General features: G+C 42.2%; 1 protein-coding gene across 1 annotated transcript; it reads right to left on the bottom strand.

Annotated features, from left to right (window-relative positions):
- Positions 1 to 7,334: 7,334 nt before the first annotated feature.
- MTFR1 (mitochondrial fission regulator 1) lies at positions 7,335 to 49,475 on the bottom strand. Its single transcript, XM_089685334.1, has 8 exons — positions 49,388 to 49,475; positions 28,073 to 28,207; positions 25,735 to 25,833; positions 12,504 to 12,622; positions 11,949 to 12,190; positions 11,303 to 11,555; positions 7,787 to 7,955; positions 7,335 to 7,590 (listed from the first exon to the last, which is right to left on the bottom strand). Exons 2-8 carry the CDS (start codon positions 28,136 to 28,138, stop codon positions 7,525 to 7,527), a joined length of 1,014 nt encoding a protein of 337 aa, XP_089541460.1. The 5' UTR covers positions 28,139 to 28,207; positions 49,388 to 49,475; the 3' UTR covers positions 7,335 to 7,524.
- Positions 49,476 to 51,305: the final 1,830 nt, after the last annotated feature.

Here is a 51,305-nt window from a genome sequence, read left to right as displayed (position 1 = left end):
ATTTTGTCACCTCATAGCTCTACCACAAGTTCCTTTTAATTTTACCAATAGCAAATTTTAACAGACATGAACAGTTTATACAATTCTATATCATGGACATAAAAAGATGGCAATAATATAGATGAGTAAAACTTGTTTATTATTTGAAACCCTATTACTGAATGGCACATATGAATACAACGATTTTGTTCAGTCTTCAACATTTCAGACTTCTAAATGATACATTACAAATAAAGCTCAATATACACATTATAATACTACCAATACAATATACAGAATTGCGCACTGTGTTCCAGTTTTGTTTGCCATTAATAAAATATCAAATACAATAAAAAAATCAGTATCTAAACTAAATAAAAGCAGTCACGTGCATTTAAAGTGAAACTCCACTTTGGTTGAGAAACTACAAATATATAAATTAAATTGGCAGGAGCTTCTCAAGCGATTACTGATCATTACTTCTTTTCTTCAGATCAAAGCTCAGCACAAATGAGTGCTAGGCAGGAGGGTTTGCCTGCTGGTCACATGAGCAGTCTGTGCTATAAGAAACATTGTATCCCTTTAAACATGCAGCACTTTCAAATACATCACCAAAGGTGAAACTAAAAGAATGACAGACATTTCTCCTTAAGAACACCTGTATGAGAAAAGTTTGTGGGCAATTGATGTTGTCATCTTGATCTGGCTGCAAGTACAGCCTGTACACGAAGTCTCAGAATGTTGTAGCTCTAGACTCAGTCCAAGTTAGTGACTCAAAATATATAGAAGGCATTCTCAAAGGTAGTCAGCAGTAGCAGCTTACACTGTTCTCTCATGACAGGCGATGTTTACGCTGGGAGCAGATTTCTGGGGACAACAGTGAGCAACAAAGAATATGAAGTTTGGGAAATCTTGCCTACAAGCCAATTGCTGCCAATATAGTTGCAGGAAAAAAAAAAAAGGCTGATCGTTACAAAAAACATAGATACCAGCAGATTTAAATGAAAGGGTAAGCCAAACTACAATAGGCTGAAAAAGAATATACTTTACAAAATTAGAATTTTCCTTCAAATATCTTGTCAAAAAAGTAGTGTGGAGAAATGCAGAAAGCCATTTAACCAGATCTACTGAAATTGGAAATAAATATTGGTTGCTGCAGGGTTACATTCAATTCCTGCCATTTGGGATATTGCTAAATCACTATTTATATACTGTCATTTGGTAATACGTAATGCAGAACATGAACTTCACAGCTCATTTTGACCTATTTATGGTGGTCCAGCAATGTTCATCTTATAATTTTTACCTCTGTCACAAAGCATTCATTTTTACAACACATTTATTGTAACAAATATAATCTGAACTATGCTACAACATGGACTTGATAGATTCTGTACAGTATCTGACTGAAATGTGCATTTGACGTCCCTTATCATGTGCACAATCTAATTTTGGACAGTTGAAGGCTTAGGCGTTGCAAAAACTGGGTAATACATTGCCTTTCAGATCAGGAAAGAGCAAGCATGTTAAAGTGTTACTAAACCCAGGACCCTGCATTCACTATATCTGGTCTCCCACAGTACACAGAACATGGAGATGCAATTAGTTTAGTAAATATAAACTGCTAAATACCTTTTCTCATCAGCAGTATATAGCAGTCTTGTGAGTTATATCAGTGTCCAGCAGAGCACTGGTTAAAGCTTGGAAGATGAGTTTTCTTTCTGCTCTAGGAGGATGCAAAGCCCATGACCTCTGTCTGGACAGTGCTGATTGGCCCTGTGCTGATCACATGCACTCTTCCAAGAAAAAAAAAAACAAAACCTCTCTAGCAATACGCACTAAACTGAGCATGTGCAGAATTGGTACTGTTCAGTCTGTATTATCAGGAGATAAGACGTGGACATTTGAACAGGAGGAGCAGAGAAGTCAGTATCAAACGGCCTTTTTACACAATGCAGATGATTAACCCCTTAGGATCCACAGTGAGTATAACAAGCATGCTTTACTGCATATACAGACTGATTTTACTGTTGTGGGTTTAGTAACACTTTAAGCAGAGAAACTATCACCCACCCTTTCAGCTGCTTGAAATCTTGCTGATCTGGCCCCATCACATATTATATTCCCTGTTTAATACGATCCACACTTCCCAGTGTGGAATCCAGCCTGGATAAACTCTGGTTTTGGAGTTCCCCTGGATGGATGACATAACCCCCACCCACATTAGTAGTTTGGCCATATTGGAGAGATCACATGATCTACCCCATTCTGTTAGAGCAGCAGGATAAGGGCTTTGACAAATTGTGGCTCAGAGTATACCTCGTGGGGGGTTATTGGTTATCAGGATAATGCAATGAGCTTCACATATCTAAAGTCACACACAAACCCATGTACCAAGTTACTTTGCTTTCTGTAAATACAATTTTAGGCACCACTGTTAAGCTGGATCCATCTCCCTTTATACAGACACAATAAAATGAAAGTTTAAAACCCTGAAATATTTCACCTCCTTGAAATTACACTCTTACACACCCTTTGAATGCACACCATATCATCACTTATACCACCAGCTAAATGCACCAAACACCTAGCTAAACGTCCGTTACTCTCCTGATAACATTCTGATTCTTCTACTTAAAGCTCAGCTCCAGGAATATAAAAAAATTAACCCTTGCTATGGCCTCCCCTGCACTGCAAAGGTTAAAGTGTATTTGAAACCAAAACTGCTTACTAATCATTGGATGCTGTGGCTTCAGTAGTTTAATTTTTCCAAGCTTTTTATTCATTTTCATTTGGTGATCAGCCAGTAATGTTGGCCATACATAGCTCAGTTTTTGTCATTCAGCCAAGAAAATTGCATCATCTATGGCTTGTCTTGGGGTTCATAAAACTTACTAAACCCTGGACCCTGCACTCACTATATCTGGTCTCCCACAGTACACAGAAATACAATTGTCTTAGTAAATATAAACTGCTAAATACCTTTTTCCATCAGCAGTATATACCAGTCTTGTGACTTCTATCAGAGTCCAGCTGAACACTGGTTAAAGCTTGTAGGAGTTTTCATTCTGCTCTGACTGTCCTATGAGGCTGCATAACCCCTGACCCTCTGTCTGGACAGTGCTGATTGGCCCTGTGCCAATCACATGCACCATTACAAAGAAGAAAAAAAAAAAAAACCACTTTAGCAATACACAGCAAACAGAGCATGTGCAGTGACTCCTAGAGCTTTGTACTATCAGCAGATGTATTTAGGACAGTAGAAGTGGTGGATCAAACTTTTTTTTTTTTTTTTTTTACACAATGCAGAGGATTAACCCCTTAGATTTCACAGTGAGTATAACAAGCATGCTTTACTGCATATACAGACTGGTTTTACTGTTGTGGGTTTAGCAACACTTTAAGGTCTCCGCTCAAAATCCTGTAAGTCCATCCAGTGATTCCTGCAATGGGTGCTGGTTGGGCAGGAGTCTGGGACCTTCCTCTATGCAAATCCAAAGTATGTGAGGAGTGTAGACAAACACCGCACAACTAGCAAGGCCATTAGTAAACAGGGGAAAGCAACTTCAGCCAACTTCATCCACAGCCATGCCCCCAACACAAAATTTACCCTGCCCATGGAGCTTAGTCATGGAGGTCTTATGGGTACTACAATGACTCCACCCCTGGACAGCAGTATTGTCAATAAGTGGAGAGGGTAGTGTTAGATGGACTAGTAGATTGAGATGGGCTTTACATAAGTGACTGACAGTTTAAAGTCAAATTCCAGCTAACACTTATTAGGGAGGCAGTTCTAGCAAACGGTTTCTTGGCCATTTTCCTACAGGAACACTAACCCTGTACTGTGCAATGGGGGCTGGAGGGTGACTGCGAACAGGGGGGAACAATAACAGCACTGGTGGGGCCCTGCTGGAGTGAGGAATAAGGCAAGCATTTCTCCTTCTTCCACTACCCCTAGACATAACATTTAACCTTTCCAGGTGGGGGGGCACTGCAAGGGTGGACTTTTCCATATTCCTGGATTTGAGCTTTAAAGTGCTAGAGAACCACATTTAACAATTTTACATCAAGGTTTTCCAATAATCATTTATGCTATTGATTAATGACTGCTCTTGTATCTTTTAAACAATTAACAAGTACCCCAAACTATGTCCAGCTTTCACAAATAGCTGCTGTTTTTTCCTTGTAGTTATTCTAATGTGTTTTCATGGCTACACATGTCCTTGTATAAAGGATTATGCAGATTCAAAATCAGTCCTTACAAGGTAAGCCTGTCAAAACAGAGAAATTTAATTTGAGATGAGGCATATATGCATAAGCGAGGTCATTTTACAACAGGTCTCTATACAACAATAAATACAAATGATGCTTGTAACAGAACTGGCAAGATATGACATAATACTTATGGTCAGTATGACGGGAAAAGACAATTCTGATAGATTAAGTGGATGCTACAAAGGAAATCATTCCTAAAGCAAGTCGCTGCGCAGATGCTATCATAATCTGAGTTATTTGTCGGAGATTTGGGCAGCCATGACAAATGGAATGTAGGGAACACCACCAGAACAGGTGTATTAACAGAGATGGTCAAAGTCAGTGATGAAGAGGAGGGAACTGGCCATCTCTACTACACCAACGTCTAATGCCTGGCTGTAATATGCAGCACATTTCCCCAATGGCTTAAAGAAGAATTAAAGTCACATCCTGAGTAATTCATAAATAATTTCAAACACTCTTTAGAATTCTGTTACTTCTATGTATGACAAAAGATGGCACGGGCAATGATATATGTAACTAGCAGAAACATGCATGGAGGAAGGCAGACTGAGGCTGGAGTGTCCACACCTCCAACACTCCATCCTCTGTGCACGGTCAGCCCCTTTTTCACCAATATGCTGTTGGCTTTGACATCACAACAAAATAGATCATCGCCATTCAGCCTCTGGTTGGGAGATTCCCTAGTCGACATCTGAAAGTCACTGAAGGGGTGGGGATGCTGGTGACATTGTGCATTGCAAGATCTGTACAGCCTTCTGCCTGTCATTGATTTTAACAGGATGTCTTCATGGAACACCAAGACAGTCCTTTGCATGGGTGTATGGAACAGTAAGTTTGTGTGAATGTCATCTATACAGTGAAGGAAATAAGTATTTGATCCCCTGCTGATTTTGAATGTTTGCCCACTCACAAAGAAATGATCAGTCTAAAAATCGAATGGTAGATGTATTGTAACACAGATACAGAATAGCAACAAAAAATTCAAAAGAAATGCATGTCTAACAAATTATGCACTGATTTACATGTTCATGAGGGAAATAAGTATTTGATCCCCTTCACAAAACATGACTTAGTACTTGGTGGCAAATCCCTTGTTGGCAATCACAGAGGTCAGACGTTTCCAAGCTGCTTGGCGATAGTTTTGTAGCCCAGTCCAGCCTTGTGTAGGTCTACAGTCTTGTCCCTGACATCCTTGGAGTGATCTTTGGTCTTTGCCATGGTGGAGAGTTTGGAATCTGATTCCTTGATTGCTCCTGTGGACAGGTGTCTTTTATACAGGTAACATGAGATTAGCAGCACTCCCTTTAAGAGACTGCTTCTAATCTCAGCTTGCTACCTGTATGAAAGACACCTGGTAGCCAGAAATCATGCTGAATGATAGGGGATCAAATACCTATTTCCCTCATGAACATGCAAATCAGTGCATAATTTGTTAGACATGCATTTCTTTTGAATTTTTTGTTGCTATTCTGTCTCAGTGTTACAATACACCTACCATTCGATTTTTAAACCGATCGTTTCTTTGCGAGTGGGCAAACACTCAACATCAGCAGGGGATCAAATACTTATTTCCTTCACTGTACGTAGCAGAAGTAGAAACTACCTGAATAAGTACTGGTACCAAAACTTGCACACCGCTTTCATTAGTTTCGCGCAGGCCATGTTAAAAGGAGTCATGCCGTGAAGAAAATGTCCTGATTACTGAATTTCCCCATAACCTTTCGTTGATATAATTAAGCCCAAAGGAACGTTCGACTAGTGAGAAATCTTTGATCATTCATCTTTCATCCTTTCAACACTTCTCACACCTTTTTCTTGGGACACCATTCTGCTCATATATCGAATATTGTTACTTTAAAAAATTTAAATTGACATTCTGGTCTGTACACACTAAAGCAACTTGTGGGGTAGCTTTACAGTATACAGCTGGCTCTGACTACAGATAACAGGCCGTTCCAAGTAATCACCTGTGTATTCAGTTATTAAAAGAGCATCCCAGGTGCTTACAATTGCAGAGTGCTGTATAAAGTGAACTGCAACAAAGACCTACATAATCACCATGAAACCCTTTCCCCATTCTGTTGCCTTGATTTTTCTACTGGTCACCAAATGCACTCCGTAGACTCACTGGCAAATACGAAGTGGAAAATGCCTGGAAGGGGTGGGCTGCAACATGATCATAAATGCTGTGGTCACACAATATTTAATATACAACATCTAAGGATTTGAAGCTCCTGGGATGCTCTGTAAAAAAAACTAAATCCAGACTGGGAACCAGCTAAACACCAGGAAACATAAGGTTTATATCCAACCATACTGCATGTTGGATAAAAGCCAACAGAATTGCTATTTGGAAAGGGGGGGGGGGGTGCCGCCAGGCAGGGAACATCTTAAAAACCAATCCAACAGTTTTAGGAACTGGTAATAAATCACATGTACATTTTATAGCCAATAGTATTGGCTGCCATATGGTTGGTTACAAACAACCTGAACTGCGCAACACCATTGGGTGATGGAAGCCAGGCAGGTCAGCTCTAAACAAAACAGGCCAACAGTTAGAGAACAGCATAGAATAGGATAAACGGTGCACGCTCACGGAAAGCAATGCTATTCAGATACCTCTATGAGCTTGCTGTAAAAGTGAACGTTTACTGGAGTAAATCATAAGCTAATTAAGCTTAGCAAGAAAAACTTTCATATACTTACCTTTAGATTTCTACCAACAGTTGAACTCTCAAAGCTCCCGCCAATGTAATGGGATATTAAAAAAAAAAAGTGTGGTCACTAACAAATATTTTGTTGGGCAATTCAATTATAAAAATGCAAAAAGTTGCTTTACAGAATATTTCCGAAGATCTAATAAAGCTTAAGAGCACAAAAGTCTAAAAACCATTTGCTTATAATAAGGAAATTGTAAATTCCTATATTCATCAAAATAAAAAGTATAATCTACTAAACATCTTCTGAACACTTCATAAAGTGCCTATCAAAAATGAAGGGGGAGTCTACCCCTCAAAGTACCAAACAGCTGCAGCATTGTACAGTATTGCTAGAACTAGAATAACTATACTATATCATTAGTATTGTACAGTATATATTCAAGCCATTGCTCATTATCCACCACAATTTGGCACGGCAAGATTTAGTGTTATACAGATTGTGATCAGGTCACAAGATCCCTTTAGAAGAAAATACATTGCACATCTCGTTTTTGATTCTTAATCCCTAGTAAAAAGCCAGGAATTGGTCAAGAGCTTCTCATGTTTTTCAGGAATGTTTCGATTCAATGAGGGTCTTCATTTTTCCTGTTGATTTCAACATGTGAGGTCCAAACTGAAAAACAAAACAACAAAAGAGTTGTTACAAAGATAATTGATCATTCTCGCTCGAATGAATTCAAAGCGTTCTCTGACTAGATGAGCTAGAGAGGCAGGGCAATGCACCTAGGCTCATATATAACATTTATAACAAATCCTGTACGATAAATCATTCTAGTGAAGTTCACATAGACAGAAAAATATTCACATACCATTGGTGTTTCTGCAGCCCTCTTTGGCTCTTTCTTTGGAACAGGTTTGTCTGACTCTCCTTGGCTATCACTTCGATATCTGTATGCAAACTTCTTCTTTAGAGCTTCAGCAATAAGAGCTGCTGGGTCAGTTGGGTCACATGGCTTAGGTTTTGAGCCTTCAGGTATTCTTCAAGTAAAAAAGACACAGTTCTTAGGCTCTATGTTTACGAGTACCACTAACATTCCCTCTGACAATACAACCAACAATAGTGATTCACAGCCAAGGCCTGAACATTTTAATAGACATGAATGTGCTATCTAGCAATCATTTTATTCAAACAAACTGGCGTATAAGACTAACATACAACAGAAACTACATACAGACAGTGAGAAATCTCCATTTAGTTAACTAGCACAGCACACAAAAGCATAGTAGGATGATGTCCTAGAAGAAAGTGTCCATGCGAGTTACATATTTCTACAAACCTCAGCCCAGGCTCCAGCTAGGCAGCAGAGAACAGAACTTCTACTACAGATCTTGCACCTCTCAACCCATTGTCTCCATTTCCCCTGGTCTCAGCATTCAGCAGATTTTAGCCCTCCTCTGGTCCTCCTGGAGACCATGCACTGTCTGCTTTCCAGCTCTGCCCTCAGCTTCTTCCCGGCAGCAGCTCAAGTTAAGAGGGATGCACTGTGATGTAGGGGAGGGTGGGAGGTGCTTTGGACATCTAGTCTTACAGATAGAACAGGTCCTTTGAGGGTAACCATATTGCTGATATAGCCCACGATTAAACTGAATTTTACACCCTTGCTCTACAGGTACCACAAAGAAAACCACCTTGTAAGGTAAAGAGAAATGTCACTCATCTGCTTAAAGGGAAACCATTGAATCGCTAACAGGAGCAAATTAAAATCCCACAAAAGGGAGAGAAATTTGATAATGGAGAGCCATTTAAGCCTTGGCACACAACTATTAATGTGCATTGCATTAAAGCAGCCCTTTCATTTTAATACATCATAAAAAGGTGCTTGTACCATTTCTGCCAGCACATAGCCACTGCCACACAAGAGTGAATGAGTCCTTATAAGAGAGCAAAAACTACAAAAAGCATGTCTCCAAGTTCATTAGTACTCCTTTGTGGGAAGTGGATGTGCCTACAGCAGGGTTTCTCAACCAGGGTTCCTCCAGAGGTTGCTAGGGGTTCCTTGAGCAATCAGCAATTTTGCCTCTCAGGTAAGTTCCCATTGATGTTTTTAGCAATCTGTAAGGGGGTAATTCTTCCCAATGACCACAAGTGTAAGGAGCATTCTTACCTCTATCAAACTCATGTATTATGAATTGTAGATATAGTCATTTTTAGCAGGGGTTCCCTGAGACCGGAAAGTTGTGTCAAGGGTCCCTCTGCATTGAAAAGGTTGAGAAAGGCTGGTCTACAGCATAGCCAGGATAGCGAAACCTGCGATGCTGTAAAAACATGGAATAAGATACCATGTTGACAATGCCAGCAACTGAGAAGCAAAGAGGAAGATCGCTCTCTAAGAAAGCAAGGCATCTGTGAGTAACCTTACCAGGTTGGTGTACCTTGCTCTACTGCGCCAATCCAGAGCTATGAAGAATGGCCTCCACCTCCATTCTGTGGAGCAGGAAGTAGTTACAGGGGAGGAAAAGCACGTGTAATTGTGCAACAATCCCACAAAGTCACTAATGCATCCAGAAATGTGAAAAAAAGTTTAAAGTAAAAAAACATTATACCTATTTGCTAAGGCTAGCAGCATGATTCCTAAGGTGTACTCAAGTGTCACCAATCCAGAACCTGCTTCTAAGCCATGACAAAAGTGTCAGCAGAAGGAGGTAAATAAATCTGGTAAAATAAATAAAATGAGGAAATTCCTCTCCAGAAGGCATCCATCGTCAAAAAAAACCCCCCAAAAAACTGAAGCAGTACAGTGTGGGTGGGGTTTTATGGGGACATTAGGGAACAGAACCAACAAAGCTTTTAGCCATTCATTTTTGCCTATCCCTCTGCTTAGAAACATCCCATGGTCTATGAATCAATTCCTGTGTCCTGTACTAAACAATAAACAAAGTATTTTAAAAGGTTTATTTGCAGAGATTTTCTCCTTCAATTGCAATGTGTTTTTTTAAGTGATTGTAAAGCTTTGGGTTTTTTTGTGGTTTTTTTTTTTTGGTTCAATTAAAATAACAAACATGTTATACTTACCTGCTCTGTGTAATGGTTTTTGCACAGGGCAGCCCAGATTCTCCTCTTCTCTGGTTCCCCACTGGTGCTCCTGACCCCTTCCCCCCGCTGAGAGCTCCTAGAGCAAGCTGCTTGCTCTGGGGGCACTCCTGAGCCGACTGTGTCTAAGTCACAACGAGCGGAGCTCGGCCCTGAACCCTACTCCCTCGTCACTGATTCTGATTGACAGCAGCAAGAGCCAATGGCTTGCGCTGCTGTATCTGAGCCAATAAGGAGCAAGAGAGCCAAGAAAGACTCAGCTCTTGTGCACATTGCTGGATAGAGATTTGGCTCAGGTATGTATTTCGGGGGGGAGGAGCTGCATGCAGGGAGAGTTTTTACCTTACTGCACAGAATGCACCATCTGCCTTTACAGCCACAAAAGGTTTTCACTTACAGAAACTGAACAGTCTTCTGAGTGGCAACAATGTTCTTTATCACGCTGGATGTCACTAATAGGAGCAGACACAGCACACCACTAAAAACACAATCATTTCTGGAAGCGAATATAATTTTTTTCCCCCAATTATTTTAATTTATTGAATCAAAAACGCATCCAACAGTATATTGTAGTTTGTTTCAGTGGAAGAAGATTTCTAATCACAAAAATGTTACCCAGTAATATTTCTAGCCAGTTATGCTTCCAGAAACTATAGTTATTCACAGCAACACAACTTCAGCCTTGGAGTGTAATAGACCTTGGATAATAAAAATGTACCCAAGTCAAACAGAGAACTAACGCAAAAGATAAGGTACCTGACAATCCAGCATCATGCCACCAATTCATCAGCAAGAGAAAAGAAGTCTGAACTGCTTAAAAAAAGGCAGTCCGTCAGAAAAAACTCCAGACCAGAACAGTTAACTATACCAAGAGATTTTACTGCATTCTCTGACAGAACTATAGTTTACTTCAGAGCTATTCACAATGTAGTCTAATATGTCTCTTAAACGACATGGGGCACAAGTTTAAAAAAAAAAAAAAAAAAGGATTATTCCAGTTGTACACAGCCTGGTCTTTGTTGCAAGCAGTACTTCAGTACTTTAATCTGGGCACAGTGCTTACAATCAGGTCAGCTTTGGGACATCACAATACTTTCCAGTTCCATAATTTGACACAACTAATCGGCAGATGGAAAGAGGGGTACAGGGATAAATACAGTTTGCACATTCACCTCATTCCTCTGCAGACACTAACTATAAAAATCTTAACAGAAGCACAAGCCAGGGGGATCAAGGGGCTAGACAGGAATAAGACTGTTCTAATTCCTCTAAGTATGTTGTCAGCATGCATTACCTTTTCACAGAGCGCAACTTCACTTGCTTCATGTCTTTTAGAACATCCAACATGTTTGGCATTTCTGGCTTCTTTGGTATGCTGTCTAGCACTGTTGCTTCTACATTGTTCTTCTTGCCCTTTCTCTCCTTAATCAGGTCTATTGCAGAGATACTTCTGTGAAGAGCAGGAGGTGGTGGAGGAGGAGGAGGAGGAGGAGGTGGAGGCGGGGGTGGAGGTGCTGCACAAGGTGAAACAGGTGTAGAAACAGAACCTATGAATTTGAAGAAAAAAAAAAAAAAAAACAAAAAAAAAAAACAGTTTAATATATATTACATGCACATGGCAAACGTCTAAGATTGGAGATTTGAAATCCACATTTCCATGAAGGTACTAAGTTTGGCACATAACCAAACTTAGTACCTTCACATGCACTTGCTAATCTTCCTTTTTTTCACTCGAACTCTTCTAAATAAACTTTCAAAACTGTTTACCCTCAACTGACATCTTCTTCATCACCGAAAACAAAGTATCTGGATCCCAAGAAGATATGGTAACACAAATACATAGTATGCCAGAAAATATGCCTTAAAAAAAATGCATGAGGAGTGTTGAATTCCTAACAGCATCCCACCATAAATGATCAGGAAGCCCTGTATAGAAATACCTGCAGTCACAGTTTGCTGCTCTTGGATAGTAACAATCTTGGCAATCTGTGCTCTCAAGTTAGCCAGCTCATTTTCCAGCGCATTGATCTTCTGCAAAGCCTCTTCATTGGCCACTGGCAGCAATCTGATCTCTGGCGCCTCCTTCAAAAGAGCAGGCATGGATACCTGTCTTCTAAGTGGTTTGTCATAATGGCTTAACTCATCTTCTAATGACAGATTGTGGTGCACATGATTCTGTGCCCTAGAAACATATTACAATAATTACATCAAGGCAGAAATATATATTGAAAAAACATTACATGAAATTAAAGGAATCAAATATTTAATAAATCTCAAGCTAAGCAGACAAGATCTCCCAATGATGAAGATCTAAAATCAATATGAGAACAAGCGAAGCAAGATTTCACCATTTGAATGAATACCATCAACTGGTATCGTGGTCACACATGCTGCAGTCACTAGCCACATGCCCTATCCTGCTGCCCAGACTCCAGTGTATGGGGTCAGTACATTACTTCCATAGATCTGAATGAATTACATTAAGTAAAACTTACCTTAGCCTAGTAAACGCTTCTCCCTCCTCTTCATGTGCGACCCATCCCACGTCAGCAAAAGAGGGTACCCCGGCACCATTTTGATTTGTAGCATTTAGTGCAACAGGATATGGAATGAACTGCAATTAACAAGCAAAATGTGTTATTTCTGCATGTGACTGCATACTTTTAGGGCTTGTTCACACTAGGTGGATGCATTGAGGCTACGCTGGCAACTAACTCACAGACAAGGCAAAACGCCTTGCTTCCATTGCTGTCCATTCACAGTTCTCTGAAAACAATAATTCTTTTTCAGCAAAGCAGGTTGCAACATAAACCACTGCATCATGTCATGCAGTGAATAGGACTGTATTGAATGCCACTTGTGACACACCAATAAAGTTCTCTGAAAAAAAATGTAAATTGTGTCTCATGGCACACACCAGCTGGCGTACCATCATTGTGGCTTGCTGGTGTGAATGGTCCCTTAAAGAGTGCCTGTTATCAAAATGAACACGGTGTCGTTAAGGAGAGACAGACCCTACACTAGGTACTTCCAACAATAAAGGTTGCAGTACATTTTGAATGTATTACTGTTTAAAGCTGAACTCCATAAAACCTAAAAATCCTCTGCATGGGTTATCTGCTCATTCATGTCTAGGACATTTTGCAAAGCACCTTTTCTTACCTGGTCCCCTGTTCACACAGGCTCATCTGTGGTGCTAGATAGCCTCCAATCCCCTATGCTCCAGTGGTGGAGTCCACTGACATCATCAAGACCAATGCCGGGATCACAACCTTGTATTGGACACAAGGCACAGTCAAACTGCTGGATCAAGGGGACAGAGGATCAGGTAAGCAAACTGCTTTTCTGCCTCCTAGACATAAATGAGCTCTTAACCCTCGTAGTATGAATGTGACTCTATTGCATGAGAGAGTTCTTAGTTTTCCTGGAGTTGGGTTTAAAGCAGAACTGTGGGCAAAAAAATTTTTACATGTCATTGTTGCTGCTTTCCTACCTTCACTGAATAGGTCATCAAACATATGGTTCATTTAGTAGTTGTTGTGAAATAGCCTATTAATCAAACCGTTAATTCCCAGGGGTTTCCAGTTTGTAAGACCAGTGACTGTTATGCCACTATTCTCCCAGCCACTGGTCTTGTCACATCTCTGCTGTAGTTCTCTCTGGCACGCGGTGATGTATTTCTGTCCCGGTCTTTACCTCCCACTGAGGCAGTGTTCTATGAATGACAGCTCAGGACACTGGCACTCAGTCCCATCTCTCATAGCTTCAGCTAGGAGTCTCTGCACCACTTCCACTAGTAAAAGTGTGTGTGCACACATATCTATATACAGTTAGGTCCATATATATTTGGACACAGGCACAATTTTAGTTTTTTTCAGTTATTCAACTAAACATATTCACGCTATAGTTATATAATGGATATGGGCTGGAAGTGCACACTCAGGTTTAACTTGAGGGTACATACATCCAAAATGGAGGAAGGGTTTAGGAATTACAGCTCTTAAGAGTAGCCATTCCCCCTTTTTTCAAGGGGCCAAAAGTAATTAGACAATTGAATCAAAAAGACTATTTCGTGGCCAGGTGTGGGCTACTCCTTTGTTATGTCTTCATCAGTTAATCAAGTAAAAGGTCTAAAGTTGCATTTGAAATCTATTGTTGTGAACCTTCATCATGCATTCAAAGGAGCTGTCCATGCAAGTGAAACAGGCCATTGTAAGGCTTCAAAAATGAAACAAATCCATCAGAGAGATAGCAGCAACATTAGGAGCGGCCAAATCAACAGTTTGGTACATTCTGAGGAAAGAAAAATGCACTGGTGAGCTCAGCAACATAAAAAGGCATGGACGTCCATGGAAGACAACAGTGCTGGATGATCGCAGGATCCTCTCTATGGTAAAATTAAACCTGAGAGTGTGCACTTTCAGCCAATATCCATTATATAACTAAAGCTTGAATATGTTTTGGTAAATACCTGAAAAGAACTAAAATTGTGCCTGTGTGCAAATATCTATGGACCTAACTGTATATCTATATATTAGTGGTGCACCGAAATGTTCCTGGTGCTGAAACCGATACCGAAAATTCAGAATGCATGTGGCCGAAAAGCGAAACGTCTGCTTATATGGGGGTGGGGAGCCTCCACTTTTTTTTTTCTTTCATGCATATATTTTTGTTAATTTATGATTTTATTGCCATCACATAGGGGACCAATAGTCCCCTATGGGATAACATGAGTGCCAGGTGCTCTTTGTAGGGGGGCAGTGTGTGCAAGGATGGGTCAGGAGAGGAGCAGTCTATACAGTGGGGGAGCAGGGTATACAGAAAGGCTCCCTCACTGGCTGTCACCATAGGTCAGTGCCGGTTTTTAAATGCAATGCTTTATTTTTCTTCACTATAGCTCACAGAATTAGCTGTCACTTTCCCTGGAGTTAAAGGAAACGGTTTATTTTATCTGGGAGAAAGTGACAGCTAATTCTGTGAGTCATAGTGAAAAAATAAAAATAAAAAGACGGTAATTACATTAAAAAACCGACACTAACACATAGTGAGAGCCAATCACTGCATACACTGCTCCGCTCCTGCCTTTCTAAGCCACCCCCCACATCCACAGTACACACAGTCTCCTGACACTGACACACACCAATCTGGCAGCAGCATTATCCAAGTCACATGCATACTGATATCTGATCAATGTCTATCTCTATGCCTTGGAACCTCCCCCTCTGTCTTGATCTGCATATGAGAGAGGTGTTTTGTACTGCAGATTTCATGACTCTGCGCTCTCCTGCTGACAGATAACTAAAAAAAAAAAATCTGGGTGGCTGCCTGAGCCCTAGCAACTGATGACTCATCCTCGACCCTTCAAAATGGAAACAAAGAAGGTGTGGGACCAAACATACCGGTTATCATACATGCCCATATTTAGTTAGCGACGTAAACCAGCATGTTCCAGTGCTTTATTTCTGTTCTGTTGTGGCTGGGGATGTGATCACATGGAAGCATACAAGCAGCAGTGGCTGATAAAAAAAAAAATAGAAAGAATGTCCTGGAAATTAGTTCCTATTCTGTTGTGACTGGAGGGGAGTGATCACATGTGAGGATAGCAGTGGCAGGAGAATGTGTAGGTATTTTCTGTTTGAAGTAGGCAAGTACACATACACTATGTACAGGCCTAGTATACCCGTCCACATTCACTACAATTCCCTGTGCTTGATGAGAACTGTAGTTTCCTTTTACTGTAGAGAGGGGAGGATGTGATGTCATCTCATCTCTCACACCTCCTCAGCTAGGCAGATGCTGTAATTGTTTTTAATTAAAAGAGATATCATGAAAATTCCATTAGACTTGTCTCCTAAATGATAACATTTTTGAATATTTTAATAGTTTAGCATTTTGTGTAGTTGGGTGTACTAATGGATGTTTTTTTTGCCCATCCTGGAGTTCTTCTTTAAAGCCTACTCCAATCTTGTGCATCCCTTACACTGTTTACCTGTCACCAAAGTAATGTCAGCAGGTTAGCCAATGAATGAACTTGTGAAACACGCTCAGTAGTTGCCTAATATCTGAGAACAGCAACTCCTTTTCCTACTTTCAGTGGCTATATATAAAAGAGATGGTGCTTAACGTTACAATATACCTTCAACATACTTTATATTAAATTGGGTAATGTCTACCATTCCTTCCTGCATTCTTTACAGAGTTTTAGTTTAAAAGAAATTACAGGTGATCTTTATTAAACAGTATACATCACATGCATATTATTAATCCCTCTTTTGTAAAAATGAATTAATTAGGAACAAACACAAAATTGGCATGCAGGTAGTGAGATTGTCTATTAAAAAGTGCGAGGAACACACAACTTTCCACTCTAGTAAATTGTCAACTATGGGAGAAAATAGTTTAAAAACGGTAATAAACCCAAAACCAAAAATGTAATATATTGCAGCTTACCAATCAGCATTGGTGGCTGCATCAGTTTTTTTTTGTTTGGCTTTTTCATCTGTTTTCACCTGGTGATATGGCCAATAACACACATCCAGTATTAGGGAGACATCTTTGAAAGACTGAGCATAGGAGGCACAGCAGCATTCTCAGTCTGGGGGAATGGGAATGTTAAAGTGTAAAGCATAAGCTCACTTTGGGGAACAAGTCCCCCACCATACCCTACCCCACCCCCCATTGTGACAGCAGGCTGGGGCTCTTCTCACTGCACCCACTGTCACAATTTGAAAAGAGCGTGGCTGTGCGGGCTCCACCCACTCAGCCTCATCATTCATTCACAGAGATCTGTGAATGAATAAACTACAAGTATCAACATCCTTTGCAGATGACTCAGTTCTCAATGAACTATCAGGGTGCTAGCAAGTGCTCTAGGTAGTTTGAATCTTGCTGTCATTGTGCAACTGCCTGCTTGTATGAAGTATGAACTGACAGATACCCAGACAGTCTGCAGGAGCCTGAAATAATATTATTATTATTATTATTATTATTATTATTATTAATAATGTAGCACTTTTGTTACCTGCATTAAAAAAAATGTTAATTTATTTATTTTATTTTTTTAGAAAGGTGAACTTATCCTTTAAATGTATTAGCAGGTTTACAACCCAAACTCCAACTCACACTTTACAATCAGTTACTGCAAACAGTTTTTATTTCTTTTGGGATAAAGGTTTTACATGAACAAAAGATGATCATTTTAATTACCCCTGACAGTATTAAGTGGTTTGTCTCATCCATGTAAACTGATACATCCTGATGGAAAGTTTATGCAGTGAAAAATAACAGAGTTGCTGACTAGATCACCAAATGAAAATAGAAGACTGAAAACCTTAAAAAGGAAACCAATACAGCCATCACATCTAAGAACTGGTAAGCTGCAATATAATAAATGTTTGCTTTTGGTTTTAAAACTGCTTTAATGAAAAGGCATATCCGAATGATGATTTTGGATACATTTACAGTTCTGACATGCACATAAAACAGCAGTAAGGCATGCAGCACTCCGGAGCGAGCACTGACCTAACAGATCACAATTGTGTTCCTTCACAGAAAGGATGCAGCGGAGGAGGAGAGATCAGAAAAGATTACCTTTTTACAGATCGAGTCAACTACTTCATAATTGCTTCACAAAATATTTCATAACCATTACAAGATAAATAAGAGGAAGAACCTGTGGACCATTTTCTAAGCTACTTATGAATGTATGCATGTTAAATGTTACACTCCAACTTTAGATAACAATTTTAATAGGGAAAAAAATATATATATCTCCACTTTAAGAGGACTCTCCTTTGACTGTCTGTTTTGCATGGAACCATTCCGTATAGTAGCAGAGGGTACCACACAGGTCAACCAGGTTTTACTGACACAGAGTTACATACATTGTCAATTATAGTTGAAAGCTGGTTTTGTGGCATACCCATACAGGAAGAGGTTTAGCATGAGGTCCACTTTATTAGATTGGTAAGAGTTCAATCAGCCTAGAAATATAAAAGTTTTCTTGAAACTCTAAATCCCTGTGTAAATCTCATGTTAAAATGGAAATGGTAACCTTTAAAACGGATGTAAACTATACATTTTTCAGTATGTTTGACGTTGTGCCTTGCTGTACATACATTTTTCTTTAGTAAATATTTTAAAATCGGTTTCAAAGATTTCACCTCAAGATCCAGCTAGTAACATTTCCTTTGCAGATCATCAATGCTAGGTCACTGCCTTACAATTACCATGTGCTCTCCATTAACCTCCCTAGCGGTCTGATTATGTCAGTATTTCTGTGCTCAAAGTGGTACATTTTTTTGCATTGAAATATGTCGTTGTTTTATTGTAGGCCTGTAAGTTTTAGGAATAACTCACTGAAATCTATCCGAACAAGAGTCTAGTAAACATCCCGGGTATGTTAAAATTTGAAACATGAAATCATAAATTATAATTTAATAAATAATCATAAAAAATATTATAATAATAAATGTAATTCAATAATATAATCAAACTAAACCACTGAAATTTGAAATAGAGCGCCAGTTCGCACATCACTGAGCAAAGTCGTAAAATCATTTTCAGGTCTGATGATGATTTTCCCCACGAATCATTATCACTCAATTCTGCAAGTGGTTCTAATTTACTATCGCTGTTTTCTAGCTTGTCTAAAACCACTTTTGACCTAAAGGGACGCTTTTTGGACGCCATGGACTTCTCAGTTTCAAGGCAGAAAGAACAGTAAAAATGCAGGCAGGGCACAGGAAAAAGCACTAGGGACAAAATGTATGTGAAATGGTTTGATACAGTAATGTTTTACTATGTGATTTTAGTGAATTTAGTGAATGTCACTTCTACAATTTTCAAATTTCCCGCCAGTTACGTCCTGACGTCGCAGGGAACGGAACCCGGAAGACAGATGCCGGCATCGGCCGGAGGACATTGCAGGGGACACTGCAGGGGGGACATCACAGGAGCGCAGGACAAGGTAAGTGAAGAAGAGATCCCGGAGCAACGCTGCAAGGTATTGCCGAGTGTAGCTCGGGGTTACCGCTTGTGGTGCTGAAACTTTACCCCGAGTTACACTCAGGAATACCTCCAGGGAGGTTAGTAGGCTGTTGGACTGCCTATGAAATACATACAAGGCATATGCAGACCTGACAGGAAGCCCAACAGTCAACAGGAGAACAGCACACTGCAGGCATGCGTTGCTTCAAATTGAGAGGAAGTGGAGTAGTGTTGTCCAGCTACAAGAAACTTCTGATACTGGAAGGATCTGCAATTAAGAAACTTTGGAATCATGCCTCACTGTATGCAGTTTTCTTAAAAACATACTGAAACATTGATTTAAGGTACATACATTTTAAAAAGAAAATTCTTCTACATTTTTCCTCTGATAAAAAAATTGTACCCATCCCCCAGTGCAGGCCACCAAGTCAAATATTTACCATCCTCCTCAATCCAGTGATCTTTGCTGCACATGCCGCACAGCCTTTCCAGCAAACAGTCCTCCTTTTATAGTGCACTTATTTACTTCTTTGTGTAAGCTACAATCTGCTGGATCTCTGGTGGTCACCAGGAGTATGGCTTACCCATAGAAAATTACACGGGCGCAACAAAAGGAGATGCTGTGAGGCTCCAGGTAGGGCTGAACCGCAAAGACTGCTGAATTGCGAAGGAAATATTGGAGCAGGTGGGCTGCACTCAGGAGATTTGAGGGAATTGATTAAAAGCACAACTGAATCCTAGCACTGAGTGCTTGTTTGTCCAAACCAAAAAGGAGTCTATATGGGTCATGCAAGGTCAATAAGGACATTGGCAAAGCAAGCAAAAATTCACTATAATAATAAATATTTATGAGACTTGATCTTTGACTAATGGCTGCTCAGAGCTTTAGATCATTTGTTATCTACAAGTAACATAACATGTGCCTTGCAATACAAAAGCCTAAATTGGCAGATGGATAATCCCACTTGCGTTGAATCCCAACTCCAGCCAAAAATGAAACTTAAAAGGATAAGTTCACCTTTTAACAAAAAATAATAAATACACCTAAATGTGCATTCATTATTTGTTTCTGGAGCCTCTAAAGCATTGTACCAGAAATCAGATCACTGGTGCCATGCAGGTCTCCTGCAGACCTGTTAGTGTGTTTGTGTGCCTGTATGGGCAGGCAGATACTTACTGACAGGAAGACTGAATGACACTGAAAAAACTATTACACTGAGAACTACAAGCCGACATCCTCAAAGGCTGTCAGAACTTTTAGTGTCCTCACTTACAGAATATTATAAATGAGTGACACAGCCGGCAGGCGAAGCCCCACATGGCTGCGGTTTTTAAAAATATGTGACAGCTAGCAGGGAAGAGAAGATCCACCACTAGCTGTCACAACAGGGATCAGGGGAAGCGGGGGCCAGTCCATTCATATTCAGGGTGTAACATGTTATGAAAGGTGAACTTATCTTTTAAAAAGAAAAGTTTGCGTTTAAAAAATAAATAAAATAATAATTGCACAATTTTCTGCAGTGGGGAGGGGAGGTACTTTTTTTTGGAGCCTGTAAAGCAATGCACTCACAATGCGCAGATAAAGGCTGCAGTGTCAGGCTCCTGCAGACTGTAGGTGTATGCCCATACCCCTGATAGGGCAGGAAAATCAATGAATTACCTACAGAGAGCTTTAGCACCCTGGTAGTTCACGGAGAACTACAGTTGTGCTCAAAAGTTTACATTCCCTGGCAGAACTTGTGAAATTTTGGCAGAGATATTGAAAATAGGACTGATAGAATTGATCAAAAAAAAAAAATCTGTCTTTAAATTGAAGGATAGTGATGATATGAAGCCATTTATTATCACATAGATGTTTGGCTCCTTTTTAAATCATAACGGAAACAGAAATCACCCAAATGGCCCTGATCAGAAGTTTACATAACCCGGAATGTTTGGCCTTGGTACAATAGTCAGTTTGTTAGCACTCATATAGATGCACTGAGCAGGCTAGATACTGAGCCATGGGGAGCAGAAAATAACTGTCAAAAGACTTGTGTAATATAATGGACCTTTATAAAGATGGAAAAGGACAAAGATATCCAAAGCCTTGAATATGTCAGTCAGTACTGTTCAGTCACTTAATCAGTGGAAAATTCGGGGATCTCTTAATACCAAGCCAAGGTCAGGCAGACCAAGAAAGATTGCAGCCACAACTGCCAGAACTGCTAGGGATACAAAGAAATACCCCCAGGTAACCTCAGGAAAAATACAGGCTACTCTGGAAAAAGACGGTGTGGTTGTTCCAAGGAGCACAATACAAAAATGAGCTGCATGGTCAAGTTGTCAGACAGAAGCCTTTACTATGCCTATGCCACAAAAAGCCAGTTGAGGTGTTTCAAAGTGTTGTCAGGCATATTGTAACCAGGCTTTTTTGTGGCATTGACGCAGTAAAGGCTTCTTTCTGGCAACTTGACAATGCAGATCATTTTTGGTCTTATTGCGCTCCTTGAAACAACCACACTATCTTCTTTTCAGAGCAGCCTGTATTTCTCCTGAGGTTACCTGTGGGGGTGTTTTTGGTTTTCTTTGTATCCTGAACAATTCTGGCAGTTGTGGCTGCAATCTTTCTTGGTCTACCTGACCTTGGCTTGGTATCAAGAGATCCAAAAAAAAAAAAAAAAAAATGAACAGTACTGACTGGCATATTCAAGCCTTTGGATATCTTTTTATATCCTTTTCAATATTTATAAAGGTCTATAACCTTACTACACACATCTTTTCTGCTCCCCATGGCACAGTGTCTAGCCTGCTCAGTGCATCTATGCGAGTGCTATCAAACTAATTGGCTATTTATACATAGACACCGATTACAATTTAAAAAGCCACAGATGTGGGAAATTAACCCTTAATTATCATTTTAACCTGTGTGCATCACCTTGTGTCTGTACCAAGATCAAACATTCCAGGATATGTAAACTCTTGATCATGACCATTTAGGTGATTTCTGTTATCTTTAGGATTTAAAAAGAAGCCAAAAACAACTAATATGATAATAAAATTGCTTCATATGATCACTATCCTTAAATAAAGTTTTTTGGCATGATCAGTTATATTTTCAATATCAATGTCAAAATGGCATGGTTTCTGCCAGGGTATGGAAACTTTCGAGCACAACAGTACAAGCAGTCGGCCGCAGAGGCTGACGGTACTTGTAGTTCATTAATTCACAGAACTCCGAATGAATGTTGCTGCTGTGTGGGTGGAGGCCCCGTATGACTGAGCTCTTTTCAACTAGGACAGCGGGTGTATGAAGAAAATCCCTCGCCCGCTGTCACAGGAAAGGGGTGGGGGGAGCAGGCAGATGCTGAACATAAATATGGGTGTGACATGTAACATGTTCACAAAAGGTGAACTTATTCTTTAAGTAGAACATTGCATTCAAGGCTGAAGTGTAAGGCAATTGATGCACAAACACCTCTTCCTAAGCAGTGCAATGTAATGGATCAGACCAAGGGGTCTTTCCCCTCATCCCCCTCGTTATCTTCTTGGGCACTGGTTCCCTCATCTCCCCAAGGTTTCTCCGGCTTCTGCAGACTACAAAAGAAAACCTGGCTGCTGGAAGTGTCACCTCCACCAATAAGTGTCCACATCGTCCAGGCAGTGATGTGGATACCAGGAGGACTTCAGAAAGAAAAACTAAAAAGGAGAAGGATCACCATACTACAGTGGCTTCAGGTAAGTAAAATGGTATGAGAAAAAAAAAAATAATACAAATGCCCATCTAAGAGGGAGTGGAAGGGGGTTTGCCAATTCCCTGGATTTGGGCTTTAAGGAGGAAAATATTAATCTAGACAAACACCTGCACACTCAAACTATGTACAAAACATTTAAAGTGTTAGTAAACCCAGGACCCTGCATTCACTATATCTGGTCTCCCACAGCACACGCAACATGGAAATGCGATTATTTTAGTAAATATAAAACTGATAAATACCTTTTCTCATCAGCAGTTAAGAGTAGTCTTGTGACATCTGTGTCCAGCCCACCACTAGCTAAAGCGTGTAGTTTTGTTTCTGCTCTAGGATACAAATCCCCTGACCCTCTGTCTGCACAGCACTGATTGGCCCTGTGTTAATCATATGCACGCTCCCAAGAAAAAAAAAAAAAAAAAACTCTAGCAACACACACCAAATTGAGCATGTGCATGTCTACGGTTCAGTCTAGAGATAAGATGTGGTCACTTGAAAAAGGGGAGAAACAGAAGAAAGGATCAAAAAGCCTTTTTACACAAAGCAGAGGATTAATCCCTTAGGTTTCACAGTGAGTATAACAAGCATGCTGTACTGCATATAAAGACTGATTTTACTGTTGTGGGTTTAGTAACACTTTGAATGTTCCAGTTAAAATTCATGGCCAAAAGATTTTGCTAAATACCCTCATTGTTCTTTAAGTAACAGTAATTACAGAACAAGAAAACAGATATCATTGTGAGCCCACAGCTATCGTTCTCATACACACTGCAGTCTACAGAAACAAACAACGGGAAAACACTGTTCAGAAATTATTTTGACTCCTACACAAAAGGGTCTTATGAAGATGCACGAACATTATTAAAATTTCTACCAACAAATTCATTTTTGTTTTAAAATGACTAGTGGGCAACATAAATAACAGCAAACATTTCAGTTTATGTAATCTCTAGAATTACAACCTAGTTTGCAAAACACCTCATTCACTGAAACCTTGCCAAGTAGTAGTAGCAGCAAGCGAGGCATCCCATCCATTCAGGTTTACACACGCGAGCAGGTCTACCCTGTAGTGATTTTAGCACTTGGAATAAAATCTGAATATTTAATTGAAATTTAGAACACTTAGTTAAAATGGGGAACAAACATTTAAAAGGAAGAATTCTGCATTTGGGAAAATACATTATACGTGCATGTGCAGGTAAATGCAGATGCAAAAGAGCATCAGCGTTTACCCAACTACAAACACATACAGCCATGCCCTTCAATGGCCGGATGCATACAGCACCTAGGGCTACTGGGCATGGGAGAATGCTAGGAGTTTTATAATAGAGTTCCCTTGTACCTGCAAACATCCAAGAGCATGTGCCCCCCCCCCCAAAAATCCTGTTTTCTTAACTCCTTCCCGCTGGCCACGCACACATATGCAGCCTCTCAGCGGGTAGGCCTTCGCACCAAACACACCCACAAAAACAGAACTCTGCCGAGAACGCACACCATGCGGCACAGTTACTGGCAGCAAACGGAAAGTTCCCAATCTCTACTTGCGAATGGAAGCTTTCCGATCATGTCGCCACTTTGGCAGCCAATCACGGTGGTCACATGATTACAAACCCTGCCTCCCGACGTCAAAAAACCCCTTAGAGGGCTGGGAGGCACCGACGCCAAGGTGTTAAAAGAGGAATTCCAGGTATGGATAATTTATATACAATTACATTGGTCCAGCTTGAACCAATGTACCTATGCATACTGTATACCAGCCTTTTCCAACAAGGGTGCCCTCAGGTTTCTTCAGGGGTACCTTGGCGAAAAGCCTCAAAGTTGCCCAAAAATTGTATCCAAGACAACAGGTGGACTAAGCCTGCCTTTTAGTTACTTAAAAGCACAAGTGATCAGCACCATTACAACCTTCTAGCCACTGGCATCCTAACAACCAATTACCTAATCAGTTGATGCGGACGACATCCTACATCTGCACAGCATTCTTTTTTGCCCCTCCCCTGCCCTTCTCTGTCAGCACTGGGGTCATATTAGCTGAGTGAGGGAGAAGAGAAACTTTGGGATACGAACCAGTACCAGCGTGCAAAGGTCTATTTACTTTGGAAGAACAAATCACCTCTGACACAGAGTGTCCTACATGTGTGGATGTTGCTGCAGTAGGTAAAACCTGTAGTTTCGTTTTTTACATTTTAGAATGGGGTGCCTTGAGATTGTTCAGAATTTTAAAAAGGAGTCTTAACTGGAAAACGGTTGGGAAACAGTGCTGTATACCATAAACAAGTAGATGCCCCTGGAAGGCAGAAATAACTGAAGTAGCCAATAGTACTGTAGTGATCTATACTATCTTCCGGGTCCTATGCCAAATGGCTGGCCTGCCGCATTCTGAATACCGGTGGTCCCTGCTCGGCAAAAGAGCCATTCAGAGAATGCTTTACTATTTCTGAATAGATGAAAACTGTTCTCTGACTGGATGAGGTGGAGAGATAGGGTGGTGACGTCGCACTCATCACCTCCAGTTCAAGACTGCAGAAGGCCAGCCACTCAGCATCGGACCTGGAAGCAAGTTGAGGTCATTGCTTTACCAGTGATTTCTAGCTTCCAAGGGCATCAGCCAGGTATGGTATATGCATAGTTTCATAGGTCAAAGCTTGTGTGACGAAAAAAGTGTAACACAGAAAGGGTCACACAACTAAAACCGCAAACAAGACACACAACACTGCAAACCCTGCTAAAGTGGAACTAGAGCTGGGTGGAGTCAAATTCCCATGAGGGTAGAAGAGTTTGCCTAGGCACTGTTACATGTGCAGGAGTGGTCTGCCAATTCTAATCAGCAATCATATGCTAAATTAACTTTTTGTTTAAGTATTGTTTTGTCACATTAAAACTTATTCAAAGTAGACAGTAACTTTAGAAACACTTTCAAATACTGCGTTTAATAAACTAAGAGAAAAAAAAAAAATTATATATACACACAGCTTTCTCAAATTTTCTAATCTCAGTAACAACTTACCTGGAAGTGAACTCTTGGCGACTGTATCATAGGCAGATTTGACCCAATTTTTCGGACAATACTTCGAGATGAGCCATATGGTTTACTTGACCACAGAACCTGAGAAACAGAGAGCTTAGGCAAAGTCATATGAAAGGAAGGAGGAGGAGACACTCTTCTGACTAATATTTGTTAATATTTTCAGCTATTGAGCTCTGTAAAGTCTTTTTTAAAAAACACATGAAAAGTACCTAAACCTTCTTAAATATAAACACTGCCCTAGCTAAGATTTGTTATCTTTTTCCAAGCAAGCAAACCCTTAACATGTCACACTTAAAGCCCAAGTTGAAATCATAAATAAAAAAAAAAAAAAAAAAAAAAAAACACAGCACAAGTGACAGTTACAGAGAATAGGAAATGTGCTGCCGACTCCTGCATAGCTCAGGGATGTTGGATTCCTATTGCCCGACGCCCGGGAAATGTAGTTCCTGGCGCCAGGCAGGTAGTTTTTTTTTTTCTTCCTTTAGCCCTGCTGCGGGCAACCAGTGGGCTCACCTGTCAGGTAGAAGCAATTGGCAGAAGCGCTGCCGCCAATTGCTTCCACATAGTGCCAGCATCTCCGCCACCCCCCATGAGGTTTCCCAGGCTCTGATTGCCCATCTGCAGGCTCGGCTTGCCGTTGGCTAGAGGGAAAAAAGAGCGGACAAGTCCGCTCCCCTTCTTGTTCTGACCCGGAAGTGACGTTACGATGTCACTTCTGGGTCGCTGCTAAGAGATTGTAATGCAATCTCCGGGAAAGAATGTAATATGGTGCTATGTGCACTGCATTACATTCAGTGGAGCAGAGTAGAGACATGCAGGGTCTTTTAGACCTTGGATGTCTCAGAGAACCTGTCACCAAAAAGGTCACACGTCACATCGTCGCGCACGCCAGAATGAGTAACACTAAACTGGTGACCTATAAGGAGCTTTAAAAAAGTGTCGACCTATAGAAAATATGGGGTACTGAAGTTCATCACCATTTCATGAGCGCGCACAAATTTAAGGTTTGACAAGTTGGATATCTAGGTACTCGATGCAACCTCATCTTTTATATTTTCAAAAAAAAAAAGGGTAATTTATTTCTTTTTTGTGCCCTAAAATTAACTTACTTGGATTTTTTACAAAAAGTTTGCGGTAAAATCATGTTACATAAAAAATTGGAACTATCACCATTTTATTCTCTAGGGTCTCTGCATTCAGAAAATATATGTTAGGGGGTTTTATGTAAACTTCAGGCATAAAATGATTTTTTTAAACGTGTGCAAAAAAAGCAAAAACGTCTCTGGCAGCGAAAAAGCAAAAACGGCTCTGGCAGTGAAAGGGATAAAGTATAAGCCCTGACCCACCCTTTCCTGATGGGCAGCCAATCGTTGTTCATTACACTACAGGGTCTCCCCCCTCCCTGTAGTCCCCCAGGTGCGGTACTGGAGACAGGCAGGGAGGGTAGGAGGAGATAAACAGCGCAATGTTAAAAATATTAAAATGTTTAAGTCGCCATAAAGCCTCGTTTTTAAAAGCCCCAGAAATTGCTAAAATGACCTCCGATTTATATACGCTTTTGTTTAAAAAAATGTTTTATCTGGGCAAGTAGATTGTCATGAGGGACACGTACATTGGGGCCTCGATTTAGTCCCTGGACAAGTAGTTTTTTCAAAAATTTCCACACCCCTGATAGCTGTAGTCTTGCAGTACAAAGTAGGTTAACAGAGCCAACAGACTTGTGACCTGCACTCATCAAGTGTGCCAACAATGCCCATCCTTTCCGCCCACCTCCTCCATTCGAAGAAGCTGTACTATAGCTTCTATGGGTGAAAAGTGATCTATGAATGAAGAATGAATTTAAAAGGTCTGCCTCCTCCATTTACAAATTGTGTTTCATTCATAAAAGATGAAGTCTACCTTCTATGAATGGAGGAGGTAGGCAGATAGGGAGGACAGTCATCACACACCCACACGTTGCCTCTACTAACCCCTGCCGCACCAGAAGATTATGGCAGCGGTATTGGGGGGGGGGGGGAAATCGCAGCAGAAGGATTTAATCTAATGCATGAGTCAGGAGCACAAGGGACACATCCTATTGACTATAAGTAATATTTCTGCTGATTTGTTTTTTCATTTGCGCCTAAACTTAAACAGTAAAAAGCCCCAGTAATCTTAGGATTATTATTCATAACAATGAGACAAATTTTGGTAGGAAAGAATAGTAATGTGTGTGGGAAATCAAACAAACTTGGAGAAAACAGATGAAATATGTGCATGTAAATTTATAACAGTGTTAGATTTCCCTTAAACGAATCAAGTTGTAAGCAGAACTTACCGAATCCATGTTATGGGCAACTTGTTGCAGAACCATTCTAACTAAACGTAACAGCCAGTGCAGCATCTGACACCATTAGATCTCTCGACAAAGAGAACAGTATAAACAGTCAACTTCTGCTCTTCCATAGTCAAGCTGGAAGATAAATGTAAACGGTTAGCTGTAGCTGCCCTATAAGGACAGGGACAAAGCAAGGGCAGTTATAACAACAAGTATAGTTAGGAAAGGAAACATTGCCTGGAGAACCACCTGCTATTTTTAGGATCTCTGTACATAGACCACTTGGATAAAAAGATATTTATTTATACCATCATTGTTTACGCCTACTGGGTAGATGTGTAATAACCAAAAGCATGTCACAGGCACAGCTAGTGCTTCAAGCACAACAGGTCCTGTGTACATAACAGTCCTGAGCCAAGTAAACCTTGCTTTGTGCAGGCAGTTCAGGTGTTTACAGCATACATTCCAACCTCAGGAATTTGTAGTGGAATTGAAAATGCAATGTGTGGTGTGAAAAGGTTTGTGGCTCTACTTTTGTTCTTTATGAAAAAAAAAAAAATTCCAGACCTATAAAAAAAAAAAAAAAAAAAAGGGCAAGTATTGCACATTTTCAGTGAGCCAAACTGATTATGTATATTAGCCACCACAGGCAAGGAAATGTAACAACACCCAAAACAGGTATTCACTATCAGTTTTTAATGTGTCTGACAACTAGAAGACGAATTTTTATTTCTGTTTGTGTCTCTGTTGCAGATTTAACTTCACTTACTATTCAGTGAAATTGTTGTCAGCAGGACAAAAAGTAAGGCTAGGTTCACATTATTGCAGGACTGGGGATAAATCACTCGTGCTCTGCACCCATAGCCAAAATGTGCTGCTCTTTTGCAAATGCACAAGAGGGGCATTCATTAAGTGATAAGAAAGGCATTTAAAAAAAAAAAACCAAAAAAAACACACAAAAAACAAACAAGTTATACAGTGAAGGAAATAAGTATTTGATCCCCTGCTGATTTTGAATGTTTGCCCACTCACAAAGAAATGATCAGTCTAAAAATCGAATGGTAGGTGTATTGTAACACAGAGACAGAATAGCAACAAAAAATTCAAAAGAAACGCATGTCTAACAAATGATGCACTGATTTTCATGTTCATGAGGGAAATAAGTATTTGATCCCCTTCACAAAACATGACTTAGTACTTGGTGGCAAATCCCTTGTTGGCAATCAGAGGTCAGACGTTTCCTGTAGTTGGCCACCAGGTTTGTACACATCTCAGGAGCGATTTTGGCCCACTCCTCTTGGCAGATTTTCTCCAAGTCATTAAGGTTTGGTGGCTTATGTTTGGCAACTCGAACTTTCGTCTCCCTCCACAGATTTTCAATCGGATTAAGGTCTGCAGACTGGCTAGGCCACTCCAGGACCTTAATGTGCTTCTTCTTCAGCCACTCCTTTGTTGCCTTGGCCATGTTTTAAGTCATTGTCATGCTGGAACACCCACCCATGACCCATTTTCAATGCTCTGGCTGAGGGGAGAAGGCTGAGGGGAGAGTCCTGGAGATTTGAGGCACTCGTGCACATCAACAGATCGAGATGGTGCTCAGGAAAGTATTTAGAGGGGGATGCTGCACACAGGTTTTTGCCTGTAAAAGTAAAAGACCTCGATCCCCCGAGGATCAGCTTTCGGTTGCATGAAACTGTCTGGTGCTAAAGCACCATGCGGTTCCATGTGCTTGCGTTTTTAAAAAAAGGGTTAGAGACTTTTAATCCCAGACCCTATATTGACCTACATTTATAAATATATTACAAAGTAAGGGTTCCAACACTGAACCTTGGGGGTACACCACTAATAACTTTGAACCAGAGTAAGAATCATTAACTTCCCGCCCAGTCTATTGCTAAATGACAGCCGGGTGGGACGTCATATGACGTCCTCCCAGACACAGTCGATTACAGATCACTGTACCGGCCAACTGCCGGTACCAAGTGATTGCTGTGACCAATCATAGCAGACCAGACAATTGTAAACAATGAATGGCTTCAATTCATTGTATACAAATTGTGTTGCTAGCTGTTATTTGTCACAGTGATCACATGGTACCGACAAAGCCAATTACAGTCCATCTGTACCATGTGGTCTGTACCACGTGATTAACGGTTTCCAATCACAGCTAAGCACAACAAAACCCACTGAATGAATCAATTTCATGCAGTAAAAAAAATGCTTAAAAAAAAAACTAATTTTTTTTCCTGTACGGTCATCAATGTACTTAATTACTGCCACACCAGTTATATGTTGATGTACTGCACTGGTGACAGGATGCTAAAAAAAAAAACACAAACAAAAAAAAAAAAAAAAACACAACACACACCACACTGAAAATGTATTTCTTCATTTTCAAAAAAATGACAAAAAAATTACAACTTCAAAAAAAAAAAAAAACTCACCATGCCTCTAACTAAATAGCTCAGAATGCCTACTTTCAAAAGAGGTAATTTGGGGGTTATTTGTACTGCCGTGAAATGTTTGGGCCTCAAGACATGAGATAGGCCATCAACAGATCAGGACTGATTGCTTTTCAGATATATACAATAGTTTGAGGATAACTTTCGTACAGACTAAATAACCCCTGATTTGGGATATTTTCACCAAATAAATGTAGCAGAATACATTTTGGCCTAAATTTATGAAGAACAATGGTTTGCAAAATTTTATAATAGAAACGAAGAAAAAACACTTTTTTAAAAATGTAGGGGTTTTTTTGTTTATTTAGCAAAAATAAAAATCCCAGTGGTGATTAAATACCACCAAAAGAAAGCTCTATTTGTGTGAACAAAATTATAAAAAAAATTTAGTTTTGGTACAGTGTTGCATGACTGTTCAATTGTCAAAGTGCAACAGCACTGAAAGCTGAAAATTGGCTTTGGCAGGAAGGGAATGAAATTGCCTGGTAATGAAGTGGTTAATCACTACTCATTAGCCAGTTTTCTATTCATTTACAAACTGATTTTTCTAAGCCTGTAGACTTTACCTTACACATTAGCTGTGTGTGGGGAACTCTATCAAATGCTTTTTCAAAATCCAAAGTATAATTTTTTCCACAGCCACTCCTTGTTCTAAGGCTTTGCTAATCTCCTCATAAAAACAACTCATATGTTTGACATCTGTCTTTTGAGAATCCATGCTGCCTGTTGCTTGAAATATTTTTTCTAGCAAAAACTCACCTATGCATTCTTTTGCAAAACGCTTCAGTGTCTTCCCAACTATAGAAGTTAAACTAACAGGTCTAGAGTTACATGGTAAACACTTTGACCCCCTTTTTAAATATAGACATCACGTTGATCTTATGATAATCCAGTGGTACTCTGCCAGTCATTAAAAAGTCCCTAGAAATTAGAAACAAGGTCTTTGAAATGACAGAGCTCAATTTTTTAGGACCCGTGGGTGTATACCATCCGGTTCAGGTGCTTTATTCACCTTTATTCTGTCTAAATATTTTTGGGCCATATCAAAGTGATATACCCTACAAATCCACAGTTGCTCCAGGTGAACAAATTCATTAAAAATAAAACCACATACACTTTTGAATTAAAAATAAGGGAAAACATGTCAGGTTTCTAAGAGTTGGACACATTAACCAAAATTAAAAAATAAATAAAATGGCGTGGGGTCCCCCCTCCCATCCATACCAAGCCCTTCTGGTCTGGTATGGATTTTGAAGGGAACTCCCACAGGAAAATTCTTTAAAAAAATGGTGTGGTAGGGGTCCCCCCAAAATCCATACCACACCCTTATCCAAGCATGCAGCCCGGCAGGTCAGGAAGGGGGGGGGGGGGAGGGGCGAGCGAGTGCCCCCCCCTCCTGAACCATACCAGGCCACATGCCCTCAACATGGGGGGTGCTTTAAGGCAGGGGGGCTCCCCCCCACAAAGCACCTTGTCCCCATGTTGATGAGGATAAGGGCCTCTTCCCCACAACCCTGGCCAGTGGTTGTGGGGGTCTGCGGGCAGGGGGCTTATCGGAATCTGGAAGCCCCCTTTAACAAGGGAGCCCCCCCATGTGAATGAGTATGGGGTACATGGTCCCAAAAATCAGTCCCAAAAAAAAAAAAAAGGACAGGAAACGGTCTTTGATAAGTCCTTTATTAAAAGAAAAAACTAAAAGAATGTCCCCCACAGTAGATCCAAATTCAATCACGATGCCCATCGCCGACCCGAAAAAAAAAAAAGGCTCTGCTTCTGAAGACGGCCTCCAGCCGTCTGCCTGCTCCGGTGGTTTGACAGTGCTTAAATAGGTAAGGGGTCGGCGGCAGCGGTGGTCATCGTGATTGATGTTGGATCTACTGCGGGGGACATTCTTTTAGTTTATTTCCTTTAATAAAGGACTTGTCAAAGACAGTGTCCTGTCTTTTTTCACACTACACTTTTTGACCAGGATCTGGGAGCTCCTTTAATAAAGGGGGCTTCCAGATTCCGATAAGCCCCCTGCCAACAGACCCCCACAACCACCGTCCAGGGTTGTAGAGAAGATGCCCCTGTTCCCATCAATATGGGGACAAGGTGCTTTGGGGGGGGGAGCCCCCTGCTCCAAAGCACCCCCCATGTTGAGGGCATGTGGCTTGGTATGGTTCAGGAGGGGGTTCACGCATGCTCGGATAAGGGTCTCGTATGGATTTTGGGGGGGACCCCCATGCCTTTTTTTTTTTGTTTTTTTTTTTTAAATTTTGGTGTAAGTTCCCCTTAAAATCCATATCAGACCCGAAGGGGAGGGGGGACCCCACGCTGTTTATTTTATTTATTATGGTGTCTGTTTTTAATTGTAATTACCACTTTTTTTTTTTTCTTCATTATAGCTCAGAGATTCAGCTGTCGCTTTCCCCCAGCTAAAAGAGAGTTTCTTTTTAGTTTATTTTCCGAAGTTAAAAGAAACAATGTTTCCTTTTAGCTCCTTAAAAGAAACAAAGCTTCTTTTAACTCTGTGGAAAGTGACAGCTCTGTGAGCTATAGTGAAGAAAAAAAAAGCCTGGAAATTGCATTTAGAAATCGGCACCGACATACACTTCATATTGTAAAAAAAAATATTTTCAATGAATTTTCATTCGTAAACTGAAAATTACGTTAACCGAGGTATTTGTAAACCGAGGTACACCTGTATTTTCTACTTTCTGTGATAACAGATCGGATTTAAAAAAAAATAATAATAATTTTTTTCATAAATTTAGGCCAAACATGTATTCTGCTACATGTCTTTGGTAAAAAAAAGAAAAAAATTCCAACAAGTGTATATTGGTTTGTGCAAAAGTCTACAAATGATGGTATATATACACAGGAATTTACACAGCTACAAAGATATACTGGTAATAGGATCAGTGACTTCTAGCAAGACAGATAGTGTGATGGGCAATCTGGCTCTAACTGATGCTGGCTGGGAGGTACACTGACACAAAGTAACACTAATACAATGATCAGTGCTAAAAATGTACACTGTCCCCATACTGACACTTGCTGGAAAGCAGTTAACATTTAAGTGCAATCAAGGGGTTAACTATGCGCCTAACAATGTATAATGTGCGCTTGTTTTACTTGTGGATCTTGCTGTTTTTTCCTCCTTGCTTTTCAGAGAGAAGAAGCAGCAAGATTGCTTTTCTATTTACAGAGCCTTGTGTGTTTATCAGCACAGGACTTGGGGCTGTGGTTGGACACAGCCGATCAGCAGGTTTCAGCTGGAACCGGTTGACAAAATCGTGCTGTGTCCAATCAACGCGTGGGTCGGCAGGGGGCACGCATATGTGCACCTACAATCCCAGAAAAAAAACCAAAAAACAGTCACATACATTTGTGACTGAACTTGGCCGGGTGGCAAGAAGTTTAATAAAAAACACCCATATGTTAAGGTGGAAGCTGAACACAACTAAATGCTTAGGTTAACGATTGCCAACAAAAATCTCAGATATTTCAAGGTTATACCAACCAGGAACACACATATGTACACTATAAAGGTTTTACACAGTGCAAAGAGGAGCGACACCTTCTAGCTCATACATATCAATAACAGTGGAATCAAGGAAAGCTAAATCATGCCTGGCTACTACGTGCTAAACAACATCAAATGCCAGTGAGGAAAAGACACTGCAACAAGGGAAGGGCTGGAAATGTTCATTCAGAGAGCCTACATTCAATGTACATGCGTTTACAGACCTAGATAAGTAAAAAGTAATTAAAGAAAATAAGTCTACAGACTGCCAGCTGTACTATCACAGAGGCTACTTACACCTGGCAATATAATGCTTGAGCTAGAATTATACTTCAGTCAGGAGAAATTGGCATCAGTACCAAAAGCTTAATTTCTCAATGTCACACTATGAGGTTCATGTTCTAAACTGACCACAGAAAAGATGAATCTTTTAGGGCGTCTAGAAGAACTTGCTATGGATGAATCACATGGGTGTAGGCAACCATCCTGATCTGCGAGTCTGCTACAATAACAAAAGAAAGTGAACAGACTAGTAGAAGGAATTCACCCTTTCTACAATGATGTAGTGATTTCATGAAGGGAAGAAAATAAGATGCCTCCCAATCCGGAATACCCTTCAGAAAAGACAGGAATATGATCATTTTGTATAAATTGTTTAATGCCCATTTCCATCCTTTATCACCATTCTCATCACAGTTCCACAGCCCAGATCACACTTTTCCCAAAGTCCGCTATTGCAGGTCCAGTGTTTATCTACTGACAAATTTCCTTTAGAACGTCTTCACACTACATTTGCTGAGCTGTGTTTTTCTGCACACAAGGGCTCATATATGTGTGGTGGTGTGCAACAAAACAGCTAAACAGTAGTAGTATAATCAAGCCCTTTTAGGCATAACTAAAGTTCTGAGTAGTGAACATGATTTTGCCATAATGTGTAAGTATACAATGCATACTTGCATATAATGGCACAAGAATGCACTCCTCCAGCACAGTCTGATCCAGGCTGTCAGTCTCCAGATCCTTTTATCTCCACTGCTTCTTCTCCTTCCCACACTGCTCATCAGCCACTGGGTGGCCAAGATGATGTAAATTCTGCGTATGCACGCACAAATTATACTGCCCACATCAACCGTTTAATTTCTTGGCAACGTATAGATGACTGTACATTGCAAGGCTCATGTGCCATCCAGTGCACTAAGAAGAAGAAAAAAAAGGATTGAGGGAAAAGAGACTTTGCATGTCTTATGTACCAAAAAACTTTACCACCTAGCAATTCTTTATTTTCAGAGTTTAAAGCGGAGTTCCACTCACCCTGTCAAAAAATAAAATTCAGCAGCTACAAAAACTATAGCTGCTGACTTTTAAAAAAACAGCCACTTACCTGTCCCTCGGTCCCATGGTGTGTCCCCCGCAGCCCATTTCACCGGTCGTTCTGTATTCCAGGAGGCCGGTATCTTCAGTGTGGGCACCTGGCTGTGACAGCTTGCGGCTTCACGGCCGGGTACCCACTGCACATGCGCGAGTAGCACATGCGCGAGTAACACATGCGCGAGTAGCGCATCGCTTGATGAATGGTCCTGTAGTCTTCTGGGACCTGTCACGTGTCCCAAATTACTACATGGAGGGAGGACACCTTCCGATTGCCTAGGTGATCGGACCGGAAGTGGGAGCAGGTACCTGTCAAATTTGGGTACCTGCTCCCACCCCGCCCCCCAAAGGTGGCAATCCTTAATGGGGAGCAGTCCTTAAAGCTGAACTTCCCCTTTTGGGTGGAACTCCGCTTTAAGTAGAACTATAGGCCACTACAGTCTGGCTTCCGTCCCCTACACTCCACCGAAACCGCCCTACTTAAAATCACTAACGGCCTGCTAACCGCCAAAGCTAATGGCCACTACTCTATCCTCCTGCTCCTCGACCTCTCCGCGGCCTTCGATACTGTCGACCACCCCCTCCTCCTTACTAAACTGCACTCCTTCGGCATCAGGGACGCTGCTCTCTCCTGGTTCTCCTCCTACCTATCCCAACGCTCCTTCAGCGTTACCTATAACGCTGCCACCTCCCCCTCTCTGTTGGTGTCCCCCAAGGCTCTGTCCTCGGACCCCTCCTCTTCTCCATCTACACCTCCTCCCTTGGCAAACTGATACACTCTCACGGCTTCAACTATCACTGACGACACACAAATTTACCTCTCTACCCCTCAACTCACCCCCTCACTCTCCACCCGCATCACCCACCTCCTGAACGACATATCAAACTGGATGTCGCTCCATTACCTCAAATTAAACCTGTCCAAAACCGAGCTCCTAGTCTTCCCCCCAGCCCGCGCCCCCCATCCTCTCCATCACGACTAGCAATGCCACCATCAATCCCAAAGTCCTGGGTGTCACCCTGGACTCAAACATCTCCTTCCAACCTCATGTCCAATCACTAACAAAGTCATGCAGGCTCCACCTCCGCAACATCTCCAAGATACGTACGTTCCTCACCCCAGACACTACTAAACAACTCGTATACTCCCTCATTATCTCACGCCTGGACTACTGCAACTCCCTTCTCACTGGCCTATTCAAACAATTGCTATCCCCACTCCAGTCTATCCTGAACTCAGTGGCTAGACTCATCCACCTCACCAACCGCTCCACATCTGCCACCCCCCTCTGCCAATCCCTTCACTGGCTCCCGATTGCTCAACGCATTAAATTCAAACTACTAACTCTGACATACAAAGCCATTCACAACGCTGCCCCAAACTAGCTAACTGACCTGATACCCAAATACAACCCCACCCATGCCCTTCGCTCCTCATAGGACCTCCTACTCTCCAGCTCCCTGGTCTCCTCCTCCCAGGCCCGACTGCAGGACTTCTCCAGGACTTCCCCCCATCCCCTGGAACTCCCTACCCCAATCCATCAGACTATCACCTACCCTCCTCACCTTCAGGCGCACCCTGAAAACCCATCTCTTCAGGGAAGCCTACCCCACCCTCACCTAACAACCGATCTCCTCCACTCCTCCTACCACTCCATCCCCCACAGTCACTTCCTCCTGTACCACTATCCCCCTTGTTGTGCTACCATGTCACAATCGCTTGCATTGCAACAAACATAGGCTTAAATCAGGTAATGAGGAGGCAACATATCGCCTCCTCACCACCTTGTGAATGAGCCCTTAGTTGCATTCGGCAGCAGCACCCGTAGAGCTTGTTCACGCGTAAAGTTGGAGGGTGGTAAAAACCTGTGGTTTTACCACCCCAAAACCACAGAGCATCAGTGTAAAAGCAGCCCTATACTATTATGCCCAGTGTATTGCTTTACACTGACCTGAAGATCTCTTTCCTGCTGCTGGCACCATGCTGGAGACTGCTAGCCGAGATCAGAGGTGGAGTGCAGTTGGTATCGCTCCGCATGGGGCAGAGGTCAACACTACAGAGGAGGCATCGGCTTTTGTGGCTCTTGCTCTCTACTACAGCTCCAACTTAACAAGTAGTCCTTCTACATTGCACTCTGTTCGATGATCTGGGATGGTGGGTCAGCAAGCCCAGACTGTGATCTACCAGTCACCTGGCCACGATCTACTGGTTGTTGACCCCCACTTTAGGCTGTCAACAGATCGACCTCTAGAAATTCAGCAGAGTGCTGAAAAAGAGAGAGCAACTGAGCATGTGCAGAGCAAGGTGAAACAGTATATTAGTGGATTTTTAAACAGGAAAGGCACTTATTTTTAATGTTTCACATAGTTATACTTGCAAAAGGGGCCAGCCCGAGGTGATCTAGTAGCACTTAAATTTTCTAAATAAAGTTCCACTTTAAAGTATAGATTGCTGTATAAGAGATCAGAGCCTGTGCTGAGATAGTAACAAATGAGACAAGCCCAAGTGCAAACAGCGAAAGGTGCTGCACACAGAGGTGTATAACAAAATTAGCAAAACTGAGCCTGTTCCAGAATGTTAGAAGCTTTCCTTAACCTAATATCTACTTATTAACAGTACTAACATATGTATGAATGAGGTGGATCTTAATAGAGTTGTTATATTTCTGTTTGTTCTAGATTGGGAAAAGTAAGATAAATAGACTTTTTATAGTCTATGTGAACACACACACACACACGTATGTGAATACATATGTATATATGGCTTGTGTTTTTTCTACATTCAAGCAAAATGTGGTAGTAATTAGTCTAGCTATTCCTCCCCCATCTTCCACCATCTCTGTAAGTAAGAGATAAAGTTTCACTGACAAGAGAATTGTAAGAATCTATTTCATACATGTTAGGCTTACAAGATTTATACTGTAATATGTGTAAAATACATCTGATTTACCCCGATTGATGGAATGTCAGTGAAGCTTTGTCTAGACGTTCTAAAGTTACACTCCGACTCTGAGGGAAGGAAAGAAGACTGAGGTTTTGTTCTATACATCTGTTGCCAATTATCTTTGTAGAACTACAAGGGACAGAGGAGTAGACCAGCCCATTTTTGGGAAGGTGGGGGCGGATTGCTCCTAAAAGAGCAGAACAAAGATTTTTTAGACACACTTTTCTAGAAGCCTAGATTGGACACACAGATTCACATCACTACACATACTTAATTATATACAATATCTTAAGAACTGAACTATATTTTTTGGACATTATCTAAACATTCTGTATTCCAATATTTTATTTCTAATTTTATGCAACATTATTATTAAATCAATTTTTTAGTTTATGCAAGAGTTGGAAGGACTTTTTCTATTTTGAATTTTTCTCATCAATACAAGTTAAACAAAATATCGAGATAATACAGTATTTTACACAGAACATGCAAGGTTAGAGATATTCCAAAATAAAAAAATAAAAACTAAAGCCAAGGAAGTGTTCTTGTGGGCAGCATGTAAAGGAAAAGAGTGCAGAGGGGTTTCACAGCAGATAGTATGTGAAGGAGAGGAGGGCAGAAGGGATGACACTGTGAAATAGGTGCAGGACAGGAGGGCATAGAGTATGAGGGAAGGCAGCATGTGCAGGGGAGGAACGTAGTGGTGATGACAGCAGGCAGCATGTGCAGGGGAGAAACGCAGTGGTGATGACAGCAGGCAGCATGTGCAGGGGAAGAACGCAGTGGTGATGACAGCAGGCAGCATGTGCAGGGGAAGAACGCAGTGGTGATGACAGCAGGCAGCATGTGCAGGGGAGAAACGCAGTGGTGATGACAGCAGGCAGCATGTGCAGGGGAGAAACGCAGTGGTGATGACAGCAGGCAGCATGTGCAGGGGAAGAACGCAGTGGTGATGACAGCAGGCAGCATGTGCAGGGGAAGAACGCAGTGGTGATGACAGCAGGCAGCATGTGCAGGGGAAGAACGCAGTGGTGATGACAGCAGGCAGCATGTGCAGGGGAAGAACGCAGTGGTGATGACAGCAGGCAGCATGTGCAGGGGAAGAACGCAGTGGTGATGACAGCAGGCAGCATGTGCAGGGGAAGAACGCAGTGGTGATGACAGCAGGCAGCATGTGCAGGGGAAGAACGCAGTGGTGATGACAGCAGGCAGCATGTGCAGGGGAAGAACGCAGTGGTGATGACAGCAGGCAGCATGTGCAGGGGAAGAACGCAGTGGTGATGACAGCAGGCAGCATGTGCAGGGGAAGAACGCAGTGGTGATGACAGCAGGCAGCATGTGCAGGGGAAGAACGCAGTGGTGATGACAGCAGGCAGCATGTGCAGGGGAAGAACGCAGTGGTGATGACAGCAGGCAGCATGTGCAGGGGAAGAACGCAGTGGTGATGACAGCAGGCAGCATGTGCAGGGGAAGAACGCAGTGGTGATGACAGCAGGCAGCATGTGCAGGGGAAGAACGCAGTGGTGATGACAGCATGTGCAGGGGGGGAATGCAGTGGTGATGACAGCAGGCAGTATGTGCAGTACAGCAGTACAGAGTGTATGATAACAGGTAGTATGTTCAGGAGAGGATTGGGGTACAACTAGGACAGTGAGCAGTAGGTAAGGAGGATGACCAAGAGCATGACTGCAGGCAAAATGTTTGGGACAGAATCACAGGAGGTATGTCCAGTGGACAACCTGTGCAGAAGAAGAGTATAAACATCATTCACAATATGCAGACAAGGTAAACATTTATGGGAGAGACAGTAAAGTTGGGGGAGGCCAAACAATTGCAATAAATTACCCAGATTTTAGATAAAATATAAAAGACGAGGGTGCACAGAATAGATACCCAACATGTCAAACCATAAATCTGTGTGTGCCCATGAAATGGCAATACATTTCAGCACCCTATATTCTCTATAGGTGACGCTTCAAAAGCCCCTACAGGTCATTGGTTTACTGTCACGGAGGTCTTCTGCTAAAAATATTGCTCTCACTCCAGCATGCACAGCGATATGGAACATGTAACTTTTAGGCCCTGCATGTCTCCTCTGGGATCCACTCAAAAGTACTGCAATGCAGATCACATTGCCAAACATTCCTCAAAAGTGACATCATACATGTCGTTTCCACATCACAGCAAGAAAGGGAGGAGAGTGGACATGTGTCCACTCTCCTCTCTCCCCTCCACCTGCCGACACCCACTATGTCAGACACGGGCCAGAAGCAGGCCAAGTGGAACTTGGAATACATGGCGGGGCAGGCGTCGTTACCACGGTGTGTACAAGCAATCGTGTGGCAGTGCAGCCACCCCACTCCTTCCACTTGACAAAGCAGGAGTCTGCCTATCCATTTTATACATAATCCCAGTGGCTGTAGCCCCCCCACTGTCAGGTACGTAGGACATACAGACCTGGCAGTGGAAGGGTTAAAACACGTTCCATAAAGACATTATTACTAATAAGTGTTAGATTTATGATTTCAGCCAAGTGGTATCCATTTAAAATAAGCTAGTTATATAAACCACACAGGAATTTCTTTGCAGCAAAGTAAATTTAGTTCGGATCACAGAACTTGATGTTAAAACATACAATAAAACTTAAATATGAAAGCCCAAGGGGAAAACCAGGTATTATCATTTTATAATGTTATTTTTTTTAACACATCTCTACACCAATGTTTTCACTTCACTGAAAATGAGTAATACTTTGAATAAGGACAGGAAAAGGATGAACACCTTTAGAATGTTTTTACTTAAATAAAAAATATAAAGAATGTGCTTTATCAGGTTTTCCACATTTTCTGCCATACTATACACTCACCAGCCACTTTATTAGGTACACCTGGCTAGTATCGGGTTGGACCCCCTTTTACCATCAGAACTGCCTTAATTCTTTGTAGCATAAATTCAACAAGGTGTTGGAAACATTCCTCAGGTATTTTGGTCCATATTCACAAGATAGCATCAAGCAGTTGCACATCCATGATGTGAATCTCCCGTTCCGCCACATCCCAAAGGTGATCACTGGATTTAGATCTGATGACTGTGGAGGCCACTGGAGTACAGTGAAGTCATTGCCATGTTCTAGAAACCAGTTTGAGATGATTTGAGCTTTGTGCCACGGTGCATTATCCTGCTGGAAGTAACCATCAGAAGATGGGGACACTGGAGTCATAAAGGAATGGACATGGTCAGCAACAATACTCAGGTAGGCCATGGCATTTGAATGATGCTCAAATTAGTCCGTGGGTGACCAAAGTGTGCCAAAAAAATATCCTCCATATCATTACACAACCGCCAGCCTGAACTGTTGATAAAAGGCAGGGTGGATCCATGCTTTCATGTTTATGCCAAATTCTGACCTACCATCAGAATGTTGCAGCTGAAATCGAGACTCATCAGACCAGGCAACATTTTTCCAATCTTCTATTGTCCTATTGTGGTGAGTATGTGCAAATTGTAGCCTCTGTTTCCTGCTCTTAGCTGACAGGAGTGGCACCCGGTGTGGTCTTTTGCTGCTGTAGCCCATGTGCTTCAAGGTTCGATGTGTTGTGCATTCAGAGATGGTATTCTGCATACCTTGGTTGTAACAAGTGTTTTTTTTAGTTACGGTTGCCTTTCTATCATCTTGAAGCAGTCTGCCCAGTCTTCTCTGACATCAACAAGGCATTTTCGTCCACACAACTGTTGCTCAATGGATATTTTCTCTTTTTCTGACCATTCTCTGTAAATCCCAGAAGATCAGCAGTTTTTGAAATACTCAGGTCAGCCCATCTGGCACCAACAACCATGCCAAGTTCAAAGACACTTAAATCCCCTTTCTTCCCCATTCTGATGCTCGGTTTGAACTTCAGCAAGTTGTCTTCACATCTAGATGCCTAAATGCATTGAGTTACTGCCATGTGATTAGCAATTTGTGTTACAAAGCAATTAAACAAGTATACCAAATAAAGGGGCCGGAGAGCGTTTATCAGCCTTCAGGGGTGCCTTGGCAAAATGCCCTTTAATATTGTATAAAAACCAGTGAGTAGATCAAGCCTGCCTTTTAGTTACACAAAGCCGCATGTTTTCACTGCGCAACACCTCAACTTCTAATGTCCGACCAACCAATGATGTCATCGGCTGATGAGAAGGATGTCAGGCGGCTGCACAGCATTCTTGTTCGCCTCTTCGTGCCCCTCAGCAGTGCATTCCCATTAGCTGAGTGAGGGAGAAGAGAAACACTGGAATACTAGTCAGTACCAGGTGCAGAAGAATAAATCACCTCTAATGTTGGGTGTCCTACATGTGTAGATGATATGTAAAGTTATTAGTTTCATTTTTACACTTTAGAATGGGATGCCTCAAGATTGTGCAGAATTTTAAAGAGCGTTTGACGGAAAAAAGGTTAAGAAACACTGCTATATATAATCACAGACATTGACAAATTTGTTGGTACCCTTACAACTCATTGAAACAATGCATCATTCCTCTTGAAATGTGATGAAATTCAAAGAAGTATGGTCAAAGCTTTTTTGGCCATACTTCTCTTCTGGGTCACAGGAACGCACTTATTTCTGCACTACTGTGACCCAGATTCAGCTGACAGCAGGCTAAAGCCCCATTGGCTGGAGTCACAGGGCTACTCTAAATTCTGGGAGGATTATTATCCACCCAGATGCCTGACTGGCAGCTGGCTCAGTCTCCTAGCACTCCAATAAGAGGCTGAAGCCAGCCGCCTCCACAGCCTAGCGCTCCAGTGAGAATTGGAGGGGCAGAGCATAGAACTGCTGATTGCCAGTCACCGCTCTCTACTCAGTGAAGACCGTCAACTGAGCAATCAGTGCTAATTTGATCACTCAGTTCTAGGTCTTAGAGCCAGCGGGGGACAGCTGCAGTCACATAGGCGAATATGCGTCTTTGTTTTTTTTTTTTTAGGGAGGTACCGACATTTCGGCAACCGAAAAGTTGCGTCTGAAAATACCCCTATCGGCCTTTGGCTGATATGAAAATAGGCACCGATGCAGGTGCCAAAAACAGCCCTGCCCCCACCACCCGGTGGCTCTCAGGCTTACCTGAGAACCTATCCAATGATCCAATCACTGGGCATAGAGATCAGTGAAGGAAAGATGGCCCCACTCATCTCTATGGCCTTGGAGGACCGGAGCGATGTCATTACATCACGTCCGATTCTGGTGCCTTGTACACAAGGTCTTTTTTATTTATATTTTAAGCACTAGATCAATGCCTTTTTTATTGATCTAATGCTTTACATTGTAGAGGAGAGATGTGGAGTCTTATTGACCCCATATATCTGTCCATAACAGGACCTGTCACTGCTTATTTCTATCACAAGGGATGCTTTCATCCCTTGTGATAGAAAGAAGTGATAAAAAATAAATAAATAAATAACAGGACAGTGTAAAGAAAAAAAAAATGTAATAAAATAAATAAATTTTAAAAAAAGTTTACAGTGCACCCGTCCCCCAGTGCAGTGGGGAACGCATACGTAGGCCACACCCACACCTAGAAATAATTCTAGCACTAGACCTCCTCTATAACTATAAACTGGTAACCTGTAGAAATTTTTAAAGCATCCCCCATGGAGATTTTAAAGTACAGTAGTTTGGTGCCATTCCATGAGCGTGCGCAATTTTAAAGCATGACATGTTGGGTATCTCTTTACTCAGCGTAACATCAACTTTCATATTTTACAAAAAAAAATTGGGCTATATGCTGTTTTGTTTTTTTTATTCATTAAAGTGTATTTTTTTTAAAATTGTTTTTCAAAAATAAATACATTTTTAACCTCCCTGGCGGTATGATCATGTCAGGAATTTTGTGCTGAAAGCGGTACCATTTTTTTGCATGGAAATATGTAGTTTTTAATTGTAGGCTGTAATTTTTAGGAATAACTCACTGAAATCTATCCGAAAAAGAGTCTATTAAACATTCCGGATATGATAAAACTTGAAACACGAAATCATAAATTATAATTTAATAAATAATCATAAAAAATAATATAATAATAATAAATTTAATTCAATAATATAATCAAACCAAAAACACTGAAATTTGAAATACAGAGGCAAATTCGCACATCGCTGAGCAAAGTCGCAAAATCGTTTTCAGTGTCTGATGAGGAATTTCCCCACAAATCATTATCACTCAATTCTGCAAGTGGTTCTGATTTACTATCGCTGTTCTAAAACCGCTTTTGATGTAAAGGGATGCTTTTTGGCCGCCATGGACTTTTCTAAGTTTCCAGGCAGAAAGAACAGTCAAAATGTAGGCAGGGCACAGGACAAAGCAGTGGGGACAAAATGTATGTGAAATGCAGTGAAAAAGCAATGACAGCAAAAATGTCATTTTTTAAAAATTTCAAATTTCCCGCCGGTTTCGCCGCCCGAACATTCCGACGTCACGGGGACCGGAACACGGAAGTCAGATGCCGGCATCCGCCGGAGGAGATGGACGGGGACACTGCAGGGGACCCATCGTGGGAGCGAAGGACAAGGTAAGTGCTGCAGGGACCCCCAGAGAACGCTGCATAGTAAGCCCGAGTGTAGCTCGGGGTTACCGTTCTTGGTATAGAAATTCTACCCCGAGCTACACTCGGGAACACCGCCAAGGAGGTTAAAAACTGTCCATTTTGGTTTCCGGCCAAGTGCATCCTAAATTTTCAGTTTCCGTACCAGAATTTTCATTTCGGTTCACTAGTTTTTGCTTTTTTTTTCCATTCCCGCACTTCTCCTTTAAAAGCAACTGTTTCCTGTATAACTACATGCCTTTGATATGTCACACTAATGCAAAGAAAGCATGAAGAGAGAATACAATTGCTTATTGTACAAAGAATCTAAAAATGGCCTGGACAAATTTGTTGGTACGCCTACAAAATACAACTGGATCATAGTGATATTTTAGACTGTTTTCTGTAATTATCACACATTTTCTGCTCTTGGGCACAGTGATAGATCGAGAGCAAGCTCAGATAAATATTTAGGGGGGGTTGGGGACAAGCTGACCATGGAAGGTTTTTTACTTCAGGCTGCATTCAAACTTGAGCGTTTTGTAGCTTGAAGCTCCAAAAAAAGTTCAAACTTAAAAAATCAATTGTTCTCTATGGTGCCTGTTTGTGCGACCAGGTGTGAACAGGCACCATAGAAAACAACTGAATTTTTAAGTGTGAGCTTTTTTGGAACTTCCAGCCACAAAAAAACGTTCAAGTTTGAATGCAGCTTTCATGCAGAGAGTGCATTAAAGTAAAAACCTTCTGCCTTTAGAACCACTTTTATGTAAGAGCGAAGACAGCTGGAACAGTTTGCTCAAGAAGAGTGGGCCTAATTAACATTTAGGTACAGAATTATCATTTACAGCTATAAAAGAGAAGAAAAAAAAAAAAAAAAAAGTATGCTTTTTCACAATGACTGCCTCTAATGGCTGTGCAATAAAGTATTGGGTTAAGGGTCTAAATCAATTTTGTCCATGTCAAAAATTAAAAGGAAGTGATTTGTTATTAAATATAGATGATTGGCTTTGGGGCGGTTCTTTATTCGCAGAAGGGTATATCACAAATTTGTCCACGGCTATACACTCACACACACTAAAATAGGTCAGATACTAATTTGATAATTAGACAGTTTACAGACACTTTGTAGATTTCATCAGCTACATTTCAAAAATACTTCTAAACTGTACTGACAAGTCACAAAGTTGCCATAGTGCTGCAGAACCAGAAAGCACTAGACAACAGCAGACAAGCTCATCAACTCATGAAACCAGCACATTCTGAACCAAAAACTGCAGACAAAAAGTCTGTCAGCATATGAAAATAGTCTGCAGTCTCAACTTTTGACAGCCTAGAGTTATTGGTACATATTGGGGTTGATTTACTAAAACTGGAGAGTGCAAAATCTGGTGCAGATGTGCAATCAGCTTCTAACTTCAAACAGAACTTTCTCCATAACAACTTGATAAAAAAAAATAAAAAAAATTATGTTTTAGCAAGAAACATACATTCCACATTAATAATTATGCTACCAAAATTAGTGTGTGTTATAAATTGCCTCCAGCATTGCTCCTGTTTCTTCTTGTCGGAGATTGCCATTTTGCTGAAGCCCAGAGCAGCAGTAGATCTTTAGGGTGACAGCAGAACGGCCTCTAGAAATTCAGCAGTGTCGAAAAACAAAGCAGAAGTGCAGGGATTGGATGTTAAACAGTACAGGCACTTATTTTTAAAATTTTACATAGCTATACCTGCATAAAGGGCAGCCTGACTTGATCTAGCAGGACTTCATTTTCTGACTAGAGTTCTGCTTTAAGATCCAGATTGCTGGGTAAGAGATCTGAGGCGTTCCTGTATCAAACTGTGCTGATAAGGTAACAAAAAAAGGTTACAAAAGCCCAAGTGCAAATGGCAAAAGGTGCTGCACACAGGCTTTGCAGGGAGAAAATCAACCACACTGCTGCTCCGTGTACAGAGCCTTGTGTTGTTAATAAGCACAGAGCTCTATACTGTGATTCGCTAAGCCGATCAGCAGGTCCCAGCCACAAATCATTGGCCAGGCCCTGTGACCGACTTGTGCTGTACCAAATGACAGCGCAAATCAGGCAGGGGGCGCGCAGCCCTATACCCAAAATGCTAGATCAAATACATGCATGTGATCCAGCACAGAGGAGCTGTCCGCCGTAAAAAGACAGTTGGCTGGTCCTTAAGCAGTTAAAGCCTAAGGCTGGTCATACATTGTACAATTTTCCTTACAACTTAACAAAACCATAAGAGGTCAAACTTATACTTTGTATGTAATCAGGCAGGCCATTTCACTACATAGTTGGAGATAAATCTAAAGGAGATTGAAAAGGAAATTGTATAATGTATGGCCAGGTTACCTCCAGGTTTCTTCTGAGTTTAAATAGTTTGTTTGTACCAAGCTGCTTCCTCTTTAAAGTGGCTGTAAACCTCAACCATGAACAAAACATTTCCCTCTATAGTATGTACTTGTCTCAGTCCATAGTCTCTCTCTCTCTCTCTCCCCCCTCTGCTATCAACATGAATCACTTCTGACAGGTTTTCCTAAAACCGAGAGAAAAAAAAAAAGTGAAGGGGAGGGAGCTCCAGCACACAGCCTGCGATTGACCACTTCAGCTCTGTTCCTATGTGCCTCTTCCCTCCAATCAGCTCTCCTCACTGAGCTCTGCAAAGGGTAACTTCAGCTCCCCGCTTTCTGAAAGCTCAGACAAGCTGTATAAATTCTGCACTTTGAATGGCTGTAGAGAAGTGCTCCAGATAAACAGGAAAATCTTATCTAGGAGAATTTGATTTGTTTCTGCGTATCACCTAAGGCTAGTCACCTCATTGGGTAATATGCGTATATAATATACTGGGTCACTTTACATCTGTAAGGGTTTACAACTACTTGAAAGTATCACTGAACGCAAACCTTTAGTTTTGGATAGAGTGGAGAGGGATTAGAACACTTTGCAGAGAATTACTCACTTCCTGTTTTAGCTATGGGACAGGACATGAAGAGAAGTCTCTGCAATCGGCCACAGATGGCAAAAATAAACCTGGTGGGGTATACCCAAGGCTTGACAAATCTGATTTGAATTTAACAGCCAGTGAAAAAATTTAGGAGTCAGTTTTTTTTAAAGAACATAGATCACTGCTCTGTGTACAGAGCCCTGTGTGTACGTACAGCCAATCGACAGATCCCAGCCATAAACCATTGGCCAGGACCTGCAGACAAAATCCCACCGTAGCCAGTGGCCGTGTTTTACGCTAGCACAAGAGCCCATTCATTTAAATGGACTCTTGTGCCCCGTGACATGCAGAGAAGTCCCTGCACTTCTGAAAATGCAGTCCGCATGGGAACCTTGGTTCCCAATACAGTTGAGAATTCCAGTACGGGCGGCATGCTATTAGAACTAATGGCACCCGCCCGTGGGTCTGCATTCCTCTGTGCGGGTGGTTCAGCTATACAGCAGCACCACCCGCACAGAAATGAACCTAGCCTTAGTGCGGATCAGCAGGGAGAACGCACATGCGCGCCCCTAACCCTGAACAGGCTGGATGACTTACACGTACTTTATCCAGCCTGCTCAGGCAAGCGCTGAATGGAGGCAACAACAAGCTATACCATCCTCCTGACACATGGTCCTCTCCCCACATCCCAGGCCACCACCGGAGATGAGGACAACCGAGGTCAGTCACAACAATCCACAGACAGGGTTCCGAGCTGCCACCGTCCGGACTAGTCACAGCCTGCCAAGCCAAAAGCACAGACAGCGGGAGATGCGGGTAGCCCAGCCACCTGACAGCTACTAAGGCCAACTGCAGGCGAGAATCCAGAGGCCCATCCAATCAGTGCATAGACTACAGGGGCGGGCCTTGCTTGTTAGAGAAAAGGGGAAAAAAAAAAAGGCAAGGAGATAGCCAATAGGGTTGAAGGAAGAGGGATTTGATGGGAGATTCCCAGCAACTGGTATGTGTCACGGCCAGCATTTGGTAACTCCTGGACTTTGGCAAGCTTTGCTCATGCCTGGTACCAACAGTGAATGGGCTGACAACAACCCCCTGGGATTTGCTGAGCCCTCCTATAACCCTCCCTAGCACTATCCAAAATGCAGAAAATAATACTTTCTGCCTATAGTTCCACTTTAATCCTCAACAGAATCTCCGCTCCATCCGTGGTTCTCTCTGAGTCATCATTCCCAATGGCCCTGACCACACAGGAATATCAGCCACGTGCGGGGATCCTTCTAGAAGCCAACACCGGGGGGAGAGCTGGGGGTGGCAGTATCGGAGTCCCCTCTATAGACACACAGCCGGGCACACTGCCTCATCCTCCTCCCTCTTCTCTCCGTACCTGACCTTCATTGCTGCTCTCCTCACCGCCAGCTGTGACCAGTCAGCACAACTCTTCCCCGAGCACTGCACTCCTCCTCCCACACAGCGCCCGGTACTACCGACCGGAATCCCACCAACTCCCCACCCTGCCGGTAACACTCACCTCCACTTCTATAACACCAACCCTGGCGGCAACTTCTCCCAACGTCACCGGCTCTGCGCCATAGTGCCAATAGAGTGAGTGAGCGGGCGGGGCCTGGAACAGACGTTGCTTGTGCGTACCGTATGAAACCGCCATCTTTGATCCTGGAATCAGGCCCACAATACCACTATGTCACCCGCTGGGTCTAGAACGTTGAGTGCACAGCTTACTGATAATTATTTACACTATATCACCAAAAGTATTGGTCGGCCTGCCTTTGCACACACATGAACTTTAATGGCATCCCAGTCTTAGGGTTCAATATTGAGTGGGCTCACCCTTTGCAGATATAACAGCTTCAACTCTTCTGGGAAGGCTGTCTACAAGGTTTAGGAGTGTGTCTATGGCAGCGGTTCTCAACCTGGGGGTCGAACGACCATTTCCCAGGGGTCGCCTAAGACCATCGGAAAACACATATTTCCGATGGTCTTAGGAACCGAGACACCGCTGCTGTCTCCGGCGATGTGTGGGCGAGATGATATGCTGCCCCTGTCACCGCCTCCTCGCCGCTGATTGGCCACCGGAACTGTAGCTCAGGAGAGGCACACAGGCGGCCAATCACCGGCGAGAAGGTGGAGCTTGGAGAGGAGGAGCCGAGCGGCAGCGCGCGGAGATCGAAGAAGATCGAGGGAGCTGCAGGAACGAGTGAAGAGAGAGGCCAGAGAAGGAAGACAGCTGACAGGTAAGTGTAAATTTTCCTGCTGCAGCCAGGTATGCAGGCTGTAGATGGGAGAGGGAGAGAGCGAGCCCAGGCTGGAGCAGGAGTCAGCAAGGTAAGTATCATTGGTGTCAGTGGAAGGGATAGTGCCCCATCATTTGTGTCACTAATACCAACGATGGGGCACTATTCCTCCCCCCACTGACACCAACGATGGGGCACTATTCCTCCCACCACTGACACCAACGATGGGGCACTATTCCTCCCCTCACTGACACCAACGATGGGGCACTATTCCTCCCCCCACTGACACCAACGATGGGGCACTATTCCTCCCCCCACTGACACCAACGATGGGGCACTATTCCTCCCCTCACTGACACCAACGATGGGGCACTATTCCTCCCCTCACTGACACCAACGATGGGGCACTATTCCTCCCCTCACTGACACCAACGATGGGGCACTATTCCTCCCCCCACTGACACCAACGATGAGACAGTATTCCTCCCCTCACTGACACCAACGATGGGGCACTATTCCTCCCCCCACTGACACCAACGATGGGGCACTATTCCTCCCCCCACTGACACCAACGATGGGGCACTATTCCTCCCCCCACTGACACCAACGATGGGGCACTATTCCTCCCCCCACTGACACCAACGATGGGGCACTATTCCTCCCCCCACTGACACCAACGATGGGGCACTATTCCTCCCCCCACTGACACCAACGATGGGGCACTATTCCTCCCTCCACTGACACCAACGATGGGGCACTATTCCTCCCCCCACTGACACCAACGATGGGGCACTATTCCTCCCCCCACTGACACCAACGATGGGGCACTATTCCTCCCCCCACTGACACCAACGATGGGGCACTATTCCTCCCCCCACTGACACCAACGATGGGGCACTATTCCTCCCCCCACTGACACCAACGATGGGGCACTATTCCTCCCCCCACTGACACCAACGATGGGGCACTATTCCTCCCCCCACTGACACCAACGATGGGGCACTATTCCTCCCCCCATTGACACCAACGATGGGGCACTATTCCTCCCACTAACGCCAATGATGGGGCACTATTCCTCCCACTGATCCCAATGATGGGGCACTATTCCTCCCACTGATACCAATGATGGGGCACTATTCCTCCCACTGATACCAATGATGGGGAACTATTCCTCCCACTGACACCAATGATGGGGCA

Source organism: Staurois parvus, unplaced genomic scaffold (genome assembly GCF_062004578.1).
Source record: "Staurois parvus isolate SC_StPar_1 unplaced genomic scaffold, SC_StPar_1.0 ptg000371l, whole genome shotgun sequence".
In the NCBI taxonomy this organism is placed as follows: domain Eukaryota; kingdom Metazoa; phylum Chordata; class Amphibia; order Anura; family Ranidae; genus Staurois; species Staurois parvus.
This window is presented reverse-complemented; position numbering and strand designations above follow the sequence as displayed.

Bases quoted from the DNA above. Each gene is read 5' to 3' on its own strand.
- MTFR1 (XM_089685334.1), bottom strand. From the start codon at position 28,138: ATGCTGCACTGGCTGTTACGTTTAGTTAGAATGGTTCTGCAACAAGTT. The intron at 12,623-25,734 runs GTAAGTTGTTAC...TGTTAATTGCAG, and splicing joins CGCCAAGAGTTCACTTCCAG to TTCATTCCATATCCTGTTGC. The intron at 11,556-11,948 runs GTATTTCTATAC...TCAAATTCATAG, and splicing joins GCAGCAAACTGTGACTGCAG to GTTCTGTTTCTACACCTGTT.